The sequence below is a fragment of the Megalops cyprinoides genome, chromosome 9 (assembly GCF_013368585.1).
Source record: "Megalops cyprinoides isolate fMegCyp1 chromosome 9, fMegCyp1.pri, whole genome shotgun sequence".
Lineage (NCBI taxonomy): Eukaryota > Metazoa > Chordata > Actinopteri > Elopiformes > Megalopidae > Megalops > Megalops cyprinoides.
The window spans coordinates 26,210,344-26,275,873 of record NC_050591.1 but is presented as its reverse complement, the minus strand read 5'-3'; the positions used below and the strand labels follow the sequence as shown (position 1 = coordinate 26,275,873).

General features: G+C 44.1%; 6 protein-coding genes across 9 annotated transcripts in view; 2 read left to right on the top strand and 4 right to left on the bottom strand.

Moving 5' to 3' along the window:
- Window positions 1-1,172, top strand: part of dhx34 (DEAH (Asp-Glu-Ala-His) box polypeptide 34) — a 7,186-nt gene extending 6,014 nt beyond the window's left edge. Inside the window, exons 14-16 of the mRNA XM_036537011.1 lie at window positions 5-190; window positions 298-439; window positions 786-1,172. Coding sequence (XP_036392904.1) covers window positions 5-190; window positions 298-439; window positions 786-928 — 471 coding nt within the window. The 3' untranslated portion in view covers window positions 929-1,172. The remainder of the gene's footprint in view (window positions 1-4; window positions 191-297; window positions 440-785) is intronic.
- A 4,863-nt stretch (window positions 1,173-6,035) lies between these two features.
- Window positions 6,036-11,101, bottom strand: spred3 (sprouty related EVH1 domain containing 3). 2 transcript variants are annotated; one of them, XM_036537383.1, is made up of 6 exons: window positions 10,999-11,101; window positions 8,799-8,964; window positions 8,470-8,638; window positions 8,017-8,078; window positions 7,645-7,809; window positions 6,036-7,067 (listed from the first exon to the last, which is right to left on the bottom strand). In XM_036537383.1, exons 1-6 carry the CDS (start codon window positions 11,007-11,009, stop codon window positions 6,036-6,038), a joined length of 1,605 nt encoding a protein of 534 aa, XP_036393276.1. In that variant the 5' UTR covers window positions 11,010-11,101. The 2 variants fall into 2 exon arrangements, with proteins under 2 accessions (XP_036393276.1, XP_036393277.1); XM_036537384.1 differs by having other exon boundaries at window positions 8,799-8,947.
- Window positions 11,102-19,854: 8,753 nt separating this feature from the next.
- psmd8 (proteasome 26S subunit, non-ATPase 8) lies at window positions 19,855-22,737 on the bottom strand. The gene is made up of 7 exons (XM_036536935.1): window positions 22,612-22,737; window positions 21,846-21,918; window positions 21,389-21,491; window positions 21,067-21,232; window positions 20,676-20,776; window positions 20,261-20,372; window positions 19,855-20,060 (listed from the first exon to the last, which is right to left on the bottom strand). The coding sequence occupies exons 1-7, from the start codon at window positions 22,720-22,722 to the stop codon at window positions 19,923-19,925; spliced, it is 804 nt and encodes a 267-aa protein (XP_036392828.1). The 5' UTR covers window positions 22,723-22,737; the 3' UTR covers window positions 19,855-19,922.
- A 3,004-nt stretch (window positions 22,738-25,741) lies between these two features.
- Window positions 25,742-36,306, bottom strand: ehd2b (EH-domain containing 2b). Of its 2 annotated transcripts, none has more exons than XM_036537255.1 (7): window positions 35,836-36,306; window positions 33,662-34,252; window positions 33,187-33,363; window positions 30,456-30,571; window positions 29,186-29,598; window positions 27,821-27,985; window positions 25,742-27,289 (listed from the first exon to the last, which is right to left on the bottom strand). In XM_036537255.1, the coding sequence occupies exons 2-7, from the start codon at window positions 33,886-33,888 to the stop codon at window positions 26,732-26,734; spliced, it is 1,656 nt and encodes a 551-aa protein (XP_036393148.1). In that variant the 5' UTR covers window positions 33,889-34,252; window positions 35,836-36,306; the 3' UTR covers window positions 25,742-26,731. The 2 variants fall into 2 exon arrangements, with proteins under 2 accessions (XP_036393148.1, XP_036393149.1); XM_036537256.1 differs by having other exon boundaries at window positions 30,474-30,571.
- Window positions 36,307-39,389: 3,083 nt separating this feature from the next.
- Window positions 39,390-54,873, bottom strand: bicra (BRD4 interacting chromatin remodeling complex associated protein). Its single transcript, XM_036537683.1, has 15 exons — window positions 54,841-54,873; window positions 50,696-50,741; window positions 50,348-50,393; window positions 49,564-49,629; window positions 46,880-49,045; window positions 46,547-46,735; window positions 43,705-44,295; window positions 43,193-43,382; window positions 42,942-43,039; window positions 42,662-42,790; window positions 42,365-42,414; window positions 42,072-42,220; window positions 41,848-41,942; window positions 41,613-41,715; window positions 39,390-41,482 (listed from the first exon to the last, which is right to left on the bottom strand). The coding sequence occupies exons 2-15, from the start codon at window positions 50,734-50,736 to the stop codon at window positions 39,726-39,728; spliced, it is 5,670 nt and encodes a 1,889-aa protein (XP_036393576.1). The 5' UTR covers window positions 50,737-50,741; window positions 54,841-54,873; the 3' UTR covers window positions 39,390-39,725.
- Window positions 54,874-62,969: 8,096 nt separating this feature from the next.
- b3gnt2l (UDP-GlcNAc:betaGal beta-1,3-N-acetylglucosaminyltransferase 2, like) overlaps window positions 62,970-65,530 on the top strand; it is a 3,746-nt gene continuing 1,185 nt past the window's right edge. The window contains exons 1-2 of one of the 2 annotated variants that reach the window (XM_036537090.1): window positions 62,970-63,217; window positions 65,135-65,530. The exon at window positions 65,135-65,530 is cut by the window's right edge and continues 1,185 nt beyond it. In XM_036537090.1, coding sequence (XP_036392983.1) covers window positions 65,352-65,530 — 179 coding nt within the window. In that variant the 5' untranslated portion in view covers window positions 62,970-63,217; window positions 65,135-65,351. Of the gene's footprint in view, window positions 63,218-63,246; window positions 63,415-65,134 lie in introns of those variants that run through there. The other variant, XM_036537089.1, reaches the window with a different exon arrangement.

The window sequence follows — 65,530 nt, the reverse complement described above, 5'->3', positions numbered from 1 at the left end:
CCAGGTCAGTTACAGCCTGCGACGCCTCACCGCTCTGCAGTCACAGAACTTGTACATCGGCCCCCAGCAGGTGACAGGACTCCCTGACGCCCCGGCCCTGAACCCACTCTTCCCTGGCATGGAGGCTGAACCCCACCCTATCAAAGGAGGGCTACGGGTCACCAGCTTTTTCACCTACAACTGTCTAAGTGTGAGCATCCCCCTGTGGCCACATGGCTAACATGCCAGCATTTACACAGAACTTTTAGTGGCTGAGTGTATGTACTGAAATTCCAGAGTTTCTGTGTGTGGTTGTAGGACTCCAAGGATCTGTACAGTGAATGTCTGCGTACTTTCTGGAGCTGCCCGCACTGTGACCTCTACATGCCCCTCACACCCTTGGAGCGCATGCAACACGAGGCCACCTGCAGGCCAGCTGGGGAACAGCAGTCTGGGGAGGGTGAGTTTGAGGAGGGCCTTTGGGGGACTTCAAACAGCCTTTTTATCCTTGGCTTCTGATTTGCTACAAATTCTGCTTCTGTAATGCTTATTCTACAGCCCCGATGACTAGAATCAAGAAAGGAACCTCCTCTAGGGAAAAAAAAACTGCACTTCATTTGAAATTGTGCCAATGCACATGTGCATGAAGCCATATGTATTTGAACCTATAAGGATGAAAAAGAAAGGAGAATGGTGAAAACGAGAGGACAATCTGTGTTCATACCTGATGAAGGAGAGGGAGTTCTTCAGGTTAGACTCATTATTAGTTGCTGACCACAGATTCTGATTTTTTTTCCTCTCTGTAGATCTAGAGAGTGAGACGGCTGCTAGCTCCAAGTCATCATCCTCTACCTCTGGCCTAACCCGGGTCTACCACTGTGAAATCTGTGACAAAGACCTGACCCTGACTCCCACCGAGATCCTGAAACACAAGAGGAGCCACCTGTGAGGTCAGGTGCACCCCTTGCGTAGTAGCAGGTACAGCTGAGGTCCGCTTTGTCACAAATAGTCCTGGAAAGCTGCGTGACGCACCGTCAGTGCTGAGGCTGAGGTGTAAGCAGCCTGGGCAGCTGCCGTCCGCAGCTCCGGTGCAGCGTCCACACAGACCAGACCTCTGTGGGGCGAGAGAGTCGGGTTTACGGGAACTAGGATGACAAGTACTGCTAATGCTCCGGGAAACATCAGTGGATTTGTGGGGGAAAAAAAGAGAACCTTTTCCCACATTGGGACAAAAGGAGCATCTGGACTCAATCAATGAAGTTAAACCTTGGGAAAATGTAAAGCATAGTTAGGTGTCAATGCTAGAATAACATTATTTATAAATAAATAATGGAGGTTGACACATTAGTTGGACTTCTAGTTTGGGTTCCTAGTCCAATGTTAGTCATGCTATGCGGCTAAGGTGTAATTTGAAATATACTTGTATTTTCATTTCACTAAATAATTTGTTTTATATTTGTAATTTTTTTGTAAACAAACATATAAAGAATGAATTTCATCATTTCTGTTTCCTTCCATCTTGGAATTAGTAAAATGGATCGGTGCCATCGTGTGGGCAATGTTGGTACTGCCTTTCACAGTGCTAAATCAGTATCTATAGATTTGGGGAAAAAGTTTTTTTTTTTTTTTTTTTTTTTTTTTTCCTTGGACACTTACAGACACTCGTATGCATGGCAAGGATGATGAACACTGAATTAAAGTACACATGCAGGACCAGAGGTGGGAAATGTCAGTCCTACCTCAGTTCATAATTAATCACTTATCCGGGTAGGAAGTCAGAGTAAATCAGTTCTGAACTAAGAGGTAACTTCCAAAGCTGCAGGAGTCCAGCTCACCTGCCCACTGTTTCCACAGACTGATACTCTCCAATGTAAGTGCACACAAGTGAAGAGATGGGTACACATCATTTCGAGAGCAAATGTTTCATTAAAATATAGAGTGAGGGTTTAATTAATGATACAAACCCACGATATGTAACACCTCAAAGCAGCACGTTGGCACAAAGTCAGAGAAGTAAGACAGCACGGAAATTAAAAACCCGTCTCCAAAAATAAATAAATCATCTGAATAAATATCTGGATAAATAAACAAACAGGTAATATTTCATTAATTACTTTCAAATTAACCAATAAATACATACATAGTAAAATATACACATCGGCAGAAAAAAATAACTTGGTAAGTAAATGGTACGTAAGTACATACTACTTAAAAATAATGTTATTAATAAATTAATCAAATTAAAAGGCACATTTATTAAGATGTATGAATGGGGCCTTCAAGGGTGATCTCATTTAGCTTGCTTTTCTTCTTTCGTTTCTGTGTCACTCACGGAGTTTACTGTGTGTGTGCGTGTATGTGTGTGGCTGCATATCCACAGCTGTATGATGCAAAATGAGCTATGTTGAAATGTGTGTGTGTGTGTGTGTGTGTGTGTGTGTAATTGATTGTGTCTTTAAGTTGGAGGGTCACTCCTGATGGTCTCAGCCTGGGATAAAGGGAGGGAGGGAAGGTGAGAATGGGGGGCGGGGGGTATGGGGATTGGATCAGAACAATACTGTCTTTCATCATTACTGGTACATTTGAGATATTCTTCACTGTGACACGTACATCCCAATATAAAGTGACTCAAAGCCAGCAGTTAATACAATATTTGAAGTTCCCCTCTTTGTTTCTCTCTGACAGAGTGAAACAAATAACATACATGTTGGTGTGAGCATTACACAGGCTCATTCCCCCTTTCTGATCACAACAGAGGATCTTTTCCAGATTAACGGTGCCTCTCTGTGTTTCTTTCCCTATTCCTGGTTTGCAGACAGGAAGATTACTAGTTGATTACTGACATATCCAGCTTAAAAGAGGGAAAGTGGAGGTGATTAAAAAGCAGCTTTGAGATGCAGGATTTAAAGCAATGTTCCAAGGGACTCAACTGCTGTGAGGTATTTGAACTGAGATCGCCGTTCCTTCTGTATTGTAATTATCGTGTTTTGGTCAAATCTCATTTTAAAGACTAAAAATGCTCCGATGTGTACCTTCAGATGTGACACTTGAAATCTCAGTTAAAACACCATGCCTGTAGACAGTGGTATCTTCTTGACCAGGTTTGGGAAGTACAACTGGAGACCCTTGGACCTGTTCACAGTACAGTTCAAAGCGTTCTGTCAAACACAACGCTACTACACTGTGTCTCACAATAATTCAGGTTACTGGTCCCTGTTAGCTCACCTTACAACTCCCTCTATCAACATCAATCAGTCAGTCTTTAAAAAAATAATTATTCAATACATTGTTCATTACACAATTTTTGGTGGCATTTACTATTCACATTATAAGGTCCATTTGGGCATGGGCGAGGCCATTGGTCCTGTTAATTGGGTAAGAGGGTTTTTTGGTAAGCAGTTACCTGGCAATCACAGACATCAAGCATTTAGAGGCTGCATGGAGCCTAAACATTGACTGGGTAAAATAGGAAAAGAATGATCAAGCTGTCTCTGTATTGATTGGGTTGAGAAAACCGGGTAATTGTTACCAGGAAACCCCACCAGATTGCAGCATCACCATATTAAATATCTGAGTTATCCCTACGCTCTAACCTTCCCAACTTCAGTCTCTGGGATTCCACCACCACAGAACCCTGTCATTCCTCTGTATAGTGCTACCCCTTCTCCTTAATGGTTTGAAGGAAGAGCTCTTCTTTCAGACCACTAGTGAAACCAGTGTCCTGGGCACAACTTGCAGGCCAAGTCTGCAGAGCTGTCCACTCAGGGTGTCATAGTACTCTACTGTCGTCCTCTTCAAGGACTCTCACACTGTCCACAGTAAAGGCGAATCTGCAGTCGGTCCCACACTGTCCACAGTACAGGCAAATCTGCAGTCGGTCCCACACTGTCCACAGTACAGGCGAATCTGCAGTCAGTCCTACACTGTCCACAATACAGGCGAATCTGCAGTCAGTCCTACACTGTCCACAGTACAGGCGAATCTGCAGTCAGTCCTACACTGTCCACAGTAAAGGCGAATCTGCAGTCAGTCCTACACTGTCCACAGTACAGGCGAATCTGCAGTCAGTCCTACACTGTCCACAGTACAGGCGAATCTGCAGTCAGTCCCACTGTCCACAGTAAAGGCGAATCTGCAGTCAGTCCCACTGTCCACAGTACAGGCGAATCTGCAGTCAGTCCTACACTGTCCACAGTACAGGCGAATCTGCAGTCAGTCCTACACTGTCCACAGTACAGGCGAATCTGCAGTCAGTCCTACACTGTCCACAGTAAATCTGCAGTCGGTCCTACACTGTCCACAGTAAAGGCGAATCTGCAGTCGGTCCCACTGTCCACAGTACAGGCGAATCTGCAGTCAGTCCTACACTGTCCACAGTACAGGCGAATCTGCAGTCAGTCCTACACTGTCCACAGTACAGGCGAATCTGCAGTCAGTCCTACACTGTCCACAGTAAATCTGCAGTCGGTCCTACACTGTCCACAGTACAGGCGAATCTGCAGTCAGTCCTACACTGTCCACAGTACAGGTGAATCTGCAGTCAGTCCCACTGTCCACAGTACAGGCGAATCTGCAGTCAGTCCTACACTGTCCACAGTAAAGGCGAATCTGCAGTCAGTCCTACACTGTCCACAGTAAAGGCGAATCTGCAGTCAGTCCCACTGTCCACAGTACAGGCGAATCTGCAGTCAGTCCTACACTGTCCACAGTACAGGCGAATCTGCAGTCAGTCCTACACTGTCCACAGTAAATCTGCAGTCGGTCCTACACTGTCCACAGTAAAGGCGAATCTGCAGTCGGTCCCACTGTCCACAGTACAGGCGAATCTGCAGTCAGTCCTACACTGTCCACAGTAAAGGCGAATCTGCAGTCGGTCCCACTGTCCACAGTACAGGCGAATCTGCAGTCGGTCCTACACTGTCCACAGTAAATCTGCAGTCAGTCCCACTGTCCACAGTAAAGGCGAATCTGCAGTCAGTCCTACACTGTCCACAGTACAGGCGAATCTGCAGTCAGTCCTACACTGTCCACAGTACAGGCGAATCTGCAGTCAGTCCTACACTGTCCACAGTACAGGCGAATCTGCAGTCAGTCCTACACTGTCCACAGTAAAGGCGAATCTGCAGTCAGTTTACTTTGCCCTCTACGAGGCTCAAAGATTTTTTGTTAACGTGCACCATTCCCACCACATTGTTCCACATTCAACAACGTACTCAACGCACGTACTCGAGTCAGTCTGTTTCACTCTGTGCAATTTCTCCTTGCTGATCTTTCTCCATTCCCTCTCTGGCTCCACCACACTCTGGGATCATCTCCTTGAATTTCTCAGCGCCTTTCTCATGCTTAAAGATCAGCGGCCTGTCGTCCAGTCTCTCCCCCTCACTGGCAGACATCCACTACTCCCACTTAGACATGAGGTACAACAGAGTAAGTTAGAGGTAAAGGGGGAGAGTGTGTCCTTTAAATAAGCTGATCAATTAAATAAAAACATCATAATAATTCAATATAAATTATTTCCCCATGTTGATTGGGGGGGAGGGTAGATGGGGAAGGTGGGAGGGCCTTCAAAATTATTAAAAAAAAAAAAACAATGATAACAATGATCATATATATAAACATCCTTTGTTTTGTGTTTTTTTCCTCTAAATAAAAAAAATCTTTTAAACAGTTTTACACATCCTCACTCCCCTTTTCGCTCCACTTCACCTTGGGTTTGGACCTTGCCACTTTGACCCCTGATCCCTAATCCATTGCACCGTCCAACACAGAAATGCTCCAAAGAGAAGCCCAGCAGCACCTGCTCCGCCTGCAGCGTGGAAATGCATTTTACCGAGGAGTACTGAGCGAGAGTTTGGGTTAAAAAGAGAGTTACAATCAGCTGAACGCTGGGCAAGGGCACGGGGTTATAATGGTGGTAGTGAGTGCAGAGACAGGGGGGGTCTGCTGCAGGGAGGGATGTTTCTAGGGTGAACAGATCGTGTCTGTGCTCTCTTTCCCCCGCGGCCCTCGGTCCAGTGCCCCCCCATCCCCCCCCCCCCCCCCCCCCCCCCCAGGCCTCACCGCACCGCCTTGTGCTTGCCCCCACAGCAGCCGCACCGTTCCCCGCAGCGCAGGCAGGCACGCAGGGGCAGGTAGCAGCACATGCAGGGCACGAAGAGGGAGAGGGCGAGGAGCGCCATCCAGCGGGCGCAGCACAGCGGGTGCGGCCGGCCCCCCAGCGAGTCCTCGCACGAGCAGGGCTCCCAGAACTCGCCCTCCGAGTCCGACATGCAGTGGTAGAGGAGGCTCTCCGCGCACCACACGCACGTCCACTGGCGCAGGCAGTGCAGGGCGGGGTCCGGGGCGTCCCGGCACCGGCCCCGCCCGTTCTCCGAGGCGCTGAAGACGGAGCGGCAGTACACGCAGCGGGACGAGCAGGACGACGAGGCCTGGGGGCAGGGGCTGTCGTCGTCGGGGGAGATGGCCCCGCCCGCGGCGGAGGAGCCCCCCAGGCCCAGCCCGCAGTCACTTCCGCCGCCCCCTCCGCCTCTTTTCCGAGTCCGTGACCGGGGCGTGGCGAGGGAGGTGTGGATGCAGCATGGGGAGGGGGAGCCCTTGCCGGCGTCCTGGGGCGAGCCCCCAACCCCCGGCGCGCCCGACACGGCGTTGGGGTTGGACATGCAGGTGGGCGAGGAAGAGGAGTGGCGCTGCGAGCCTTTGCTGTCCAGAGTCACCATCACCTCGCACCCCGTGACCCCGACGCCCGCCAGCTCCTTCTCAAAGCGCACCACGCACAGCTCGGACTTGTCTTGCGAGCCGCCCCCTCCCACGATCACTCCGCCCCCCAGCCCCCCGATGGCAGTCCGCGCCGCCCCCGCACGCCGGTAATCCTCGTATCCCCGTGAGCCCCACAGGTCCTTGCAGGGGTCCAGGCTCCGCAGGTCACCCTCCTCCAGCAGAGAGAGAGTCGGGGAGAGGGGGGAGAGAGGAGAAGGAGTAGGGGCCGGGACAGTAGGGGTGGGGGGAGCAGGTGGAGGGGGCGGGGGCGCCGGGGGGTTCACGATAGCAGTTACTTGTGAGGGCTGATGCTGCACGGGCCGAGTGTGGATCTGAGAGAAAGGGAGAGTTTCTCTCAGTCAGTGGATATGCAACCACTGCACAAGCTCTATACACAGCTGAGAATGAAAGCATCCAGACATGCACGAGGACCACCTGCATTCTAGAGGTTCCCTTTTTCAACAGTTTTCCATACAGTGTAAAATGACATTGGAAGACTAATGCAAGGTAAGACTGTGATGCCTATCTGAGGCCCATCTGATGTCTTTCATTGAAGTGGTAGAAGAGACTACTTGATTTCACTGCCTCAGAAAGGGTATTAACCTATAACACACACAGATGTTTCACTGATTGACTTATTTTCATTGTCTCAAGCTTTAAATGAAAAAAACAACTATTTACTGTTTCTAGATCTATTTATCTTGCTGTGCCTAATAGTCTGAATTTAAGAAAGAATATATAAATGAACTACAGTGCAACAAGTGTATACAGATGGCTGACATCACCACATGCTGAAATATTTTTGCAGCTACACTGACCTGCAAACATGCACTCAACAGATTGTTTCGTAACAACTCAACAGCTTTTGCACATGTATTTAATTTAATAATGACAGACATGCGGCCTTACCTGAGCAGGGGTCTGTGTGGGCACTGTGTGTCCAGCTCCATACCCAAAATCCTCTGCAGCAGATCTCACAAAACAGGTGGAAGAGGACTCACTGGTCACTATGGTGATGGGTTTCGGCAGCATTTCCTTCCTGCTGTTGGAGGACGACTCACTATCTGTGTGAGACTGACAGAGACTGAGAGTTAACACACAGGCAGAGTAACCCGCTGCTGGGAAATGTCAGCAACAATACGGTTGGAAAATGGGAAGCAGATTAAAGTAATGGACTAACACACACACACACATATATAGGTACTTATAGGCACCACGTTTAAACTGTTGTATTTGGGTTTCTTTTGCTGTGCTAATTAAGCATGACACTGAGACACTCACAGCCTGGCCATCGTCTTCGGTGTCTCCCTCTTCTGGAGTGGAGGGGGAAGGGGAATCTGACTCTGAGAGACAGGGAGAGAAAGGGGTGGACAAAAAGAGCAGTGGATTTAAATTGCAATTGTCATGATGGGGTCATGTTCAGACAGATTCAGAAAAGAAGGAGACGAATGCAGAGTCGAGAAAAATACCACACCAAGTTACTCAATGACACATCAAGCAAAAACCTAATGCCCCCTCTTGAAAATAGTCTATAATCCAAACTGTGTGGTGTGATTACCTTGTAATCCATATTGTCAGTCAGAGGTTAACATAACAGCTAAATGACACAAGAAAACGTCACACCCTTGGACAGTTGTTTATTACAATTGATTGATTATTTTTGTTACCACTCTGCCATTTCACTTTAAACTTTCTAATGTCAGGGTGTCAGCCACCCTCCTTTCTTTGCAATACCTCTGTCCAGCCTGTCGATGACGCTGTGGAGCCCTCGCTCAAACGAGATGGCATCCGCCGGACTCTGGAATGTCAAGCCAAACTTCCTGTCCTCCACACGCCAATGATGGAAAATGGGGTTCACCTTGTTGTAGACCAGCCCCCTCTGCACTGCACACTCCAGCACTGGCTGCAGACGGAGGGCACAATCACCAAGCAGCCACGGAGAGCAGCGTCACCAGTAACGGGTTCAAACAACACGTGAAGACATGGAAGTATAATTGCCTTCCTCAAGCGGAGGTGGAACGGGATGACAATCAGAGACGGGCATTACACACGCACACACTCACTGCTCGATCGCGCAGCCTCTCTCCGCGGATGACGTAGTCTCTCCGCCCCTTGTCCTCCGGACTCCGCCCCTTACAGATGATCACATGACTGAGGCCGCCACCTCCCAGGGGCACCCACCCGCCACTAGAGTCGTCACGTGTCATCACCACTGCGCGAACACGCACACTGTTAGAGAAGCGAGAGGAGTGAGTGCAGGCGCTAACTGAACTGAGGGAACAAGAGTAAATACACACACACACACACACTGCTCTCAGAGAGAACACCTGCAAGTAAACAATCAACCACATTAAAAAACACAGTGTCTGTATACATTACAAAATGCAAAAGACGTTGTAATGCGATGTAACGTTGTTGCATTCCAACATTACTAATATAGATGAGGGGCATTATTTCCCCATATAATTACTATCTTACACTCACAAAATTACGCCGTGAGCAAGTGATCTGAATGAACATAAAAGGTGAAAAAAAATGCATGGCCTTACAAAACTAACGCTATATTTTGAATCAGAATAATAAAGCAATAGTTGTAGAAAGGCTCTTGCACAGTCAAGACCCAACCCAAATCTGAACAGCACGTGAAAGCGTAAATCCCGTGATAATGTTTTTCTTACTGTAAAATAATACATGCACAAAACATGTCATACTGTACAATATGACTGTAAACGCCAATTCAGATATTCGACGGCATTAAAACATCCATGTAATATGAGCATGATGGCTACTCTCCTTCATTATTATTATTATTATTATTATTAAGTACAAAGCAAGGAAGACGATTATATCAATGGCAGTAAGCAGCGCGTTTTAATGGGGGTCACATGACCAAGACAAATCTCGTTTAGCTTCAGAATTACAAACATACAAATAATAATGTGTGCTACCATCTTCTTATATCACATTACCAATATCTCTCAAACGTATTAAATACATCATTGTGGACATAATTCTAGTCTAATAGCTGAAAAGATTATTCAACGGCAGTGTGAAAGGAAACTGATATAGGGATGTGGCAAGAAAATGCGAGGTACATGGGAAATTGGCAGAGATCGGTGCAGGTGGAGAGCGAATAACCGAATGAGAGGTAGAAGAAAGAATGAGAGTATTTCTCAGAAAGATATATCAATGAACGCGCCCATTTGGTGTACGAGGCCCGTTCTATAATACCAAGGACCTCAGACTCGTACATAAAATAAACACATTTAAAAACGTGCAAATGTACGCCGACATCACAGGTGCGCCACATATAGAAATCCTAGCTGTTACATTAAATAGGATTATGAGTATTTATATCATGATTCTAAAACATCTTCTTTCTCTCCCCCTATCGCCCGTTCTGTACACACACATACATACACACAGACACACACGCACGCACGCACGCACATACACGCACACACAAACTCACACCCTACATCCGTTATTTTATGAATGAAATACAATAAAAATCCAACGGATTCTTAAGAACAGTCCTTAAAAAAGCAGGCGTGTGGAAAAGGAAGAGAGGAGTGGGGGCGAGAATGGAAAGAGGAAGAGAGTTGGGGGGAGGGGGCGACATGAGAGGGAAGGAGAGGAGGGGGTTGAGAGCGAGAAATATCACATTTCATTCATAAAGTTTGGCTTTAAAAATCATAATGAAACCGGAGACGCGTTGATAAAAATCACAACCTTATCACCTATCTCTCGCTCTCTACCATTCGTCGCTAGATGTTGTGTTTAACGCGATGTTGGTCGAAAACTCGCCATATTTTGCCCATTGCTTCAATATTCTTCACATATTAACTGTTTTACCTACAGAATACACTGACCATCCACAACACTTCGTGACAATTTTTCTGTTATTTTCTGCTGCGTATTCCATCCAGACTAACCTAAACTAGCATCCTACTTGTCTTTGATACGGCATTGACGTGCTTTTATGCATACCACTGATTACATTATAGTTTTCATTTATGTGGATTAGATCTAAATATTTTCGCATACTTAAGTGGATGTATGTTGTATGTGGTGTACAATATTGATACAGGACTACGTAATGGTGTTTGTTCCAACATGCATTGTACGTGTGTATGTTTGTGAGTCTAATGTGTGTCAGTCTCACTAACGGCAATGGCAGAAAGGGGATTCATTTTTAACTACGCATATCTCATTTATTTTTATTTTATTTTCTGGGAAAGAATGAAAAACGCAAAGACTTACTCGCCCTCCATGGCTTGGTGTCGCCCGCCGCTTCGAGCCTGCTGCCCCCCGGTCTCCTGTCTTTTTTATCCCCCCTCTCTCCCAACACACACGCGCGCGCGCGCGCGCGCGCGCACTCTCTCTCTCTCACACACACACACACACTCACACACACACACACACACACACACTCACTCTTTCACCCAGTCGTGTTCTCTCTCTCTATCGTTCTCTGTGCTCCCACGGTCTCATTTTCTTATCCTTTCTCTCTCCACCTTTATGTCCTCTCGGTGTATTAGGACGGGCTCGAGGTTGTAGCAGCCATTTTCCGCTGGCAGCAGCGGCAGCATCCTCCCTCCCTCACCCTCCCTCACCCTCTCTCTCAATCACTCCCTCCCTATTCCTTTTCTTCACACCCTGTACCTGCCGCGTTCCCTTCTGACTACCGTTAAACCCGCTCGTACACTCACACACGATCAGACCAACACCGCGAGACTGACAGAAGTCCACACTCCACTAATTCTCCATCTGTTTCCTCAAGACATTCATGTTAACCTATTGAAACAACTATAATGCTGATGAGATATACATACGCTGCCACAGCAGGAAATATGACTATCCTAGCTACAGACAGTCAGACAGCAAATTTACAATACAGTCGCACTGTTCACAGTACAATGTGTAGACAGAATGATTTGGGGATCCAAAAGACAAATGGACTGACTTGCTGCTATGAACACCAGGGGTTTCCTATGAGGCGGCATTGCTAAGCAAAGCTGAACTCTGACCGCAATAACAGAAGATGTATTCAAGACTTTGTAGGAATGTTTAAGAAAGAGGACATTTCTAAGAGCTATTCTGCCAGAATAACTTTGACCATACAGATATAATCATTTTTTGAATGGTGTCAGCAGCAGTGAATTAATTTTGCGTGATAAACAAGGCCGGGCTCTGTACCTACAGGAAGAATGAAGCGTGAAAGTCCCAGACCGCAGTATGTGAATGGACAGTGTTCAGCACTATGGACAGCTCCTTCAGTCGCCTCTAGCTGGCTGCGACACAACGGCGCAGAAGCACCCCCATGGTTTTTGGTTTAGTACACTCAAAAAAAAAAAAAACTATATAAAAAAGTTTTTATTTACATTTGTGAATGTTTTATTTGTGTTATATGGCGTTGTGTGTTGAAACTTAAAACAATGTATATTTATAATTACAATGAAGTGTAATCAGAAAATAAGTTAACCAAGGTATTGCATTTTAAAACTTCATCATATAGGTCACTAGTTAGCTGTATTAGATAGCATGACTAGAATAGAATTCCATGTTAAGATATACAGATAAGATAAATACCTAATAGAAATCAAATAAAAATTCAAACTTTGTGAGTTGATTGCACGATAGAAAAGTTATACTTTTGTTAACATATCTTATGCAAATACTGAAATAAGTAATTCGATGTCAATGTGTTGTCAATGCAGTGCGATTATACTTACCTTGCTATCACAAGGAAAGTATAATCACATATTTTATTATGTCAATATAAAAATCTGTGTAATAGAGATAATTTATCACCAAACAATGAGCGCGCGCAAAGAACATCCAGACGTCAGTGTTTTTATTCGAACGCCTCTGATCAGTAACGATTTCTTTGTAACTTAGCTATAGACCTTTTGCATCAAAACAAAATAAGGACAATAGGAACACAGTGCCACAATTCAAGTCCCAGGATTGCAGGAGACGATGTGTGACAAGTGTATGAGCACCGCAGATGTTGCTGTGTCTGCAATTCACTGCAAGGCAGAGGTAACATCAAGAACTGAACCATTTACGGACAGAATTTCAAAATCGTGGGCAATAATACCATACACATTAGCTGACGAGCTAGCTAGCTGAGATGGCGTACAAAGAGCGTTCGAATCGTTGGTGGCAGATTCAACTCTCAATAACTCTAAGTCGGCAATTTCATCAGAAAATCCAGGCAACAAAACTTTTCGTTATACGTTAATACTGGAGAGCCTATCCGTCGACGTAGCAAGCTAACGGTTTTAACTGTTGAAAGCCGAATGAAAATAAAAACAGCTGACGTAGCATCTTCATCTGGCACTGTATGTGGGAAAGTGAAGTTAAAAACTTAACTCCGCATGTGGAAATGTAACTTGTAAAGCTTTTTTGTTTCCCCCATATTTTCATTTGTTATGGTATTATTGTTACAGAACTTGCATATGAGTTACAGGCAAATGTAAAGAAGATATTGATGCAGTAATTACAGATGCATTAAAGGTAATCTTTTCAGAAGCCCTCCCTTAGCAAAGATATATTCTATTTGTTAAACCAGAATTCCAGATGATATTCCTGCATGTCTAGACACAATCAATAGGCAAGAAACTAATGTACTAAAAGGGCCACGGATTCTCAAATCTAATCAGTGAGGAGGATCTGGAGATGTTCCACTCAATGCTGATGGAGAGTAGAGAAATGAGTAATTGTCTGGTTCAACGAAGGTTTACACCTCTGACAGCGAACGGCCACAGATGCTGGTGAAATTTCATTAAAATAAATCAGATTAAAAAGAATGAGTTTTTTGTTTCAAAACAATAATGTTACAGCTTCATACTAAACCACTGACTCAACACATTTTGAAAATGATTTAAATGATGTGTGTTAAGTAATTAGTAATTAACCTTGCATTTATATCGCAAGGTTTCTTTAGCGCGTTAGAAGTTAGAAGAATTTGTTATCCTTCTTTTCAGGACAGCTGAGTGAAGGACGGTGGGCCGTCGTTAATTACAGCAGAAACAGCGGCTAGACAACAATTGTCCACAAGGGGGAGACAGAGAGAACAAGAAAGTAAGAAGAAGTATAGACGGCACAGAGCAGAGGAACTGCCACAGAGCAAGGCGGAGGCTGCCAGTGCTTTCCTACGCTACTCTCTTTAAATTTGGGTCCCCAACGTTCTGCAAGGATATAACCTTTTTCACAAAGTATGGGTCAAGCTTTTTTCTCCTCTCTGCAGTCAAGTTCTTCCTCCACCAATTCAGACAAGGGAAGCACCCAACCGCCATCAAAAACTCCATCTATAGCTGACATTCCTACACCCCCAGAGCCAGTGAAAGAGCCCAGTGAGCCTCTACCATGTGACCCTCCCATAACCAAGGATCCAATCCCATCCCAGCACCCTCCCTCCACCCATGGAGAATCACCAAAACAACAGGAGGTCCCTTGTTTTGATACCCTTCGACCCTCTACGTCTTCCACTGGAATTACAGGATCCAGTAGCACACAGGATGGTGGATCAACAGCGGAACTACCCAAATTACCGACACCAAAGGAAGTAAAGAGCTCTGAGAAAGCAGTGCTCAATGACCCACCCAAAGCTGTCTCACCATCCCCCGCTCCGCCAGCCCCCCCAGCCCAGCTGCAGGGGTGTGCCCAGGAGCAGCACGCTGTCAGCGCTCCGAACGCCACACCACTGCAGGCGGAAAAACCCTCACCCCAGAGTGGCGACAGTGACAGCAGTAAGAGCAGCACCCCCACTTTCAAAGTGCCGCCCAGCTTCGTACTGAGCGAGAAGACTCAGGCTTCCACAGAGGCCAGGTCAGCGTCTCTCTCCTTCTGTCCGATCACCCGGTCATCACACGGTCATAATACGTTCATATGTAAAACGCAAAATTCTAAGCACAATTCTTTCTAAATGCAGTTATGTCTTGAATACTGAACGCGTCATTGTTTGTTGGAAAATACTAATTAGAACGGCTCTTATTACTATTGCACTTTATGATATAAAACATTCCACATGAGAAAAATACAACACATTGCTTGTTTGTATATAAAAGTTAATGATATGACATAAATGCTTAAAAAAGTAGAAGAATTTGTCCATCTTAATGTCCATCTCAAAATACTGCTGCAACTTCAACAACTGCGTAATGCAACCTGTATTTAATACATGGACATTCAGTACATTAGAAAAAATATATATTCTTATTCATATAAATGAAGTTGTAGTTGTGATAGTGCATTTTTAATTGAAATTGTCATAAAGTGCTGAACATGGAGACCACTCCATTTTCCAGATTGAAAATTATTCCCTGACCCCGGAAAAAGGTGTAAAAGTTTCAATGACGAACTTTTACGCTATTTTTGGTTGCAAGTATGATTCAGGTTGTTTGGTTCCTGTATGTATTACATGTAAAATCATATACAGTGGATCTAGAAAGTTTACACACCCTTTCAAAATTTCTTGTTCTCGTTGCTTTGAGGCCTGAAATGAAAACCCATTGAATTATATATTTTTTCCACTTTCAATTAGATATGGTAACCCACACATCAAAGTAAAAAGAAAAAGTTTACATACGCTTTATAATGGGAGTTGTAATTGTTCTCAGGTCTTACCATTCACCATCCAAATCATGTCCAAAGCTAACTGACCTCAACTGTGACCAGAAGTGATTCTGATTAGTTCGGGATCAAATCAGCTGCTTCTGTAGGTTTTCTTAGCAGATTTCTTTGTTTCTTAGTGCATACCAGTGTAAGGCAACAACTACAACTACTATCAGCAGAGGGTATAAAAAAACATCAAAGCAGTTAAATATATCATAGAACACAGTAAAAATGCATAATCAAGAAATGAATTAAATATGGCACCAGCAGGACCTTGCCTAGATCAGGCCATCCTTCCAATATGGATGACTGTGCAACAAAGAAACTCATCAGAGAGGCCACCAAGAGATCAACAGCAACATTAAAAGCTGCAGAACTTCATGGCAAGGACTGGCCACCATGTTCACATAGCAAAAATTTCATGTGTTCTCTACAATTATGAGCTGTGGGATTAGGGTGGCAAGACAGAAGCCACTTATAACAAAGGAGAACATCCACTGTCATCTAAATTATGCAAGAATACACTCCACATCTCCTGTTTCAGTGTGGAAAAAAGTCTTGTTGTCTGACGAGACTAAGGTAGAACTGTTTGGCCTCAATTCCAAATGATCTGTTTGGCTCAAAACCAATACAACTCATCAGCCTAAGAACACAGTCCCTACTGTCAAGCATGGTGGTGGCAGCATCATGCTATGGCTCTGTTTCTCTTCAGCAGGGACAGGCCTGGAATGGCTCAGTCAGAGTACTGACCTAAACCCAATCGAAAATATTTGGAATGAACTGAAGAGAGTTGTTCATAAGAGGTCACCTCGAACTTGAACTACTGCTAAGAACAATAGAAAATTGCAAAATCTAGATGCGAGAAGTTGGTAGAGTCTGAGCAAATAGACTCAGTGCAGTTATCAACACAAAAGGTGCTAAAAAGGTTGACTTCACTTTTCTTGATTTCAGCCTTTGAGACACCAAAAACAAAACAAAAAAAAAAACTTTTGAAAGGGTGTGTAGATTTTCTAGATCTACAGTAGATATGCTTTTTTATTTCAAAATTGTTCTCTGATACTGTAAAATACATAAATAAAAGACCTTGAAATTATCACTGCTGGTAAGATACTGAGATACACAAGTTAAATTGTATCTTTGTGAGTGAAATGCATCTCTGTTTCCTTGCATGTTCATCTGAGTGTGTCTGTGTCTGGTGAATGTCTGACCCCTGTGCCTGTCGGTCTCACCACAGGTTTCAGTTTGTCAAGAACCAAGAAGTGAACCCTTTCCAGCCAATTCCACAATTCAAAACTGTGGTGCATCAGAAAACCAGTGTAGAGGAGACTTCCATCATGACTACCACTGACAGTACAGACCTCAAAGCTTTTACGACAGCGAAGGCAACCAAGCCAGCAAATCAGCCAACAACTTTCCCTATACCAGCTACAGCTGCCCCGACTACTTTTAGCTTTAGTCTGGCAAAAGAGTCTTTCAGCAAATCTCCATTCGAACAAGCGCCCACCCAGGCCCCAAAACAAACAGCAGACCCAGCATCGCCCCTCAACAATTCCATTAAGGTCGTCATTTCCCCTAAAACGACAACGCAAATCCAGGGAGAGAAGCCGTCAGGAACTCCAGCGCAGACCTTCAGTATGTCTGTGGTGCAGAGGACACCCAGCCGAACGCTCAGCAGCGCCGAGCGAGCACGCAGGGTGAAGCAAAAGCTGAGAAAGCGGAGGACTGAAACGGCCACCACATCTCCAGGCCACAGCAAGGTCCCCCTCGACAATGCCCAACACGACACGCAAAATACATTTACCATGAAGTCACAACAGGAGAGCCCCCACGGTCTGAGGATACAGGGTGAGAGCCCCACCTTCAGTGTGCCCCCCTCCAGAGCAGCCCCAAAAGCTCCACCTGTCTTTTCCTTCTCATCGAACATACATAAATCTGAAGGGAAGCCACTGAGTGAAACCTCAAAAGGCTTTGGAGCATTCACTAGTGAACAGTCCACACCAAACCAGTTCAACTCAGTGCCCTTTCAGCCCAAATTCACCTTCTCCACATTCAGTGTGTCTAGCACCCAAAAAACAGTGGGACCGCAGAACGTCGGGGCAACCCCCCAAAGCCCAGCTTTTTCTCATGTCCAGCAGGTCACCCCTGAGGACTGCTGCAAGACCCCCAGCACAAACACTGTAAATGCAAATGCCTCCCCAGCTGCAGCTCCAGCCAGAGCTCCATCGAACCGAACCTCACATGTTACCTTCAAGGCTAGGAGAAAAGTCCATCTGAAGCCCCCATCAGTACTTGCCAAACATGAACACCCAAAAAATGGTTGCCAGGGAGAGAACAAAGAAGAAAAAGTACAGTCCATGCCTGCTTCTGCCCCAACTCCACAGAAAGCATCTGCTCAACCCCAAGTTCCATCACAAGCCCCAACCTCTCCAGCCACTCGTGGCAAAAACAAGAGCAAATTCCACAGCAAACCCTCGTCAGCACCTGTCAAAAGTGAACACACAGGAAGTGAGCACAAAGCACAGGACAAGGAGAAAAAAGAAGACCCCATCATTGCCTCTCCTCCACCTCCACCATCTCCTGAATGCCCCCATCGGCCCAGCAGTCGCTGGCCCCCCTTCACTGCTGAACGACGCTGTCCACGCAAGGCGCGGTGCCGACACCAGAATAATACAGAGCTGCCAGGCAACGTCAAGAAATGGTGAGGCATAATACACATCAAACGTCTTCCCCAGAAACTGCTACATATGGCTGTCTGTCCAACTTTGTTCTCCAATGTTCAATGTACCTAAGTTCCCATACCTTCTCTTGTCATTGGATGCCTTCTCATCGGCAGTGGCCACTGGCCTGCAAATATGGAAGGCAGAGAATTTACCTTCATCAAATGACTTCATCAAATGGTTTTGTACTGCAGAACTACCAAGCATTCCAACTGGTATATGGATTCCACATTAGGAGCTTTTTATTTTGTATTTGATTTCACCCCAAAAAAATTGGTTTTCCTAATCCATGAGCAACTAACCTGCCTCTAATTTTAATTTTGACTATACTGTGAAAAAGATGGGATAATGATTTATTTATTGGGGGCTGTATCTAGTAGCATTCAAAAATGTATTAGAAATGGACCACTTTTGTGTTTCACACTCTGGTATTTCAGTTTGTCTCCCTATTCTCTTTGCTTAATCCTTGCTAAGAGTTTGTGGTTTTAAGGTGAAGGCAAAGACAAAGAACTACACACATTGTGATGTTGTCTCCCCTTAGGCTGAACGTAAGGCCAAACTACCTGTGCGAACCACCCTGGGTCACCACGGCAACACTGGCAGCTTCCGTGGCACTCATACTGAGGCAGGATGGAGCATACTCTCCACAGTGAAAAAGGCCACACATGTTAAAGGAGCTCATCTGTAACTTTCAGGCTGTAGCACATTTATAAAGCGTATGTAATCAACACAAGGACTGAACCATCAAATGAAGGAAAGGTAATGCTACACATAAAAAGTTGACAGGAAATGGCAAACTGTTAAACTGCTGGCTAGAGAGATGTTTATATTTAACAAACTACAAAGGATTACACAGACTGGGAAATAAAGGTTTATTCTGTTATGCGTTATATTACAGTTGTGTGAACATCACAGAAATAAACATTGGTGTCAGATCAAGTGAGGTTTTACCTATCTAGAAGGACAAGAAGTGATCATTTAAAAAAAAACCCTCAAACTTTCATAGCAATTCACTTTGCCAGTTGCTAGGATACAAGGCAAGGGCACTGGAATGGAGTCATTCTGCAAACAACACTCTAGAGTGAATCACATGGAACTACAAGTGTAGCAACCATGCTTGCTTTCCTAACTGACCGTACTTAAATGAATACATAAAGAGGAAATGACCAGCTGAAACAGTCAATCCTCCACTGATGTATGAGTTAACTGGCCCCATAGACCTAGGTGAGCCTCTTCACAGGACTGAAGGTGAACCACAGATGTAGCCATTTTAAATTAGCAATGAGATCACAGCCCTTTGCTGGTTGCTGCTCGTAGTACTGGCCTAATTAATTGTGAACATGAGATGTCATGTCATATGTTGACAATAATAATCCACCTGGCCGGAGTGAGTAGGTATAAGCATGTGTATATAACAATAAAAAAAAATACCATCTGAATATTCAGTGTTATACCACACTCTTCAGTAAGAAGCTAATGACAAACTGGGAGTAGAACACAGTTCTCAACAGTCCAAATTTTGCCATCAACAGTATGTAGGAGCAGGAGATGGATGGATTCAGATGTGCACGCATGATGCAAGTAGTTTTGCTACCACATCATACAAACACATAACTACATCAACACCCAGTCAATGTATAGCTGACACAAGGCGAATCAGAGTCAGTAATGGTGGGATGCTCTGCAATAGGGTCTACAATACAAGCCAGTCAAGATGCATGTGTCCGGTGTGAATGTCTGTGTGTGTGTGTGTGTGTGTGTGTGTGTGTGTGTGTGTGTGTGTGTGTGTGTGTGTGTGTGTGTGTGTGTGTGTGTGTGAGAGAGAGTGTGTGTGTGTGTGTGAGCACACTACACGATCATTTCCAGCTGCCGAGCGTACTCGATGACCTGCTGTGCTAGCTCCGTGGAGGGGATGGATGCTTCCTCTGTCCGCTGCTGCTGAGTGCTGAATGAGTAGTAGCCATCGGGGCTTTGAGTCCAGCCCCTCTGACAAAGGCAGAGAGGAAGAAATGTGGTTAAGAAGAAAAGGAAAAGCTCTGCCCATCCCCTTCCGCATAGATCAGTCACATATTCACACATGCACGCTGTGCTCAGAGATCATCACACGCGAAACTCTTCACCACTGAGACAAGAATTAAGTAGACTAAATATGACCATCAGGCTCAGCAGCAGGCAGATGAACTCACCTTCTTGGCATAGTCCGTCATCTTCTTGGAGGAGGAAAAGAAGAGCACACGCATGGCCTCATTGAACTGGATCTGTTCATATGCCTTTTCTATACAGCCTGCGATTTCATCCCTGTCAACACAAATAAGGTGTGAACACAGAATCTGCACGCACATGTCATCCAATACCCTGCCCCAGTAGGTATGCTGCAGCACTATTATAGTGCACTGTAGCATTATACAGCCTCATCTGCTACTGTGTGCAGAAATGCAGTGTCATCACAGCATATCACAAGCTTTTTTTGCTTACAGCAATACAGAAGAACCAAACATGATAAAACTGTGAAAAGATGCATAGTAGCTGTACTCAGAGAATTTTAACACACACAGTATGCAACTACAACACCTCCCCTGAGTTTTTCTGCATCCCACTTACCGGATAGTGTCCAACAGGATGTCTATGAAAAACGTGTAGCTCTCTGCAGGGATGTTTCCTTTAGCAAGAAACACCTTGTTGTAGCTGCCCTCCATCAGGTACTAAAATAAAGTTGTCAATTGTCAACATCAGTCATTGCTTGTGATAATGTACGCATGGACAATGTGCAGTAACAGACTAGACAATGTTATATAATATCACTGAACAGTTTTATGGATGCCTTTATTGTGCTGCCCGCTACATAAAAATATTCAAGTTTAGGCAAGCATGAGCTTGCCTCTCCAAAGAAACAAATGATTGGCTCCATGACAGGCTTTTCGCTACAGTGTACTAAAACAGTGTGGTACTTCCTGCAGAAGGAAGCCAACCAATGAGCCCTGAGGCTGGTCACCTGCTCCAGGGAGACGGGGTGCCTGATGTAGACGTTGGTCTGGATGTCCCGGGCGCTCAGCCTTTCCAGCTCTGTGTGAAACTCAGACACACGGTTCTGAGAGAGCAGGAAAAGCAGGTTCAGACCCAGCAACTGGTGCATGTAGGCCGACTCAGGCAACTCATCTCTGGGACAGAGTGAAACAAAAAATGTGGATCAGATGATAAAATAAAACACCTATTCAAGGCCAGAATGCCACAAACAGACACAAAACCTGCCATTAGGTTAAAGACATAGGGTTATGCACAGAAACAAGAGACACAATGTAGATAGAGAAACTTACTTGTAATCAAAGTAATAGCACTTGAGTTGAGCCATGTATCTCTCAAAGGAAGGGATTTCCTTCTTGAGGATACTCCACTGCGCCCCGATCTCCAGCACATCACCTGTCCCACACACACACAGGCAAAAATCAGGCTTCTTTGGAAATAGTGTGCCACTCAATCCTGGGACTAGATGCAAGTGCAGCTGCACCAATTATGGTTAAATCAAATTCAGCTTTCCTCCTGCTGTTCACACAAAACTCATAATCCCACTGTTTACAAAGAAGTAAGTAAAAGGGCTACAGACTATAGTATTTTAGAAATAAAAATTAATTTTCAGCTTTGCTATGAAATTCCCAACCAAAACAAAAGCTGATCCAACATCCCCTGCCAAGGCACATCACTTTAGGGTCAAAAACTGCATTACCCTGTACAGGCAACATCAATAATGTATGTGGAGTAAAGAGAGACACTTACGGGCTAAAATAAGCTGCTGTTTGGTCAGCTTGGTCCCTGAAGTTGGCAAGAAATTTAACTCCAACAGGGAGATCTACAGAGAGAGCAGAACAGGATAAAAGACGATGGGATTGGATTGGAGTGCATACACTGCCGTCATTAAAATGCTATTGTTAGATACACAACAGGAGAGGGCATAACTAACCGACGAAAACTGTTCATTGTTCAATTCGAATATCACGTCGTTAAAATCGCGGTTCTATTATTTACTGTGCCATGCAATAATCTTCAAGTTACAATTGTGAAAATATCTTGATAATTAAAAATGAACTAATAACCTTACCAGCTACACACCAATGACTGCTCCCTAAACTGTAACTAGACTATCTTCACAGGGATCATTGCTCAAGATTTCACAGTTACACATACAATGTGACCAAACAGACACAGACAGCTGGTTTGGGCAGCTACACTGTTATTTGCTAACGTAACTGGCTCTCGTTAGCTACCGTTAGCGAATTGTAAAGTGTTGTTACCTCGGTAGCGAACAGTTGATCAATCAAATCTAACAAATAAACTGATAACCTAGCTAGTTCGTCAGTTTGAATGGCAGAGTTAGCAAACAACAGCTTCCTTGTTTGCTGGAATACACTCATTGTGCCCAGACAGAGCTATAGAATGTTAGCAAGCTAGCTAGCCACTGTGCTGTCAACATTTGATATCAACTGCTCTGTGTAAATGCTGAATATAAGCTTTGTTCTATGAATGGAAACGCGTATTATTTTACCTTAAGTTTACTTAAAATGTCGCCACATTTGTTCAAGTTCGGATTTTTCTTATTCCATTCTGCTTTCAAAGTCTCATACAGTCCCGCTGTCTCTCTTAGTACTGACGCCATAATGATTCTGCAAAATTCACGACACCGGTAGGTCAATATACGGCCCCGACGTTAAAGACGGAAATACTGGTTGCTAAGGTAACTGTTGACAGGAATACGGTAAACATTCTTCTTCGGGGTTATTTTAAATATTTGTCTCACAACGCCACCTACCGTGGTGGAGTATGGAATCACAACAGCAGCACATGACGTTTACAGGATTGCTGGTGCCATTTTGGGAAAATATGAAAGATTTTTTTGCCCTGATTTATTTGACATTACTGTTTTTATCCAGGACGAATCACATAAATTACTTGATATTTTACTAGACTAATGAAATTAACTCCTCTCTTTCGCACAGGAGTTGAAATAGAATTTGATCCCTTTGGTATATGATCCCTTGGGTATGCTATAGCGCTCTGCCACACGCTGCGGATTTTTTGATCGAAAGTAACAGTTCGACTCTAATTTTTCTGTAGTGCTGTTGTACAAGCTATGTTGACAGGAAGCGCTTTTCAGTCAACCGTGGAAACAATCCATTATTTGTAGGTTTTCCTGCTTGAAACCATCGTACGTATGATTTGATTGTGAATGAGCGACTTTTAAGGATAACGATGACGATGTGTAGTTTGATTTAATTTCACTTCATTTTCAAAAATAACTACTTTAGAGTGAACTTTGGACAAATAGCGTAAATAAAACATTAAAATAATAATAGAAATAAAAATAAAACAAAACTGTTAAAAGTGATAAATAAAACTGTATCAAAGTGTGAAGTCTTTTTGTCTAAAACTTCCAGAGGTCATCCAGAATTAAATTTGATGATTTAATATCACCTTGAAAGTGGGATCAACACAAATAATAAACTGTGTATTATTTAATCAATTTCAAATTTGAAAAGTAGGATACAAAGAGAGCTTGCTACAAATACATCATTTCCAATAGCGAACACACAAATTGTCACAGAGGTATCAATAAACTCATATAATGCCTACCAGGAAATAATTTCCAACAGAGGGCGCCCATACATCATGATATGCCAGATTGTGTTGGAGAAATTTCAAAACATTTGAGGGGTGCCGCCGCAAGGAATTCCCCACGTCTCCGCTGTGACGTAATTAAAGCCCCCAGTTCAACCGGGCAAGGCTATTTTGTCTGAAGTATTCAATACTGGAAGTGGAATACATGAGCCATAACCACATTTCTCGAGTGTGTTGATCGCATTGGATGGAAATTGCCACGTATGCATTTTTCCTTAAGAATTTTGAAGGGTCTGCCAAAATAGTTCCAGTTCAACCACCAGCTAGCTAACTAATATTTCTGTTTTCCCGTGATGAGCAGCATACAGAACACTGCTCAAAAGACAGACTGGCTTTTAGGAAACTTTTGCCAGCATCCACAGTTCATGACGTGACTTAGAGATTTATTAAAACTTGCCTATCCCACAATTATGAAGAGAAAATTTCAAGGGATCTTAAAAGCTGTGAATCTAGTGGGGCAAGGAAAAAAGGGAATTTATTTTTTACATGTTTATACTGACAATAGTTTAAAATGAAAAGAATCAAAGAAGGGTGCAGCAAAAGAGTCAGTACCCTTGCTCTATCAAATACTGGCACAAGTAAGCACTACTAGACAGGTTGTGAAATGCTGTAAAAGACCACACTCTTTTCCCCTAGTGTGTTTCTTAGTGACTGGAGACATTGCCAGGGTCAAGCCATTGACACACAGCAGAACTGACTGCCCGAAACATATATTACTTTAACACATGCCACATTAGCCTCCAGCTGGCATCAGCACTCTAGAGACTTCACAATGGCACACACAAAAATGTTGTGCCTCACATGGGTCTATACCCAGTTGTCCAGTTTGTACTGAAGCACATAGATATGTACACACGCACAAAAACACACAGATATCAGTGGGGTTGGATTCATTCTGATCAAAAATTTCAAACTGAGGGACACTGTGAATTAATTTCAGATGGAATTAGATAGAGAGCTGTGTCCTAGCAGTAGAAAACTTAGCGGACTTCAGAGGGGGAGATATTAATAACCCCAGCCCTTCCCACCGCATTCTTAGCATGTGAGTCACAGTAAACCAGAGGGCGCTTGGGAAAGGGCCGGTTTGCCGCTGTTTTTCATTTGTGTTTTTTTTCCATGGAGGAGTGAAGGAGGGAAGCTGGGTGACCACCCCTCCTACTGGAAACCTCTCTCAGTCAGACACACAAACAGAAACACACGCACACACACACACACACACAGACATACACACACATGCACACACATATACACACAGGCACACACATTCATGCACGCACGCACACACACACACACACGCACACACACACGCACACATGCACACACATATACACACAGATGACCTATGAGAATAAACAAATAATTGAATCCAACACAGTGTAAACATTGAGAAAGATGTATAGAGGCATGTTTTTTTTCTGAGTGAGAAGGAGTGCTCATCTGAAAATGTGGATCCCTGCTAACTGTTCCAGCAGTGGAAAGTAGAAAATGGTAGTGTGGGTTTTGGCACTGGGAGGGAGAGTGAGTCACTGTTTATCTGGCCTGTCACCGAGAAACCAACTGCACAGCATATGTGTATGTGTGTGTGTGTGTGTGTGTGTGTGTGTGTGTGTGTGTGAGCTTGAAACTTGAAGAACTGATCTTGGCCACATTTGTAAGAAATATCATTTTACTTTATATTAATATAAAGTATGAATGTAAAATATGTTTGAATTAAAATGCTGGAGGAAAAAATAACACAAACTCTTTGGTTGCTGTTTTCCCTACAATCTGCTGAAATGTCTTTATGTTCTTTGTCTTTGTTTTCTTTTCTTTTTTTTTTTTTGGGGGGGGGGTGTCCCTATTATAAGGGTCTTGTTACTCATCTGAACCTTATTTTGCATATTGTAAAAATTATGAAATGATACTAAGAACAGCTGTTATTAAAGCACTACACAGATGTAGAGTAAAATCAGAAGAGTTTATTGATTACTAATGATAGTGAACACATGATTCATGCTGAGGCTTTGCACAGTAGTCAGTAACAAGTTTTATCATTTGGCCAGTTATCTTTCAAACTGTCCAGACTGCAACACTCCAGCTCAGCAAAGTAGCAGGGTTTCTAAATGTGTGACATTTTTTCAGAGTACATGGAGAACTTCTTCTGTAGTTTGTAGAAAAAAGAACAAGTGTAGTTGTGTCATGATATAGGTGTGGAAGCTGTCTCAGTGGATGTGCAGTTGGGTTACCAGTCACCCAGGACACTGTAGACTGATTAGGTACAGCACCATGGTCCTCAGTGTGTTACAAAAGGGCAAGCCACACTTAGTGTTGCGGTCAATGTATTGACACAGTGGTAGTACATGTACACTTGGCTACATATTATATCACATTATTTTTTTGTCTTAGCAGAAATCCTTACACAAGGTGAGTTGCAATGCTTACAGTTTCACACCTTCCATGTTCTGGAACCCATTTATACATCTGGGTCTTCACAAAGAAGGCTGACGTGAAAAATCACATTAAAAAACATGGGGCTGCCAGCTGGTGGACTCAGGCACAGACACAATGGGAGTTAGTGTTATTGCTGCTAATACACTGTATCAGTGATTAGACATAACATTTCATCTCTATAAACAGAGCCACCTCTCTGCACCCACACTGTGTGAAAGGTAGTTAGTTCTTTAGGGGAATGTGTAAAGGAGAGGGCACAGTGTGGGTGGTATCACATCGTCTGGGGTTTCAGTTGTGTGTCAGAGGCAGAAGAGACGCTGGTCTATTCAGAAGCAGAGGAAATGAGGGAGTGGAAAAAAAGGAATGCAAAGAGCTTGGAAGAGGCTGGCCACCAGTTCCAGATGACTGTAGTATGTTTCTGCTAGACAGTGTGCAGAGATTAACAAAGTACACAGATACAGAGAGTGAAAGACACACACAGACCCAGGAATATAGAGAGGATGGCAGCGGTGAGATCACCAGGTGCCAGAATCAGTGGCAGCCCCCAGGAGGCGTGGAGTTTATGCATCAGAGCCTTTGTGCCGACGCTTGGAGGGTGGCACCAGGCGAGCGGGCAGCTCTGGGGGCAGGCCGTGCCCCTCCAGTTTGACCTCGATCAGGTGGCTGGCCAGGGCGAACTCCTCGTCGTCCAGCATGCCGTCGCGGTCCACGTCCGAGAGCTTCCAGATGCGGCCCAGCACGGAGTTCGGCAGGCGTGTGCTGACCATCCAGTCTTTGGCCTTAGTGCCGCTGAGTTTGCCCTCGTTGGGCGCGAGGTTGTAGAAGATCTCGTCATACTTGGGCTTGTCCTTCGTCACCACCCATTCCACTTCTCCTTCTTCGGCCCCCTCCCCGGCCTCCTCTATTTGGGCAAAGGGGTCGCCCTCCATGAAGGGCCCCGCACGGGTCCCCAGGAAGGCTCCGCCCTGCACCCCAGGCTGGACGCCCGCCTCCAGCTCCTCCTGGCGCAGAAGTGGCATCAGCTTGGCGATGTCGGTGGACAGCAGCTCGTCCAAGGCAGCCATCAGGTTGGGCTTGAGAGGCTTGAACTTTGTGAAGTCATGAGCCAAAAGCTGCTCCTATAATGTGAGAGAAACAGCATGGTCGAGCAGTCAGTTACATGTGCACATTTTGACTTTGAATCTGTGTTTAAGTTTGATTGATGGATCATGCATGATTGACAATGATACACTTGAGAAACTTTAGCTGTTCCATAAGCACAGAATTGTCTCATTAATGAGAAGCTGATCCAGCATTTCAAACCAGGAGAAAATCAGTAAATGCACAGTAATGTACTGAGAGATGGGAGGTGGAAGGTAAGATGCCTGACCACATTTCTACACGATCAAAGCATGTGTGTCTATGTATCATGGCAGGGTCCTGAATGAATCAGCAGTAGTGCACAATAACACCTAAAACAGTTTGCTGAACTTCAGAGTGGTTCTCTCAGAGTGGATTGTAGCACTTTTCCTGAATTCTTTGCCTGAGAGTCCCCTTCATAAGTTACCGTGTATGCATGATGTGTTAACTTGCCCTAAAAAAAGAATGTTTGTTAAACCAATCAGCTGGACAATAAAGTGAACATTTTGACCAGAGCGGCAGACACACACCTGCATCTTGGCACAGTCAGGAAAATCACCAGCGGAGATGTTTTGCTGCAGCTGAATCTTGGAGAAGATGACAGGCAGTTGGTAGATCAGGTTCTTCTTCTTGTTGTCCTTGCGGAACACCGAAGGCATCTCCTGCTTCAGATAGCTGATGATGTGGGCATGAACCTGGGAAAAGGGGGGGGAGGGAGGGAGGAAGGGAGGAGAATAAGAATGATTACATACTGTAGCTCAGAGCTGAAAGGTATATCAAAAGAAGCACATTCCCTGGCCACCTTCCCACAAGGCTCTTGCAAAGACTTGGCTTCGTTACATTATGAAAAAATTTGAGGGGCGTAATATCTGCTTCATTAGAATCTCCATTTGACAGTATAGAGGCAAGAATTTAGCCCTGTGTAAAGTTAAAAATGTCTTAATTTCCAAATGTCCTGGAAATTTCAGGATAGATAGCCCATAGGTATGTAGTCCTTCTTAACAATTTCCCAGCTCTATGGAAATAAATATGGAAATACACAGCAACAGTTGGTAATGTGTACTAAAGTGTTGAAAAAATATTTAGAATAGTTTCCCACTGTTAATATTCACACACATTTCTGCAAAAGAAAGTGATATTTCTCTTATCTCATATTGAGTAAACCTACTGTTGAAATACTGTTGGTTTTAGTTTGTGTTAACAACCTTTACAGTGCTGCAATGAATTTTATTTTTTTTTCTCCAGACGGGTGCAGTCCAAGGGTCTTTAGTTTCCTGGCATGAAGGTTTTGTAAATACATTTGACACAACATTCCTGCTATACCACTGACTGTGCCGCATACAGTTCTAGCCTTGCATGCATATACCAGCACCATAAATATGGAATGTCTCCATGAGGACAGTAAGTAAACACAGAGAAATAGTTCCACCAGGGTTGGAATCTTGTGACATATCTCCCCGTTCTGCTGAAAACAGCCTGACTGCCTTTATTGTGCTGCCCACGAAAAATTCTTACATGGTGATAAAAAATTCTTACAAGGCAAATTAGGACGAGTTAAAAAAAAAAAAAACACGAAGTAATTTTTCATTTGCTGGCGGGAATTTAATATTAAAGGTCATAAAAGGGCTTTGTCCAAAGTACAAATCGTGCTTGTTGATTTCAAACAAAGGCATTCAAAGGAGTTGAAATCAAAGTAATTTTTCCTGGGGACAAAATTTAAAAATATTATCATCATGGTAAAGCAATGAGTGACTTGCATTCTTTGTGCTGGTGGCGGAGTGCATCTGACATCAAAAAGATCTGCTGTCTTAACTATTCCCAACCTGTTGGCATCAGCCAATAAGACCAGAGGTGGCTGGCAATACTGACAATATGAACCTCAGATGGATGCTCACCCTCACTAGTCGTGCCCTCTTGACCAGGTCGTTAAGCTTGCGCAGGGCCGCGTTACGCGGAAGGTTCTGGATATCAGCGAACAGGTCCTCCTCCTCCAGCTCGAACAGCCGGCGGTTGTCTGTCACCATGAGCGGCTCGGACCAGAAGGAGCCAATGTAGACTCGCAGCACCTCGGGGGTGCCGAACACCTTCCCCAGCGACCACATGAGGGCACCGTACACGCGCATCAGCTGCTGGGTGCCCACCATGTCGGCCTTGTTCAGCACCACGCGCAGCTTGTCCTCGTTCCCGCGCAGCGCCCCGATGGCCTCGGAAAACTCGTCCGAGATCTCCAGCTTGTGCGCATCGAACAGCAGGATAATGCGGTCCACCCGCTCTGCAAACCAGCGCAGGACAGCTGGAAAGTCATAGCCTGGGCAGAAGAAGACACAGAGGGAGGCCGGGTTATACACTGAACGCCTTTCAATCAACCGTCAAAGTATTGTGCTGTTCTGACATACCTAGACCTTGGTTGAATAGATGATGTGATATTTTCAGTGCCTGAGGTTATCTTAAAAGAGCCGACCGAAAGCGTGAACCCATGTACAGTGCACTGGGATAGGGAGAGGTTAACACACACGCACGCTCATGTCACACTCCTTGCCGGATTTTTGGCCTTTCTCTGACCCATCGGTCCCTTGCTTTGCATTCCTTCCCTTTCCTCTCCATCTCTGACTGTCACACCCTCTCTTTTCCCAACTCCCTTGTACTCTCTACCTAATATGTTTCACAGCTGTTCTTCAACAATCAAAACTGAAGGCAAACGAGACCGTGAGATAGAGGGCCCTACATTTGACAAGGTCTGAACTTGCAAACTAAAACACAGGATTCCATTTGTCATTTGCTTTAATACTGCTCATCTTTCAATCAGACCCCTGACTTGATCGCGGTAAAAGCTAATGAAGTTATTTTTAAATTACTTGCATTAAATCTGAATTCAATTTAGAAATCTCAGCAGAAAGAGGACATATTGTTTTGTTATCGACTGCCTGTCCTCTTCTAATGTGAGAGATATCGATACAAAATTCTCCATCTCTTTTGGCCTTTGCTACCCTCATCTGTACAGCTCTCTCCATTGCTCTCTTTCCACTTGTCTTCATGTCTTAGTTGTGCCATGCAGGGGACAGGTGCGACCTGAGTTTGTGTGACAGTGAGTCTGGAGACTGTGCTTTTGCTGTTGTTAGGGGGAGGGGTGTGTCCTGTCTCCCCTTTCCCTCTCCCTCTCCTCACCTGTTCTGCTCCTCTCACCTCTGCTCACTCTCTGCTTGGCTCCCGACAGGATTCCTGGTGTGTCGATGATGCTGATGCTCTCCAGGACCTGATTGGGCAGCTGGGCACACTGGAACCTGTGAGAGAGGGGTAAGAAGGGAACTGTTTTATTGATGTGTCACCGCTTTATGTGTCATTGCTGCCCCACATGACACAACCCACTTCTACAAACCAATTTATTCAATTCATTTCCAACAAAATTCTATTCACATCAGCTCCAGTTCACCTTAGTTGTAATTTCAATTATTTCAGGTTACACTTAAATTCTGTGCAAGAATTTTGAACATTCATATATTTTAAGGCTCTTTTTCTCTGCATATAACCCCTCCCAAGCCACACACACACACACACAAACACACTCAGGGGGACATTTCTTAAATGCCAAATAAAACATGAATTACATCACATTAGTAATACACATGGTGATATATTTCCCCGAGAATATTTTTGAACTGATAAAATTGTGCAGCTGGTCAGGTTGCCAGCAATTTCTCCAGAAAAGGGAAAAGGAGGCTGGGGTGGTGACATACTCAGTTATGTTCCTGTTATGTCTTTTTCCATAAGCTTTCAACGGCTTCACGTTCCAAAAATGTGTACAACAATGAGGCGTTTTCCTCTCTGCACTTGGAGCCCTTAACGTCATTGATTCTTCTTGAGAAGTGTTTTCCGGAGTGTAGTGTAGTTGGTTTAGTACTTTGCACAGTAGCAGCTTGTTGGAAATGGATGTAAACGACTGACATTTTTCCAGATGGTTGTTTGGCTTAGTTCAACTGAGGGAACGTTTATGTCCTCCGTCCATTGTATAGCAAAGATGGGAGGCAGGGGGGTGTTTTCTATGCACAGTGAAGGTCTCTATGCACAGCGTTTCAAGTCATTTTATGTCATGTTTACTCTCCTTTAAGTCAGTGGTTGTGCTTGCATCTGAAAAGCCAACACAACATTGTTTCATTCAAAATGCAGGTGTCCTGGGACAAACAACGTCCCAGAGCTATTTATATTAATGAATAGCTTGTGACTAATGTTAAAAGTTTACGTGTGTCATTTATGCTGAGATTTAACAAGTTATTTTTTCTTCATAATAATTTATGTTCCGTCATGTAAGCAGTGCAATAACTAAAGGGTGTGTGCATCTAGTAAATGATGAGAAATGTAAAAATCTGAAGTACCGGATTGCACCTAAACAAAATTACTACAGTCAGTGGCTTTGCTTGGGAAGTACTCAAATTTGCAATTCATTTTTATAAACAATATCAAAGTAAATTGATTTCCAGTTACAAAGCTGGCAGTTACAATACAGTTCCATCAAATAGACCACATCAGTTCAATACAATTCGCGTCAGCTTCATACAGTACATTGCACATCATGCACTGCATGGTATGCATGACATTATTCTCCTCACTAATCTTAACTCAAAGTAAAAACTGAGTTAATGCCCCATGCAAAACATGTATAGGTTATGTTGAGTATGTAATGCCTGTTAATATGATTTAAAACCCAGACTGGAGCTTCCCCAGTTGGGGCCATTGTGAGGAAAAGGTCCCCTCATTGCTCTCAGCTTCCTGAAGGAAAATCAGCAGCTCTGCCAAAATTAAACAATAAAGTCCTCTAATGATCTACTGCTTAAAACAACACTGTACCTTCCTGTTGCAAGTGACGTTAATGAACCAAGGTTTCTAAAGACAGGAAGTTCAACAAAAAAAGGTACACAAACAAGGTCACAAACATACCCCCAGAGACTGAGAAGTCTTCTGGAGCAGTCTAGCACCACCTAAAGGCAAGTGTCTGAACTGAACACTTGCTTAATCCACAGGTAGACATTGCGTGATGCACAATTGTGCTGGAAGACTGAGGCTTCAGCCTGGGTGGGGTTGGTGGAGGTGTCATTTGTTTTCATTGACTCACCAATACGAACCAATCACAGCATTTTGCTGCAGAGTGTACTCCTTCACACAAATCAGTGATTGCCAGTATATGGTAGCTCCACCCATCATGGGATTCATGAGGACTCAATCTTCCATCACTGCATGGTGAAACTACACTTCAGAGCCATATATACCGGTGGCCTATCTGATCTAATGAAAGAGTTTATGGAAGCAAATGGTGCAGTTAATCATGTTCGAGCTACAGCTTATGCCTGAGGTCAAATAGGTTCTGTAATCCTAGACATTGAAAGCTGGCAGCCTCTAAGGTAAACACAGACAAGGGAAAGTATTTCATTGTGATATTCATGTTACTCTTTCAGGCTGCACATGCCCCTGACCTCATCTGTTAGTCCCCCTCCTTATCTTTTAACTCTCTCAGCTCCCACCCTTCAGTGACTGTATAGACCGGTTCCCCTTTAAGAACATTAGCGTTCCTCTTGGGAAATCTCTCTCCCTTTCTCTGTTTTTCCACAAATAAGGAAAGTCCCTCCTCCTTTCGAATATTGGCACGGAGACTCAACATTCCATAGAGCAAAAACTGACGCATTTCTTTCTCTCTCTCTCTCTCTCTCTCCCTTCCTTTCCTTCCCTCTGTCCTCCCGAGTGGATACTCAGTTTTTCCTCTCTCACAGTCTTCCAGTCCTCTTTTCGGTGTCTCATGTTTCTTGGTGGCTGAGTTTGCGGGGGACAGTTCTGCTTATAAACAAGCTACACACTTCCTCTTTCTTCCTCACTCTCCCCTCTCTTCATTCAAGTCTGGTGCGCTCACCTGTTGAGGAAAGTGTTTCCGAAGGGGTTGAGTTTGCGGAATGGCTTGTTGGGGTCCACGATGAGGGCGTTCCCAGGGATGAGGCCCTCGACCTCCCCATGCATGATGGCTGTGAAACAGTCAGTAGTGGGCTCTGGCCCCACACGGCTTCCTGGGACATCCTGCTCGAGGAGGTACCTGTCAAAGATGAGCACACTGACATACAGCTGATGCCTCAACTCACAAGCATGTGTAAGCACTGCTGTGTGAAAATCCCTGTACAAAGCCTAAATCAGAACACTATACAAGCTATGGCAGGATCAAAGATTGATGATTAGCAAAGAGGTAGGTATGTCAACTTGCGAATCAGTTTAGAGTCTTAGATAACTTAGCTAAACCCCAACTCCTTATAAATTTAAGAGTTTTTACATTTACGTTTAAGAACATACAACTGGTCTTGCAAGGGCAATACAAAGACCTCTGATCATTGACTTACCTGATAAAGGTAGTCTTCCCTGTAGAGTACTGCCCCACCACCAGCACCATGGGTTTGTTGTCGAAGTCTGCATCCTCTAAGCTGGGCGAGTGGAAGTCGTGGAAGCCATAATACTGTTCTAAGGGCAGCAGCTTCTTGCGGTACAGTGACTTGAGCCCCTCAGTCACTGTCCGGATCACCTCTGGTGTCTTCTGGATCTTGTCAACTTTTCGTCCCCAGCGAGACATGGCGATATGGAACTGAAGGGAGTGTGACCGTTGATGACTTTTTGAGTTTGTGCCTGCTAATTAATGACCTCGATCCTTGTTGTGTTTGCCTGCGTTTTTTGTCTGTGAACTTCAGAGTAACTTCTTGTGTTTTCTAGACTTAAGACCAATGTCTACCTGGCCGTCTTATTTTGCAGGAGGCTTCAGTCTAACTTTGATTCAATGTGACTGCCTATCTGGGTGTCATACTATTGCTTGGGTCTGTCTGTCTGAACAAATTGGCTCATATAGTTATGTAAATAAGGCTTGTCTGTAAATAAATGTTTGCTGTTGGGTCTTCCCCCTCTTTGGAAAGTTACTGTCAGTGACTATCAGTTTTTTGTCTCTGAAAAGAAATGAAATCATCATCAGTGATGTACACATCAATCACATTAACATCTGAAACGCTCCTACCATGCCATGGTGATGTGATAAATAGATTAACAACAGGTCAAACTTGCAGTGGGTTGTAGGCTCATGGTATTGTGTGATGGTGCTAGTGTTTCTTGTATGCAAACTGTACAGAATTCATTTAAGCCCACCGGGAAAATAGTGCACATTGTCCCTGCATGCCTGACTGTATTTGATGTGCAGTTCTGCAAACATTCCCAGTATTACACACACATACACACACACACACACACACATGCACACACACACGCATGCACGCACACAAAGAAACACAGATGCAGCCCATTTCCTCACATTGATCTGCATGACATATTTTCCGATAACTGTTCCCAGTGGAAAAACTAACAAATAATGACCTTTTAGAACTATGTGTGCAGATGCAGCAAGCAGATTACACTGTGGAACAAAAACCATATATGCACTATGCAAACACACAGTAAGTATTTTATGCATTTTAGATTCTTATTCTTTCCAACCTATCAGTCCTGAGGAGAAGCAGCAGGGCTGTTGTGTTGGCGAGCTTTGCACAATGACAGTGAGGAACAGTGAGATAAAGGTCACCTGGCGGTCCTGTTTTCTGGTATTAAATATACTAAGAAGCGCAGAGAGATTAGACACACATGGGGTGTTAATCCTCGTCCCTCTGCAATACTTTTCTCATGAAAGATAAAGTCATTTGAATAGGGAAAGTGTGGGTGGAGCAGCAGAAATTCCCAGAAATTAAACGAACAACTCCAGTCTTGAACCGAGAAAGTACAGGAGAAGTGCACAATGGGCATTCAGAGGATTTGTATCAAAATGCAAGAAGCCACGGCAGGAGAGAAAAAGGACAGCAATGGACACTGAGTCAAAGTCAGAGAGGCGAGGGTGAGAAAAAGGGATATTCTGTATGGAATAACTGACATAGCAATGCCACAACTGTGAAAGCTGATTCCCTTAGGCTCCTTCTTCTCTTGGGCTGTTTAAAAGCTTTACTCAAGAAAGGAAAATGCCTTTATGGGTTCACAGGCCATGATTTGCTACATGGACTACAGACTTGTTTCAAGAGAGAAAACACTGTGCAATGCTAGAGCAACACAGAGGGTACAGTATACAGGGAAACCGTGCATATTGAAATGTTTGCACAGGTTACAGGGGTCTGCTTCTATTGGGTAAATACAGAGCCAGCTGAAGACCATTAGCTTTTGTCTGTCCTCTGTTGTCCTCATATTGTCAGAGGCTGCTTCTGAAAATGTCTCTGCTGATCTCATTTTCACAGAGACTCAAGACACTTGGTAACAAATAACGTGAATTTGGAAGACACATGTCAGTAGAGAGACAAAGAGAGAGGTGACAAGGAAGGTTAAACAGTCCTCTCAAAGGCTTACATGGATAAGCAGTTATTTCCAGAACTGCCTTTTTCTGTCTCTGTTTTGACCTATGGCAATTTCCCGAAAAAAAGAGCTGTTTGTAGCTTTTAATCCACCATAGAAAGGAATTAAAACAAACAAAACAAGAAGGCAACAACATTTTTCTTACCTGTGGGTAGAGATGGAGGTCTGGTGGACACCGGCAGAAGAGCAGCAAACGCAAAATACAAACAAATATAATGAAAATGTAATTCGTCGTCACTTTAAAAAATGGGTTGATATCACACCCTCTTTCGCAGGCACATAAACTACTTTGACATCTCAGAAATTAAAAACAGAACTCTCACAGAGATACATCTGTCTTTGCCTGGGTGCGTGCTTGTCAGTAAACTTGTGTGTACTAAATCGTGGATGTTTTTTTTTTTTTTTTATAAATTACAGTCTTCCAGTAGAGACTAATAAGTTTCAGCTGATACGGGTGTCTGGCAGCACTCTTCTCTCTTCGAGCTGGAAAGGCTGTGAGAAAACATTAAACAGTGGAATACACAGAATGCTCTCGCGCTCTCTCTCCCCACACCACCCTTCATCTGCTCTCTGACAAACTCTGGGGCAAGCCCTGGAAAGTCTGCTGCAGAAGTTCAGAGATGGGAAGAGGTGGGATATGAGGGGGGGGCTGGTGGAGGTGGTGTGGTAGATTAAATAATTGAGGAGGAGTCAAGCATGTTTGAGTGAAAACCACACACTCCCACCACACCAGAGTGTGTCAGGCATTCAACTGATGCAACCCTGCATTCCTGGCAAGCTCTGCTCTATGACTATCACACCTCATCGAACATTTATTTAATTTCCATAAGTTCATTCTGCTGGCTATTCACATGGCAGAACAGCTTTAGGAAAAGAACCACGTTCTCCTCATTAATTCTGAGCCCTCCAGCCCCTCCCCACCTCTCTGCCCTTCCTACCACACCCTGTCGCATCACACTTCAGCACACTAGCACCACCTAGTGCCAGCTATCTACATTATAGCAGCCCTCTACTAGATCTCATAGGCCACCATTCGATCAACCGCTTAAAAACATTCCCATCATCATGTAGGCATCTTAAGCACTCACATCTTCTGGGACTGGAAGCCTTCCATTGTTCACCAACAAAAGCAGCCACTTTGAACAGAAGACAAGACAATGCATGTTTCTTTCTTAAAAGAAGCAAGTTTTAATTTACAGTTTTACTAAATGTACAGTTCTTTTTTTAAAAAAAGTGTCATTATACACAATAAATACAGTACAAAATTAATCTGTAGTACTATATTTCAAATTCTCTTTCATTCTGTAAATGTTCTTATCATTGATCATCTCAATTCACTGTATATGTTGTGTTTGCTTTCGACTATCTGAAGAGCTTGGACGATACACCGAACTGTAGGAGGAGGGGGAGAGTGAGCAGGAGGGGGAGGGACAGAGATAGGGCAGGGAAATTAAAGGGATGCATAACTGACAGCCCGGTTTCTCACTGCCTGTCCTTCATTGTCTCTGAGTTTGGTCTCACAATTTCAATGAAATCACTGCACTGACAATGAAGTCCATCTGCATATGGTTCTTGTTGGCTCAGCACCTTCAGTGTTGATAGCACAAATGTGTATATAATTACATTTTATCAGCAAATACACCTCCTGTACCAACACTAATTGGGCCCTTATGTGGGAAAAAAAAATTATCTGACTCGCTGATTATCAGACTGCAGCTCTTGAATGATGAGAATCAGATTCTGTAAGCAGTGGTGTAAGAGGAATACTGAGTGTTGCTTGAAGGTTGGCCTTAAAGTCAAATCCAGTTTCAAGATTGGTGCTGCTACTGATGATCTTCAAATGAGCTTGGGTCTTGGCTACTTCATGACTGTGCCACTATTGCCTGTAGATTTCCTGAGAGTCCAGAAACTGAGGATTTATGTGCATTTGTTAATCTGTCCCATTACCCCTGTGTGGAGAGACCAAGTTGTGTCTCTTTTGTGGGAAATGTGTGTCTTTGAGCTGCCTGGGTTTGCGGACAAGGGGACTCCTCTAACACTCCGTTGGGACGAAAGAGGAAATGCACATTGGACATGAGTGACTGAGCATTCAGGGAAAAACATCACCTTTCACCAACTGGGCCAAACCCTCTCACATTCTGCCATTCATTGAAAAGAGAGGGGGATTATGACAGAAGAGACCATTCAAGCCCACTCAGTGCTGCCACCCGGTGTTGGGGACCGAGAACAACCGATGCCACAAATCTCAGCCGTGTATGACCACCTACATGGACAAAGAAATGGAGAACCAGAGTTTGACAGAAACAGACATACAACTCAGTATTAGAGGGACAGAGACACAATGAGCCAAAAGGACAGAGACTTGCATATGCATGGATACATGGACACAGGTCCATAGACATGGCTGAACAATTAAACAGAGAGGTGGACAGACCGTCTTGCGCCCAGGCGTTTGCACCACCCCACCTCACATCTGCTGCCCACTTTCACTTGACCAAGTGAAACCAAATAGAAAATTTTTCCCTATGTATGCATGGAGTGCTTTCAGGAAAAACGAGGTCAAGCAAATCCGCAACAGTTCATTAGGTGGTTTTGAGATATTTGAAAAAGAGTGAACGAGACAGTAAGCCCCACAGTTTTAACAGCGGGAATATCTTTGCTCTGTGGATTCTGTGATTGCGGATGGTGATATGGTAGAGCAGGTGCCAACACTGTATTCTTCTGATATCTACAGAAATGTGGCACTGTCCCCTCTACACAACCCCACATTCAACCACACAACTCATTTGTCATTGAGGGTAGATCCTGATGGGTACAGTCCTTTATGGTCCTGAATGGTTTAATGCATGCCCTTGTATTTCAATCTAGCAATAGATGATGCCATACAATGATCAAGAAGTGAGAGCGGGTTGAAATAGATGCTGAAATGAAGATAAAAAACATTGTGGAATGACAGACACACATTGTTCAAGTTGCGTGAGATGGTCACTTCAATTTCATTCCTAAGATTTCCTCTGCCTGGAAGGAAACAGATGATTACTGAACCACTGACAAAACGTGCTTTAATCTGGCTACTCCTCCGGTCAGCCATGCTTGAGCGGAAGAGGACTGCTTGGTATTGTATCACCAGACGGACAGACAGACGCATTTGAGGATGAGGGTTATGCAGTGTGCCAGGCTGAATGAAGGCTACATCAATGGAAAAACTCTGAAGACAAGCTAAGCTGATTAACTCACTATGGTGTTTTTGGTCATGAATGTTTAAACTGCAAACCTCTGAAATGTGAACGAAATTAGGACAAGCTTAGGAATGCTGACCAACATTTCCTTCCCTGTGTAAGTTACTCCCCAATTTTTAGTTAGAATTTTTGATTTTTGGACATGAATTTTGGAGTTAATTTTGTGTTAAGTCTTTGTGACACTGAACCTAAGAGAGACAGTGAAGATACTTGGCCATTCAAACGAAATGTTTGCGTTTTAGGTTTGCACTGGCCATATACAAACCTAAAATGTTTCCATGAATTCTAATGTAGTGAATTAGAGTGTCTTGCCTAAAAAATCCCACCTATCATTCCTGCTCACTCTGTAGCAGCTGGTTACCTAGTGGCTTTGGCGACAGTGATGAGAAGTTGTCTGGTATTGTAAGATGAAGATGAGGGAGTCAAAGGCAACAAAAAAGTGCTGTAGACAAAGCAAAGTAAAAACTGAGGGAAATACTGATATTTGGTCAAGGTGCAAAATAAATTCCTCTACTGGCCTGATTAATGTTTTGTTAGGATATTTTGTTACCCAGCAACCATGCTCTCTCACAGTCAAGAATGGGGGCAAATTTAATAACTACCCACCCCCTTCGCACCCCTTCCAAAGTACACTAAGAGGGTAATTCTGTAAACCAAAAATAAAGTGTCTTCTTTTGTTCAGAACAATTCAAATGGACAAACACACCAAACACAAGTGGACAGAGCAGAGATCTGAGATTCCTGCTCCTCCCCCCCCAGGCCCTCTGTCTCAGTCCCCCAGCTGGTTAAGGGGCTGTTATCTGCTGTAAGTCCGTGACATCAGGTTACCGTTGTGCCCCCGGCCGCTTGGTCCCCCGAGCTGTGAGCGCTGGGACAGTGAGGGAGAGGAGGAGGAGGAGGAGGAGGAGGAGGACATTGGTGGTCTGTGGGACGAGGTCGAAGGTGCAACAGAGCGCTGGGTCGGGGGTTGGTGGGATGGGTGCGCCCCCTGACCCCGGCTGGCGCCAGCTCTGACACCACCGCTACTGCCCCCACCACCAGGGGGAGCACCCTGCTGCAGGTTCAGTATGCTGTCTATGGCGCTCTGCAGGTGCTCGTTGAGGGAGTCGTCGGGCGGGGGGCTGCCACTGGAGAAGCTGGCATTGTCCATGTCTGGAGAGTCTGATTTGCGCCGTTTGGCAGGAAGCGAAGGGTCCCAGGGGTAAGATGACTCGGCAGGAGAGGGAGGGCCAGCAGCTTGCCGCTCCCTCCTGGAAGACCCATCCCCTCTGTCCCTGCTCTTGCTGCTGCCCCTCCCTGCGCCGCCCACCTTGTTTCTCTCCTCCTCCTCCTCCTCCTCTTCATCATCCTCCGCCTCAGAGTGATGCCGGCGGTGGCGGTGGCGGGCGTTTTTGATCATCCCGCGATAGAACACCTCCTCGACCTCCGCCAGCTCCTTCATTAGCCCTGGAGGGGAACCCTGCTCTTGGGCGTTACCGATCCCACCTCCCCCTCCCGGCCCAGGCCCTGGCCCGTGCTCCGCCCCCAGGGCTGCGTGCGACTGAGCGTGCCCCCTGCCGCCCCGCTTCTCCAGTTTAACGCTGGCTATCACCGTCCGTTCAAGAGGCGGGGAGGGACCTGGGGACTGGGGTGAGGGGGGGAGGGGGGCAGGGGCGCACTGCGGAGGCTTGGCCGAATTTCCTCCCTCACCACCAGGCACGCCAGGCCTCACAGTGGGGCTCACGTTCTCTCGGTAGGTTTTCCGTAACGGCAGGCGGCAGGTGGTCAGGGACGGCGTGGACGCGGCGGCGAGATTCGGTTTAACCCCCCTACCCTCATCGTGCTCCAGGGTCCCGTTCATCTGCACCGAGGAAGAGGAAGATGAGGATGAAGACGAGTGAGAGGATGAATAAGACGACGCTGCCGTTGTGGAGGCAGCCTTGCCCTGCTGGGCGGGGCCCGCCAGCTTGGCTGCCGTGGTGACGGTCGATGTGGAGGCGGCGCTGCAGTTAGGGGGCGGAGTCCTGATGACAGTCGTGGTGGAGGAAACCGTTAGCCGGGACTGTTGCTGCGCGGGTGTGGGCAACTGCTGGGTGCTGTGCCGCGGCTGCGTCTGCGTGTGGACCGGGTCCAGCGCCGTGTTATGGACGACCTTGGTGAGGCCTGCCTCCTGCTTGATCTTCAGCTTCAGGCCGATCCGCCGGCGAGCCTCGTAGGTCTTGATGGGCGGCTTGTTGCTGCGCTGCGGGAGAGCGTCGTCGTCATCACCACGGGAGGCGGGGGGAGCCGAGCTGGCGGATGAACTCTGACCCGCAGATTCTACAGCCAGCCTGGCCGTCCCCGCTGACGACGGTGCAGTGCTCGTGGACCAGGACACAGATGCGCCCCCGCCACCCTGCTTGATCACCAGCTTTGTGGATGGGAAATGGGCTGTCGCTGAAGCCGGGGCAGGGGCTGCAGTCACCCCACTCGCTGCTGAGCTGACAGCCCTTGTGGAACCGGGTTCAGCAGGTAGGGGGCGCTGTGCACTGGCAGCTGCACTTTCCAATGGATGGGAATGGGCTACATACTCCTCTGCAAGTGTGACACAGACAAGTTCAAGAAGTAAATCACCCGAGTGCAAACTGTATGGAGTGCTACATATTGCATGCAGTCTGTTGCATGTTGCACACTATCCAGACAACATGGTCATCACAGCACACACCTGGTCTCTCCTTGGCCAGTAACCTGTCCTGATTCAGAGCAATCTTCTCCTCCTGAATGAACATCCTGTCAATCATCACCATCTCTGCTGAGGGACCCAGCCTCTGTTCAAAGCAGGGAAAAGGACATTAGAGTACAACAACCATGGAGAAAGAGAGGTGGAAATAAACAGAGAGAGGAGGGAACACCGGGGATGAACAGAAAGGGGTGCACACAGCCTGGGCTTCAATCTGTACCTTGGACTCCTCAAACAGCAGCAGGCGATATTTATCAAGCATGGCCTGGGTTCGCTTCAGCAGCTGGCTTGAGACAGTCTGAAACTCTTCGTCCACTGGCAGAGCGAGGGAAGGGTAAAGAGTTATACACAGCGCACAAAGCAAACACACCCACACCAACACATACACAAACACAGCAATGGCGGTAGCCAGACAGAAGATGGCGGTGCAGATATGTATGTCACCTCTACAGAAGTCTTGGGGGGAAGACGCGGTTCCCTGGTATAGATGGTAGGGCAGAAGCCTGTGCAAGCTATCCTCAAAGGAGTGGAAAGGAGAGCTGTAGTCTGGGCGTAGCACCGAGCCCTGCTGCTTCCTCAGCTGCTCCAACATCCTGCAGACAGCATCAATCAGTGTCAATAAAATCAAAAGAGGGCACAAGAACACACAAGCAACATCAGACATTCAATCCCGAGACATATAAGACCTTTTACTCACACACACACACACACACGATCACACACATGCACTTACTTACCTAGCCTCCTTGCTGGGCTCCATGGAGAAAGGCTTTTTCAAAGTTGCAGTCTATACCAGAGGGAAAAAAACTGTCAGATGAATCATCTGAGTCAAAAGTCACATCAATCACATATACTATTAATATCTTTACAAATGACGATAACATATTACAGCATACCTCTGCCCATAAGCAAATGAAAACTAGGGTTAACTATCATTTTCTACAACCAAAACACAAATATTGTATACAAGTATAAAAATACGAATACATTGTCTGCATACAGGTAAGTGTGTCTGCGAGTCACTATCACCATACCTGTGTCTGCAGTGCAGCTGTAGGCTGGGATGTGGCCAGCTGAGAGATCCCAGTGCCCAGCACCTGGATCTGCAGGCCCCCTTTTCCCACAGCCAGTCCTCCAACTGAGCTGATCACTGCTGGCTTTGACTGAGAAGAGGAAAGGGCGCGGGAAGGAGGTATCGAGAAAAGTGGAAAGACAGAGAAGTGTTGTCAGTCACAGAGGGACAAGCACCGGCCCCTCCTGCATCAGCCTGGCAGACAGTCCAGCACCGCGTATGTGCGTATCTTTGCTGCTCACCTGTACAGACTGTGCAAGGCTGGCGGGAGTGACCCCCTGTTTGACCGTGGCTCCAGCTGTTCCTTGGGCTCCTGAGAACACCTTGACTTCGCTGGACACTGAGGACGCGAGGATGCACGAGAGAAAACTCACTCAGAGACAGCATCTGAATACTGAGCAGCTCTATTAGTGTTTAGTGCACTAAATGCACAGGGTGCCAGGTCCTCAGTCCTAGGGATCCTTGACACCTGAAGGAGGGAGCTGCGTCTCACCCGTGGGCGGAGTCTTCACCAGCACGGAGGTCTGCTGCAGCAGAGAGGCGAGCTGAGCAGGAGTGCCGGTGCCAGCGGATGATGTCACAACCTGAGCAGCGGGCGGCTCCTGCTGAGAGCTGAACTGACTGGAGACGGAGGACTGGGGCTGGGTCTGCTGCTTCGCCTGGAGGATGATACTTTGCTGGACCTGTGGGGGCAAGCAAGCGGAGAGAGACTTGACGGAAACACACCAGATTCAGACAAATGGACTGCTGCAGACAGAGTCGGCAGCAGTGAAGCGTAGTGGTTAAGGGGCAGGACTCGTAACCGAAAGGTTGCCGGTTCGGTTCCCCGCTGGGGCGCTGCTGCTGTACCCTCGGGCAAGGTACTTAACCCACAATTGCCTCAGTAAATATCCAGTTGTATAAATGGATAACATTGTAAAAAAACTGCAATTGATGTAAATCGCTCTGGATAAGAGAGAAAACACCAACAATGTAATAATAATGTAAAGGCCTCTGGTGCCGTACCTGATGCAGCTTGTCCAGCAGCTGCTTCTGCTGAGGCGAGGGCTGGGCGATGGCCGACAGGGTCTGCAGCTGAGCGCCAACTAAGTGCAGGGTCTGCTGCTGCTCCGCTGTCAGGCTCTGCAGCGGGGCCTGCTGCTGCTGCACACCTGCACCGAGGGAGGCGCTGACCGGAGGGGCCGTGAACTGGAACTGCACGGGCTGGGCTGGGAGGGGCTTGGGGGAACAGGAGGAAGCGGGGGCTGCCACGTCTTGCTGGAATGGGGCCGGCTGCGAGGGAGGGCGGTTCTGAGCTTGGATTTGGGTCTGAATTTGAGGTTGCTGTGGTTGCTGCTGTGTTTGGGAAGCTTGCTGAGGAGATCCCCCGATTTGGTTGTGGATAATGAAGAGGGGAGGCAGGGAAGAGGGCGTGCAGGAGCGGGAGGGGGTCTGGGACTGGGAAGCGGTGGGGTGGGGGGACTGGATCTGCTGGCCCAGAATGAGCGGAGAAGGCTGTGCGGGCTGGGGGCTGTCGGACGCTGGGTGTGTTGCCAGGGTCTGTGAGCCGGGTGCACTCTGTAGCTTCAGCTGCTGCTGCTGTCCTGCAGAGGGGATCTAGGATTTTTTTTTTTATCAGGGAGAGGAAGGCACATAAGGGATGCTTTAGATGACAGTCACAATGATATACTTTGAGTTCCCCTGGACGAGCAAATGACAGTATAATTTCAGTCTTGTGACAAAGGATGCAAATTGTATCATGGTAAATGTTATGACCAAGGAATTCTGTAATAATTGCCAGGAAGCTGAATTCTGAATTGTACATGCACTGCTCAGCATTTCAAAAACAGCCATGGCTTCTCAAATCAACTACTGTGGAGACAATTCCAAACAAGTGATTTAAATGATGTCATGAAAAACAACTTTAAAAACACACATTACATTAAAGAGGACAAATCAACAGTCAAATATAAAATGTAAGCAGTAACAAAGCATAGCCATTAATTCTGTGACATACATAATTTTCTGCATCAAAAATGATTTAGGAGGATCTGCCCATTTGACACTCAAGTAAGTGCACTGAGACAACACATAAGCATTAAATCGTATACATTCAGGAGAGACCATCAAAATATATTTCTGGCTAAAGACTACATGGTAAATGCAGTTCCACTAGTCTAATACAGAAGGCAGGTTCCACAAAAACAAGCACAACATCCAGCAAAAATCAAAAATCATAATCCGAGCATGCAGTTTACCACACTATTATGCGACTTTACAGATCAACGACAATATATATTGCATCCCTGCCATTTTCACCCTGTCCACTTTGTGTTCCATTTTAAAAACAGATGCCCCAGGTTCCTCTGTTTCAGTAAAACTGTCACAATTACAAATCACTAAGTAGCCCAAATTTTTCCTGCAAAGTCAGAGGTATTAAAGGGACCGCCAAATACTTTTGGGGGTGTTTCAGTGACAATGCAGAATAAAACACTGCTCCCACTCTTGTTCTTTCTCAGAGGCATCAGTAGATATAGAAGCTGTACTTTATACTCAGTTTCCCTTTGAGTAGGGTACATCTGTACAGTCATCCTGAAAAATTAAATTGCCTTGAAAGAGCCTTTAAAATCCAGTGACAAAAAACATCAATCTTCTTCAGCAAGTCTGCCAGTGACACCCATTTTGTCCTCGGCTGCATGTTCCTTGAGACGATTAAACATTGTGTATGTAGTAGATCGGGAGGACAGTTAACCTGTCAGGGGTGACGAGTGAGACCACTGGATCAGAGCAGGTGATCATGATCCAAAAATATAGGGACGTAATTGCGTGGGAAGCTGATACCGTAAGTGACTGGGAGGTGTGGAGGGGTCAAAACTGGTCTAGAATGGGCCAAGGGACTAAGGGACAACTGGAAAGAAAGAGAATAGAACAGAAACAGTAGTATGAGATGTGAAGTGGGCGAGGGGGCACCTCAATGCTATGGTGAGGAGGAGAGTGTTTGACAAGTGCAAAAGGAGCTGCGAGTGTGAAGTAGACGAGTGTAGACATGCAAGGAAGACGTGTGTTAATTTCTTCAGTGGCGGTACATTCTACCACAGTACAGCTCAACACGTCAAATTCATTTCCTTTTCGAACAAAGAACATGAAACAGGCGTAGAGGTATGAGTAAGCTGCAGGTGACTGGTCACCATGAGCACTCATACACATACACTGCAACACATGCACATTTGCAGCTATTATTCAATAGCTAAACCTCATGAATATCTTATATCAACTGCAATGTCTACAGAGAGGAGACATGCCAACTCAGACAAATGCAAAGTCAGTGCACAACTTAACAGCTCTGGGAATACAACCAACCAAATCATTAACACTAACTACATCTACATATACACAGACTGAACAAGAGTATAATATGTGCAAAGAAAGAGCATGAGCTTGCAAATACAAAAAGCCACAATTAAGGAAGCAGCAGTAACCATGTAAACTCGTGGCAAATAATAGACTTAGCTGTACAACCGACATGGTACTGAACAGCAGATCACAAAACAAAAGACCAGCAAGGACAGTGATTTCAAAATTAGTTAAAACTTCATGTGCAAAAAATGTGCAAAAACTGGATGGACAGTGAGAAGCATTACGCAGTAACTAATGTGATCAAACTAATTTAAGCAGCTGTATTAGAACAGTTAAAGGAGTTCAGAAGATATGGATATTGTGCAGAGCAGATAAAATGGCATTACAGAAATGAGAAATGAGACAACACAGAGAAGGACAAATGGTGAAGAATTCTGCTGGGGGAGAGAGCGTTCTAATTAGCAGCAGTAACAGCAGCAAGTGGGCTGAGCTGAGGGAGGGGCATGTCTACCTGATGAACCACTGCTGCCTTGTGGGTGGGACCAAGAGAGTGGGTGGGGCTCTGGGCTGGCTGTGGCTCGGCTGATAAGCTGTCACGACCTGAGGGGGCTGGACCAGTGCTGCTGCTGCTGCTGACGATGACAGACGCAGGTACACACCCAGAAGGGCGTGGATCGCTCTCTGTTTGGCGCTGCTGATCCTAATATGGGCAAGTTTATCGTTTCATTGCGAGAAGAGTGAAACGGTGATCAGTGAGAGGTAAGACCTTTTTTTTTTTGGTGCTCTTTCACCTGCTGGCTTCAACAGCTTACATTCATTCAAATGAACAGAAACGCACACTCACCTGTTGCAAGAACATCTGCAGAGGCTCCTGGCTCAGGATCATGCCAGATCCCTGGGGCGTGAGGAACAGCTTCCCGGGACTATGTTGCGCCAGGGGTGGTGCCAGGCCAGTGGAGGGGATGGAAGACGCGGAGGAAGCAGGGGATGGAGACAAGGAGGTGGCGGGCACTGAGACGGACACGGACACAGACGGGGCGGTCTGCACAGTCAGTATTGAAGGAGGCGGTGGAGCTTGCACAGGGTGGGCAGCTTGGTCCGTGGCACTGCCGAGCACCGTGACGCTCTCCGCTGGCTGGCACTGAGGCATCGCCGCTGCTCCTCCGATGCTGTTGGTTGGGATACCCCCAGCCTGCTGTTGTGGGGTGGGCTGCAAGCTGACAGCCGGGCCCAAACCCTCCACCTGACTCAGCATAGCCAGGGAATTCTGTAGCGGCATTCCTTGTATGACGGCTTGGGCGTGCCCTGTGACGGGGTGGGCCTGGGTCTGTGTCTGGGCCAAAGATACAGGCATCTGGAAAAGTGTGGGTTGGCCCATCTGACCCGGCTGCAGCTGGATGTGACCCGAAAGGATGTGTGCGGTACCAGAAGGCCCCTGTGAAGTCAAGACCTGGCCCAGGTTGAGGTTCTGATTGGTGGTGAGGATCTGATTGGCAATCAGCTGCCCTCCCGGGCCCTGGCTTGTAATGATGTGGCCCCCTGGGTGCTGGGTCAGGATTTGCCCTCCCGCTTGCAACTGGGGCAGGAGGAACTGATGGTTCTGTCCCTGCAGGACAGTCTGTGAGGGAATGACGATGCTGCCCGACTGGTTCAGCAAGTGGACGCTGAGTGGTTTTCCTGCTGTGTGGGGTGCCTGTTGCTTGAACAGAGTCTGGGAGAATGCTGCCCCTTGAGGGGCAGTCTGTGCACTCAGGACGACATTAGTGCCATGCTTGCCTGTTAGGAAAGCCACACTTTGAGCAGTGGAAACTGGGACTTGCCCCTGTTGCACCCCTACACCCTTGCTTGCATCATTCTGCAAAGAATTTGGGGCAGGGAGTTGTTGCTGCTGTTGTTGTTGTTGTTGTTGTTGTTGCTGCTGCTGCTGCTGCTGCTGTTGCTGTATGTGCTGTTTGTAGAGTTTGGGCTGATTAACTCCCCCTTGCAGAGGTTTAGGTTGAATAGGTGTTGGCGTCCGCTGGATGATCACATTCTGCATGATTTGGCCTTGAGTCTGGGCTTGCTGCTGGGCTCCAACTCCTGTGCCAAGGGAAGCACTGCCAAAGCCCAGTAGCCCGCCAGAGCTAGTAACAGTACTCCCAACGCTAGTGCCAGTACTACTAACTCCAATACCAGCCCCATTCAAAGCTGGGGACCCCAAAGTAGCCTTGCCACCCTGAATCAAAAGGCCCCCACTTGAGCTAAGTACAGACCCACTAAGTCCAGCCTGCGTACCAGCACTCCCTGCATCTGGTCCAGGCTGGTGCAACTGGTAGCCACTCATGGTTTTGGCCAGGATTGGCTGCCCAGACTGGTTAATAGTCATTACTGTGGGCTGTCCAACAACTTGAATCTGTCCAATGCCCAAATGTCCAGACTGACCCCCGTTGGGCAGAGCCTGAAGACTCGAAATGGGCTGAAGGGTCACATTTCCCAGGCCGACTTGCTGCATAAAGGGCTGGACACTGACAGCCTTGCTCATCACCTGGGGCTGAAGCTGTAGGCCTGGGTGAGCTAGAACTGACCCAATCATGTCTGGAGTTGCATTGGGGGGAGTGGCAGTGGAGCTGGGGGCTGGGGCAGAGAAGATCTGAGCCGAACCTCCAACCCCGACACCAACTCCTATATCAACCCCCACCGCAGCCCCCCCAGCTCCAGACAAGCTGGGGTCGGGCAGAGTTTGGACAACCTGCGCCAGGCCGGGTAGCTCGAAGGAGCCAAGATCAAGTTCGGCCTCAGCCTCCTGCAGACTCTGCTCTGTAATGTTGGCCTCAGCCAGGCTCTGCTGCAGGATGTCACAAGGTTCATGGTTTGCCCCAATACCATTGCTCCCACCATCTCTGCCCCCTCCTGGAGAGCCACCAAGGATGTCATCATCCTCCAGGAAATCCAAGTCCACGCTGCCACTGGGCAGGCCTGGTGGCTCACTGGCTGACAGCTGATTGGATGACTGGACCTCAGGCACATGAACCTGAGAAAGGAAGTTGGAGAGGAAGTACAGGTAGCAGATAGGAGAGGGAGAGATGGTGAAGAATAGGAGCAGGAGAAAAAAGTTTCAGTTAGCACACAGTGATGCATGATTCACTTACTGAAGGGACAACATGGCCCTCTCAACAGCAATGCTGAGGAAAAATTTGGTGAGGGAGAACAAGGGAAAACTTTAATTTACTAAAATGAGTAAAATGGAGAACTTGGCACAAAGGACCCTGGAGCTCTGAAAGAGACAGAGCGGCAAAGAGGAACAGAAGACTATGGCATGAATGGATTTGCGAAAACAGAACAGCTATAGTGGGAAATTTGTGGATGAGGGTACTATTGTGAGTAACAAAATGTTGTCTGATGTGTGATGTACCTAAAATCCACATATGTTTACACATATATACACATTGTTGGAGAGAGGTCTATAGTACACAATGGGTGCATGCTACATAAACAGAGGAAGACAGGAGGTGGGGGAGGATTGGGGTGGGGAGTGGGGGGGTTACTCACCCCAGCACTGGAGAAGAAGGAGCTGGCGGGGTCAGCCGAGCCATCCAAAAGATCATCGGTGTCCAGCTACATACAGACACATGAAGGGCACCACAGAAAAGCAGAAACGTATGGACAGGGGCACACACAGGCAACAACACAGGAGATACACAGACAGAGACACAAGAAGACACAGAAGGAAGACAGTGAGGGAACCGTACACAAAACCCCCCACCAGAAACATCAAGCATGGACAGAGGTAAAAGAGGGAGGTGGGGAATGTGGGAGGGTTACGGCAGACAAAGACAGGGATGTAAAGAAGCAGAGAGAGGGGAAACACTAGGTTAGTACTCTGCCATTGTTGATATATTTAAAAAAAAAAAGAAAAAAATCAAGAGTGAAATCAAGATATAATAATATTGTACAGAAGACACCAATGAACCACAGAGACCACTGAGACAGAAAGACAAAAATAACCCAGAGGAAGAGGGAAAAACTACTGTAACCGGTGACAAGTGTAGCATACGTGTATTGCTGTAAGTGGTTGAGTGTGTGTTTGCTGGTTCATATCAACACCTTGTACATGACATAAACATGGGCATGTTTAGAGTGTTGTTTGAGGGTGGCGTAAAGGTGCGGAAAGTGTGTCAAAATGCAGTGCTATGGCCATGGATTTTTTAACAATGTTATACCCATGAGGAGCACGACTGGCCCACACACAAGCAAGGACAGCTACACTATCTGTTCAGGAAAAATAAAAGTATATCACCTTTAGCCCACCCACCCAATCTCAGCCCACACTTACATGTGTTTCAGATCCATGAAGAAAGTCGTTGAGTGCTTGTGGGTCACTGTGAGAGATAATAATCCCAGTCAGAATGATAATACTCATTATTTTGCCACTTTTTTTTTTTTTTACTTATTATCTTCTTATTTATTTATTTAATTCATTCTCTGGATTGTTTCAGTGGGTTGACCCACAGTGACATCTGGGTGTATGTGCTACTTAGAGGAAGTCTGCACAAACAATAAAGTGCCAACTGACAAAAACATAACTGTTAGACTGTTCTCTATGATTGATAAAGGGACACAGCTGAGGTCTGACAGGAGTGGTAAGGCCTAAATGAAATGGTTACAGTGAGTGAACACTCACCAAATTACATCTAGCAAGCACCTGCCGTCTTCATCATCCATGTCAACTGCAAAGTAACAGCCACAGGTTAAAAAAAGTGTGCTACTGTGCGCACACACATAAAAGCACACAAGCAGTTTGCAAATAACTTTTGGTGCTCAGCTTAAAGCAAGCGAAAAATAAGAATGTTCAGCGCTTGTCTAACCTGTTCATTTTACGCACACTTCTCTTTGTGGGCACATGTGAAGGATGCATATTCTCCGCAAACTGAAATGACCAGATATAATACACACTTAATGATTCTGACCACCAATAACAGAGAGCCTACTGAGCCCTGAAACAGGCCTACAATGTTAATTCAGGTGCAATTTACTTGTGGTAAGTATCGAAACAATTAAAAACCTGAGGAAACCAAAAGGGAGTTATATGAAACACTCACTCTCCAACTGTTTTCTTCAAGAAATGTTTTTTTTTTGTTGTTAATTGTGATGATGAATTTTGGGGTCGAACAGTTTAAAATGCCAGCATAAAGTTGAAGGATGAGCTATAATGAGATACATAAGTACAGATGCAAGTAATCAAAGTAAAAAAAACCTGACAAGGGAAAAACTCACTTTAAGGGAAAATTACATTGACAACAGCTGCATAATTATTATCTTTAATATAAGCCATACTCTTACAATGCTTTTTACAAAGTATTTTACAACTGAGAAACTTGCTGAAGGTATCCCCATCATTTTCAAAGATTTACAATTCACAAGCTGCAAGTGGAATCCTATTCAAATAGATATGAAAGTAGTACATTACATTACATTCATTTAGCAGACGCTCTTATCCAGAGCGACTTTCAGCACAATAGAACATAGGTGTATCCATTCAAGTTGAATGAGCAACAGTGTCAGACCAGGCTAGCAACACTCCCAGACCAGGTTTGCCTGGTTGACCTCTGATCGCCAAGAAATGTAAGCTTTCAAAGATATCAGGGATTTCAGTAGAGTATTATGGAAAATTGTGATTTGGCTGGTGGTGGAGGTTTTTTTGAAACACATCAGATGTAAAAATGAGCTTTCCCCATCCCACTGAACCAGCTTGATCATGCCTGTATTCAAAAATTACAGTATTCTTTTACCTGGGAACCAAGTCTTGACAAAACTGATATCAGCAAAGAGCTTTAGCAAAGCATCACATGTTTCATATTAAGACAATGCCATGAGCTCCTGGGTATCCAATACCAGTAAATGTAACATGCATTGGCAGTCATATTTGCTGAACAGTCTTGATAACCCAGCCCCTTATCATAATATGGCCAATATCTCTAAAACTACAAGATCCAACTCTGGAATTTGCTAAGTCTGTAAAAAACAGAAAACAGTGTGTACAACATGATACTAATATCTTAAATCATAGATGGCACTCTTTAAACATTCATAATCATTTTTCATGAAAAAATAATACAGACTTATGCTCAACAAACCTGGAAGGCCACAAAAAAAAAAAAAAAAAAATCAGTGCACATCAAGAGCTTTCCTCTGACACATCAAAAAGTGTCTTCAGTACATGCATCAAAATTCCCGGGTAGGCACAAATACAGCAAAAAAGCTACTTCAAAAACTATTTAGGGTATAAACTGGAATTTGTGCATAAGTTCACTTTACAAATGTACATCCAAGAAAATCTGTAACGATCACACCAAAGTGTGTCCCTTTTCATAAGAAATGAGAATTGAATTAACTGCTTTATTATGATGACAAATGTACACACTTAATAGAAAAGCGAACTGACAAGTCTTTTTTTCCCTCACAACACAAAAGTATGTCAGCACATTCTGCAAGAAATGTGAAATATTTTGACCCACATAAAGAAAGCTTTTAATAAAAATGGCTCTTATTAAAATCTCTTCAAAGGCATCTCTGAGGAACACATTCTGAATATGGACTTCAGGTACACTTTTTAAAGCACCATGATCAGTACTTACAGAAGGCTACAGTCTGTATATACATTCCACTGTTCTAGCTATGTAGTGCATTCCAATCTTGTCCCCATTAAAAAAAAGCAATAAATAACAAAACAAAGAAAAAAATAACACCTTGCATTGCATTTTGCTGCACTGTTGTCCTTTTTTTAGTATTGGAATTTTATTTTTGGAAGTGACTGACTTCCATGAAGGTCATCTCTACTGTTGCTTTCAGCCCTGCATAATAATAAGATTATTAATAGTAACAGGAAACAAAACTTGTCATATGAAACAGAAAATGCAGGCCAGCATCATTTCAACATGTCACACTGAAAACAACCTAGCCTGTGTACACTGTAAGAGTCTGAAATTTGACATTTTATTTCAACAAGCCACACTGCGGACTTTTAAAAATCGAATTAGTTACATATCAAACTTGTGAATTTATCTGTGTGCATAAATATCAGCTAATAAATTAAGGTACATACAGACTCGTCAATTTCACCAAATGAGACTGTCCAATGTTTGAATGTATAACACTGAGTTTTTATTCTCTTTGAATTCTAGCAAGTAATGAACGTATAATGCAAACAGAAGATGACACCACTTCTGACCATTGCCTGTTTTGCACAAAGTACACAAAAAGAAGCAAAAGACACCTGCTAACAATAGTGCACCACTAATTCTGAGCTTCGTGTTTAAAAAGTCATGACTGATTGATTATGCTTGACTATGATTATAATATTTACTCACTAACTTGAAGTGAGCGGATATGTTTCCTTTTGTCATACTGAGATTTTCCATTTCCTTACTCCTATGGAAAACACAAATAAAAGCCCCACACCCTTCACTGGATTTAACTGATAAACAAAACCTTCAAGACTCCATTTAGCAGGGGTTGTGGAGTTTTTAGCCAGAATCCACCCCAATTTGTGGATATGAATGCATGAAAATAAATTCAACACATGCGATGTAGCTGTCCCCTGGCAAGACAATTCGATCGGTGTTGACTGACAAATATTTATGTTATAGACAGAAGCTGCAAATAACACAAACAAAAAGACCCTACATTATGAGAACAGGGGTCGACGTCTTACCCAACTCATTTTCATGAACTTAGACAATTAACTTCCAAAGACACAAGTGATTGTTTCCGTTACTCAAGCGCATACCAGATGTTCCCCAGTAAAAACGCGCAACTTTCAAATATTTCCAATAAGTTCTCTTCCGTGTTGAGAACTGTAAATACAGCCCCGTACACCTATGAATGCATAATATGTTAAAAATATATATATATATATGCTATGTAAGTTGCTTCTGAAGAGGAGCGTCTGCTAAGCAAAGGTAATGTGATGTCACAACGAAATGGAAGCCAAATAATAGGTAAAACCATTGCAACACACACACACAGCTTGTTTTGGTCAAAGCTCGGGAGGAAACTGAAATAGGCGGGGACGAACACCTCTCCATGAACCTCTCTGTACACAACAAAGCCAGAGCAAACTTCACTGCTGTCTCCTTTCCCGTTCACAGCTTTCTGAGCATCAGAGACAGTAGTCGGCTACAAAGGATATGAATGGAGAGGGAGGGGAGAGGGAGGATAGAACGACTGGAAGAAGATGTATGTAGCATCGAACAGTTACCACATTACTTGCAAAGAACTGGGCTGTGTTGTTACCATGAAATCACAGTATTTTATATACGAAGACCTTTCTTGCTCTCCTTGTCTGTCTTTAGAGAAATAGGCAATAGCTGCTCGAATGTACCCTGCTGCCTAGCTGTGCAGTTAGCTCTATCTGGCTAGCCAGCTATCTATATAAATATATAAAAACAGACTTGAGCACAGGATACCTATGTTTGACATTTATAACTACACTGTATTAGCAATTATTTGACAATAACATTTTATAATCTCTTATTAGCGATGAACATTATACATGAATGCAGAGCAAATGTACATTGTGGCTTCTCTCAAAAGCAATTGCGTAGCTATATCCTAGCTAAATATGAGTTAATGTTGGAATACTCTTGGACCGGGGGGTATGCTTGGGAATTCGTTGTAAAATTAATCCGTTAGCCTGGCCGTGCGGGATTTTGGCATTTTAAAGGAGGTACACGAGGAGTTTGCGTTCCGCTTGCAGTGTGCTAATGTTGCGTCTTTACTAGAGTTATACAGATTTATAGAGAAATTGCTACATTGTAACAAACTCACCCGAGACGATAGAGGTGCAGGCAGCGCGGGGTCTCCAGGACATCCCCGCACGGGCTCCCTTACAGGACCCGAAAGAGCAACACTCAGGCAGGGAAGTGGGGCCCAGTACATTTGCCTGTTCAATAAACACATATTTTTACGGTATGAAAGTAGTGTTTTCTCTGGTGAAAATGTGGTTTTATTGCTTCACTTTTTTCCATTTAAGTATTCTATCATACAGCAGCATTCGATGAACATGACTAACACAGCTACGTAATTCTGTCGATAAAGTAACTGTATATAGTCTAATAAAATTTAACTGTATATATAGTTTTAAAATGATAATAACGAAATGTAGTGATTAATAAGATGTAAAATAAAGACCACTGGGTTAACTGTCCTACTTCTCTTTATCATAAGTTTTCATTACTTTTTTCCTGTACTCATTTACCGGGGATCAACTTTAAATGAAAGGCTTTGCTTCCATTCCTTCATTCTTATTTCTACAGCATATTTGACCATAGACTGTAGAAGATGTAGAATGTGCTTTCAGCCAGTGTATTTTTCCTCATTGGCTGTTTGTTTTCATTAAAATCAAATGAATAGTTGACTGTGTTTTCTTCTGACAGTTAGTAGTGCATCACCGCATCATCTCTGTGCAGGACGCAGATGGAGCACGCTGAAGCAGCTGCAGAGCTGACTGTAAAAAGTTTTTGGCTGAGCTGTGAGGATAGGGAACAAAAATAGGGAGAGGAGCCATCTTTACAGTATATGCTTTTTTTCCTGTTGCAGCAAAGCATTATGTCACAGGGAACAATGTCATTTCTCAGAAATTGCAAACTGTTTTTATTATCAGATTTGCAATGCCCGGAAAACCTCAAAATAAACAAATATTAGTATTAAATAATGTCTTGCAGCTATTCAGCTTTGTAGATCTGAATGAAGTAAAGTTGTTATTATTCAGCTTTTTAATAGTTTCTGATCTGATATGTCAGACAGAGATGTGGTCGGTTCCATTTCAGCTCGGGAATGAATTCATAGGGGAAATTCAGTTCATGATTTGAAATTTTGGTCCATGATTTTCTATGAGGATTTTTTTCAATGAATGAAGTAACTTTCACTTAATTTCCCGAACTGAAATGGAATTGACCCTGACAGTGATGTCAGGAGAACAAAAATCTTACACTGAGAAACTTTAAGTGACATTTTTAAGTTAAATGTTTTTGTTCTTGTTTTTGAACCTGTATTAAAATTTAATTCTGACCTATATTTTAGGGTGACATGTCTAACATAATTATTTCCATGTGCATCAGTTGCCCGTGACAAAAAAATTTTAGAAAGTGACTTCACAATAGGGACAACATGCTTTGACTTGAATATAAGGGTTTTTTTTTTTTTTTTTTTGCTAAACTAGCCATTAAAGCACACTGAGGCTGCTTTTGTGAATGTATGGCAGGAAAGAACTTCCCTGCAGGCTGCTGCTTCAATGTATCTTATGTTTGTATTAAGTGGAATAATTAATTCAAAGTAATGTTGCGTGCTACTTATCTGATATTGTTGAAACTTTTACGTTAATAATGTCATAACCTATAGCTCTGAGGACTTAATTTTTATACATTTTGAACATCAGGCGAACGACTGAGAAACCTATACCGGGGTCCCACCACTTCCCGTGACGGAGCTGGCTTTTCTCGACGAAAAAACACCGATTTTTATTGGTCAACATTCCAAAACGTCACAAAGGATTGCCTTGCGTTGACTTCTGCGTCCTAGGGCGTTGATTGGTTGTAGTTAATCTGATTGACACTGTCAGGGTTTTTTAATAAGAGGGCGTGGTTTTTTATGTTGTTTATGGTCTTTCATTGGCTGAATTTGAATTACTGCTCAAGTTCTGTTTACTCTTTGGGTGGGGCTATAAAGGTTTATTTTAGGGCAGTAAAACCCTTAGAAATAAGATCCAGTGCAGAGCGTTTCATTAGACTGGTAAGACGGTCTGAAACCGAAGAGGTACAGTGTAGAGCGGAGCATGGCGACACTTAGTGAACCCTTGTTTTGTAAAAATTTAGCTATGACCTAATGCCGCGTAGTGCTGACGGTCGGAAGACATCTTTGCTAACCCCGTAGTCCAGTGACAAATTGGCTAGCTAACGTTTGCTAGAAGAAATCAGAGACAGCAGTGCTGGATGCTAGCTAACTGGTCGGCGGTGATTGCAAATTTGCTATTTGAGCTCACATTTCGCTTCAAAATAGTTGCAAATTACACTTGAAAACCATTTTGTGTCTTAAAAAAATCAAGACCAATGGCCTTGGTTTGTTTACTAGTAAGGTTTACGACTACCTTTTGCTAGCAGGCTAGCTACTGTTCTTTTTTCCACTAAAGGGCATACTTTACTAATTTAAGAACCTGCTAGGGAACTAGTTACTGCGTAGTATACGTAATTAATATTGTATTTGCCATGTCCGTTTTGCCTTCAGTCAGCAACGTTAGTTACTTAGCCGTATGACCTGCCAAAGATCGCTAGCTAACGCTAGATGAAAGTGAAGTCAACTAGCTAAGATTGTCAAAACTAAGATTCACTTGGCTAACCAGCCTTTTGCCATGCAAGCACTCCAGCTCGACTAATGCATGTATTCTTTTGCACACTGTGTGCACTAGATGCCAAGTAAATGATTAATAAGGTACGGTGTGACTGAGAGGTCTGTAGCCTAATGATGCTAGCATGCTACGTTGGTGACATTAAAAATACGATGTTAGCTAATGTTAATGCTGACATGCACATGCAGGTCACGTCGAAATGACATGGCTGTCATGTGTAGGTAGACTAGCTAATTCAACTTCACATGGTAAGTGATGCCAAGAGGTATCTAACTAATGACATACCACTTTCACCTGTCTCTATTCCTTTTTCGTTTAAATTAAAATAACACAAACAGACGCGTACTCTAACTCACTGATTCAGAACCGAAAACAATCATTCACTATGGAAATTCAAGGGATAAAAATGCACCAAGAAGCAATTATGGGATTCAGAAAAAAAGACTATTGTGCTAAATAAACAACGACAAGGGTTTACCAGAGAGCAAAAAGAAGCAATACAGCTACCAAGATCTAAAAAAAACCTAAATGACATTCCGTCATTTTGAAGAACCCCTTATACATATCTATTTAATGTATACAAGTAGTTAACTGACATACACGACACTGAGTCATTCTGGAACCGCAGTTAAATTTAGGTCTAGGTGGGCAACCACTGAACTTTCCAAATCAAGCTTTAACTGAGGAACACTGCAATAGTAACACTCGTGTTTGTAAACCTTTGAAACCATTCAAAAATAGCGAAAAACGTAAATCGGATCACGTGAGTGTATAAAGAATATCGAAGGTCAAGTAAGTTTCACTGGTGTTTTATTCATAAGTAATTTGTTTGAGGACGTCTTGGTGCAACAGACTCACGTGTCAGATGCGGTGACAACACAGTGAATAACCTGTACGCCCCAATGGCGTAAAAGATCAAGTGGCATTGTAACTGCGAGTGACTGACGTGTGCAGGCCATGCTCTGAGCTGCGGGCACGCGTTTTGTCGCGGATTGTCAGAAGTTATTTTAGGCCATATCAGTACTTTTTTGTTGATATCAGGAAAGCGACCAGATGGCTAAGGACAGAAATGTAAGTAGAAATTTATGGAATTTCGTGGTTTTGCCTAAACTCATTTTATTAGCGTTTTTTTATGTCCCTAATTAGTATCCATCGATGCTAATAAGGTCACCATGACAAGAAGAAGCAGACCAATCTTTTTTCACTATGAATATGTTGACTTTGCATGTCTCCTGTGATAGGGGTGTTTGGTTCTTGAAGCGAAAAGTCATGTGGTGTATGAACAGAAAATAGATAATTCCAGGAAAGAAGGGGAAGTCTGGGCTATTAGCCTTTTGGATGTGTTTTGCATATGACCCACACACTCTTGTTAATTTCCCATGGTTTTAAAATGTAGACCTTTTTCTGATTCTGCTCTGCAAGCTTCTGTGGCAACTCCTGTGCTGCTCGGTGATGTTACTGGGCTGTTTCATCACCACTGCCGCTGAACATCACCTCTCCATCACTGAAGTTTGTGTGAATGAGCTTGTAGACATTGATAAGGTCAGCCAGTCCTCTACTGATACATTCTCACTGTACCTTTTTCTTGTACTTCATACTGCAGACTTTACGGAGAGACAGGGTTTACATTACATTACTTTATATTACATGCATTTAGCAGACGCTCTTATCCAGAGATGTAGGTTTATGTAATGTGGCTGCAGGTTATTGACTATAGTATTAATGCATGCTAATAACCTCTGTCAGAAATGCAACACTGGCAAAAGATTTATAGTAGGCATTGTACAGTTTGTGCTACACATTCCACCCATATGCGAAAAATAACTCTGAGCTAATCTTTATATGCAGAGGCAATATACTTTATGTGACCTTTGAACATATATTTTCAATGATTTACAATGCCACTCAGGATAAGTGCGCAACAATAAACCAACATTTTTCATCAAAGAAAAGATTTCTGTCAAGGTAAAGTTTCAGAGACAAATAGTTTCACTTGTTTGTTTGCAGGCCATTGCTCACTATGAGCTGGCAGCTAACTACTTACCACGGAGAAGAGTCAAACAGGTATACAGGACATACATTACAGACAAACAGGTGTATTTTGGCTCACAGTGATGTGTATTTTAACTCAACTCGGTGTCCCCTCAAACCACTTAATCTGCCAACAAATACCATCTCAAAATAGTCACATATGCCTCTCCATATGTGACTCAGCTAGAGCAGTACTAGATGATGTTGTGACATGAACAGGTTAGTGTCCAAATTCCTCTAGGACAGTACAGCCTTTTTCCTAGACCAGTCAGTAATATACTGCACATGTTGACAGATTTTAGTCCAAAGAGTTGAAAACTGGAAAAATCATTAATGCTGAAACATTCAAGACATAGTCTCAATTGGCGCTTCACTAACCCTTAGTTTAAGTTCAGATTTGATATTTAAATGTGGACTATCCTAAAATCTTTATGGGCATGAGTTAAGCGAGATAATTGATATCTGAACACATGTATACCACTTAGTCTTATCAGCCTCTATTCACATGTGTCAGTAACATGATTTAGCATCTTGACTGCAGATGCTTATTTTCTACATTATTCTGTTTCTAGCCTCTGGATCTCTTAGAATATCATTTGTGTATAGGTAGGTGTTCTCTCTTAAGGTTGGAGCCTATGTTACGGAGAGCATTCTACTGACATACAGTGCTATGGACCACTTCCTTAAGGCACTGTGTTGCTTGTGGGGACATGCTTAATGCCAAGGTGAGCGCTCTGTACCTCTCTACACAGGTGCAGTAGCAGTGGTTGGCAGTGTTCCCACCCTGTTCTTTCTGTCACTCTCCGATAACTTTACATTAATATGGGGAAATGGCTTATTAGATTAACAAGAGTGAAGGTTGTTTCCTCATGCTTTTCATAGAATGCATTTCTTTTGAACACTATCCATTGTTTTACTGATGTTGGAATTATGCCCATTCATGTGGTTTGTGGAAAGTTGCATAGCAAGTCTTCTGACTTGAAATACATGTCCACTGTATTCTCAGAAACTGATTCATGTCTAACCATCCAGGCACACAGTGTCTCAGTGAGTGCCGTATTTGCTTCTTTTTTTCTCTTTCCATCAGTAGTTCATCAGCAGTCATAGTTTTTTTTAACACTTTACAAGTATGAGTATCTGTAAGTAGTTTCCCCCACCGATGTTTTTCACCCCACCCCCCATATATATATATATATTTTTGTTTTTCCTCTTTCTCTTTTTCTTTTTTTATTACTTCTCTATGATTTCTCTCAGTCTACCTTTGTGTCACCCTCTCCTTATCACCTTCTCACTTGACTCATGTCTCTTTCCCTTTTAGCTCAGGTAAAGGAAAACGACTCAATCTCACGGGTATACCAGTGGCTCAACAGCATGCTGCTCTGCATCAGGAAAATCAAACAGGATGAAGAAAGCCTCATTAACACTCTTCTCTTACCCACTCCCTTTCATCCCTTTGTCCACTCCTCTCTTCATTCCACTCTCTTCTATCGCCACCCTCCCCTGTCCTCTCTGCCTCTCCCCTATAATCATCTGAAGGCACAGGTCTTCCGCACTCATCTGGTCACCCAAAACACTAACACCTAAAGCAATTTCTTGTCTTATGTCTTAAACTTTGTTTTCCTTTACTAAAAAACATATCTAATGATTTAATGCATTCCTATCTCTACTAGCTAGGTTGTACCTTGTCTGGCCAACTATTAAAAGCTGGTCATGTAGAACTTCTAATATTGTTGACTCCTTATATGGCTTTTTGATTGTGTTGTACTCTGCCTCACTTGTAAGTTCCTTTGGATAAAAGCATCTGCCAAATGAATAAATGTAAATGTATATCCTCTTTTATTGCAGTGACCCTTTCTGTGCTTTCCAAATTCAGTGCCATTTACCCTGCCTCTGTGCCTCTCTTCATGTTGTACAGTTGAGCAATAAAAGTGGTTCTCATGAAACACATTAATACACAAACAGGAAGAGGCAGAGAGTTGTCTCAGAGTAGTAGTAGTAGTAGTTAACCATGGTATTAACAGTAGCTTATCATGGAGCATCATTCACACACACTGCTGAAACAGTGCAGACCAGAGCAGACAGTATAATACATACAGCTGGAATGTAGGTCTCCATTCTGGTAAGAAAAAAGTCACACTTCTGTCTCTAAACAGTTTTTCCTTACATTGAGCTGACGGAAAAGGTCAGAATTTTCTAAGCAGTGGCTTTGCACTGTATAATACTGCACAGTTATAGACCTGAATGTAACTCGGCCCTGTGGTCCTGCTGAGCATGACCAAAAAACCTTAAACAAAATACTGTAGATTAAAAAGTGAGGAGGACATTGAATTATCAGTTTTATTTGAAAAAAATTACTTGCTTTTTGGGAAATAAGATATACAGTATTGTTTGAGTGGCAGATTTTATGGTATGTTACAAAAAGTATAGCATGTCTGGACATAAGTCATAGATTTGACATAAAATTGAGCTACCTACACTCATCTAATTCTCTTTTCAATAAGGAATAAATTAAAAAGATGATCTTTTGCTCTGTGGGTGGGAAAGTTTTAGGCTAAAGCACTTGATTTCCATCCTCATCAAAAAATCTGACATGCTTAAGATTGTCCTTATACAAGTGGTGTTAGTCATCAGACTGAAAACGACGAGTAAAATTCCTTGACATCAGCAGGTTTTGTGGTTCCCATTTTCCTCTCTGGGAACCTGACAGTCTAAATGCATGGTTTGTGTACACTTTGTCTTGAATAAAATTTCCTCCTCTTTCACATGAGCTTTGGAATCGTAAGTTGAGCACAGGACCCTGAGGAGCAAAGCATGATAAATCATTTGATGCATTCTCCTGCAGCTGATGGCTGTTTTCCACACCACAGGGCCCACAGGGGCTTATAGATCATAACAAGTTAATGACAAAATCCATCTTGAGACATGTCTGGGGTAGTTTTGGCAGTTACAACACCTTTTTTATCAACATGTTTTAATTCGTTATGCATAAACACAACCTGGGTATGAGCACATTGATTTAAAAAGTGAAATGTGGGTGGCGTTTTAATATCTCCAGTCCAGGGATTAACAGGAGCTGTGACTATGGCTGCATTGACTATTCCCAATGCTGAAGTGTGCTGTGGAATCACTTAAGTCTTTTAAACATGTTTGTTGTTCATTTTAATACAGAATATGTATGAGTTCATACTTGTGTTTTATGATTTACGGGTTCAAACAAGATTTTTAAGAACAAAAAGAGATGTAGACTATTGTTAAAATATCAGCTTTATCGTTAGTTTCTCTATTGATTAGGGTATTTGTTGATTAACAAAGCTTCAACTACCGTTGTTTCCTTCATGACTTAAAACAACATTATATAATCTAAATATGCTGATTAAATCCCTAATACGCAGATGTATATGGGCTACATTCACTGCACTGAGCGGAAAACTGTAGTAAAATGTGGAAGTATCGCATAAAGTGACGGTAGCATAAATAGCTGTTTATTTTCAGACAGCCCACAATTCAAAGTCATGCGGACCAAACTGATGAGATACAATGAAGACCAAGAAAACATCCTCAGAACTCAACGCCGCTTTCGTGTGTCCATAGAAATGAAACACAGCGCAGCGCATTTCATAAAGAGAGCGCTGTTTTAATGAGGCAGAGGTACCAATGTAGGCACCGTCGAGCACGGATTAATCAGTAGCCTAATTCGGGAGAAGCTTAACGCGAAACCTGAGATAGCAGCAGTTCACAGAACTGCTACCGTACTATCTGCAGGTACCCAAGGTAAGACACCTGCGTTCTTCTCACATGGGCTTTGACACACCTTGTTGTAATACGGAAGTCGGCGTTCCGAGGAGCAGCGTTTTTTTCGTCGTTTATGCATTCATTTAATCGCCATTCTAAGATTCTGCCTTTTATGTTCATATACTTCCGTTACACCAATGTCTACAGAAGAAGAAGCTTTCATGAAGATTCTAAATGTAAGTAATTACACATCTCTATGCTATCGTCTTTGTGGTCGTATTTCAAGTTGCCCTAAATGTGATGGACTTTGAAAAGCCTCGCCAGCTAATTTTTCTTTAAATATCTTTTACATTATTTGGTGTTGTATCTAGACCTAAACAAGGAGTCCTTTTTCCTAAATTACAATACTTCACGACTTAACGATAAATATTCGTTAAGTAACCTTTGACCATATAAGTACCAAGCGCTTAGCTGTTTCCGAAGGAAAACAAAAATAACGTGTAAAACCATCGCATGTGTTTCATTGAGAAGCTTACTAGCATTAAAAAAATCAGACAATTTTGTTGGCACATTATTGTTAATTTTTGCCAATATACCCGATTTCCTTCACCAAAACTCTACACTGCAAAATGCTGGCTTTTAGTATTTAAGTTCAATATGAACAGTTTGTACAGGTGCTTGTGAAGAGATCAGTGAATGACCTGTGCAACTCTTTGGCCATACGCTCAGGTTACATCGATCGAGCAGATTGCATTGGTCCCTAACCAATTTAAGGCTTATGGAAAAAAGTTGAACTGTCATAAGCTACATATACAAAAAGAGAAGTTGAACAAACTTCAGAAAGTAAAATAAACACATGCCTTCATTTTTGTTTTCCAGAATTCTTGTATTACCTAGTTTCTTGGAATATATCCTTTTTTAAAAAAGAAGGGGGAAGAAATGCAGTTTCGTCAGGCCATTAAAGATCCTATAAGATGTGTCATTTTAAGCTGAAAAATTCTATTCAGGTCGCAGCTTGCAGAGTCTTTACATCCTTGGTTTGAAGATAATAATTTATCTGTACCAGCTGGTGTACCTGTACAAGTTATTGTGTGGCCTACAATTTTACTGTGATAGGTATAACCCTGAACTATTGTTGGTAGCAGTAAATGCAGTTTCAGTTCCTGTGTCTTTTCTGCAACAGGACAAATTTTGCCAAGTTCCCTGTAAGTCCACAGACTCGTCTCAGACCCCACTGTCTGTGCTTTTTGACCATGTTTGGTTTTGTGGTCGGCACAAGCCTTCCTGTCACTGTTGTATTCTGTATTGCCGTTCAGTATTGCCGCTGTGTGTATTGAACTGCATCAGTGTACTGTGGGCCTGTCTCTCTCCCCAAGCTCACAACTGAAGCCCCTTCGGGCATGAACAACATCATTATTCTAGTGTGAGATTGTGTTTGTCCCTGTAATTAATCACTAAGGGCGTTACTAAGTCTGTTGTGGAGAGACTGTGCATTTGCTTTGAGGTTATTTTGAGTTACAGTATTTCCATAATTTATTTGCAGGTGGTGTTACTTAGGTCCTTTCCTCTGCTTTGTTGTGCTATTAAAACCAGCTGGTCTGTGTATGTAGACCACACTCTGCAAGTAACTGTTTCATGACCTATTTAATTTACAACTGATGTGCAAGTTGACATATGCATCTTACCACCAGGCTAACCTAAGGAACACTGGCAGAATCATAATGCAGCAGCCCTTGAGTCGTTGAAGCTTTAGCCTCTGAAAATTTGACTTTTGTCATTCTTAATACACCGAATAAGGTTGCTGTCAGACATTGTATACCTCAGGATGAATTCTAGGTTGAAATCTAACAATAAAACATACCTTGGTAACCATTACACAATCTCATGGTTTGGATGGAAATTTAAGCTCTGCTAATGTTTAGCTAGTCACAATGGTGTTGTCTTTGTTGCTCTTAGGTGAGGTTACGTGACAGAGTCGAACTGTGAGAAAGGGGAGGAGCTGGCCATTCAGACAGGCACAGAGACCTGAAGCAGAAGGCCCACCCACGCCCCACACTGCTGACTGAAAAGAAGGGTTACTGCTATTTCCTCGGTGCCCCTTTCCTCCGCACACACTTTAGCTTTTCCCTGTCCATCCCTTTTTTTTTTTTTTTTTACTTCTGTCAAAAGAAAAATGAGACGCACCAAAGTCCTTGTCGCCATGGTCCTCACAAGCAGTCTAGTCCTCATTTTTTTCTACTCCTCCCTCAACTTGCAAGTAGTACACACCCAGAGAGCATTCACGGTCAGCGTTCCTGTCATCAGGCAGAATGTCAGCTCAACAACCCGCGCCAAGCAGCAGAATATGACATC

Bases quoted from the DNA above. Each gene is read 5' to 3' on its own strand.
- bicra (XM_036537683.1), bottom strand. From the start codon at position 50,736: ATGGATGATGAAGACGGCAGGTGCTTGCTAGATGTAATTTG. The intron at 49,630-50,347 runs GTAAGTGTGGGC...GTCTGTATGTAG, and splicing joins TTCATGGATCTGAAACACAT to CTGGACACCGATGATCTTTT. The intron at 43,040-43,192 runs GTGAGACGCAGC...TCGCGTCCTCAG, and splicing joins GGTGAAGACTCCGCCCACGG to TGTCCAGCGAAGTCAAGGTG.
- psmd8 (XM_036536935.1), bottom strand. From the start codon at position 22,722: ATGGCGTCAGTACTAAGAGAGACAGCGGGACTGTATGAGACTTTGAAA. The intron at 21,233-21,388 runs GTAAGTTTCTCT...ACTCTGTCCCAG, and splicing joins TGCTATTACTTTGATTACAA to AGATGAGTTGCCTGAGTCGG. The intron at 20,777-21,066 runs GTGACCAGCCTC...ACTTTATTTTAG, and splicing joins ACCCCGTCTCCCTGGAGCAG to TACCTGATGGAGGGCAGCTA.
- ehd2b (XM_036537255.1), bottom strand. From the start codon at position 33,888: ATGTCTCGCTGGGGACGAAAAGTTGACAAGATCCAGAAGACACCAGAG. The intron at 29,599-30,455 runs GTGAGGAGAGGG...TCTTCTGCCCAG, and splicing joins AGGTGAGAGGAGCAGAACAG to GCTATGACTTTCCAGCTGTC. The intron at 27,986-29,185 runs GTGAGCATCCAT...CCCTTTTCCCAG, and splicing joins AGAGGGCACGACTAGTGAGG to GTTCATGCCCACATCATCAG.
- spred3 (XM_036537383.1), bottom strand. The intron at 7,810-8,016 runs GTGAGTGTCTCA...AGTCTCTGTCAG, and splicing joins CCGAAGACGATGGCCAGGCT to TCTCACACAGATAGTGAGTC. The intron at 7,068-7,644 runs GTAAGGCCGCAT...CCTTTCTCTCAG, and splicing joins CCACACAGACCCCTGCTCAG to ATCCACACTCGGCCCGTGCA.